We start from the raw sequence: 72,089 nt of genomic DNA on the forward strand, positions 1-72,089 counted from the left end.
CCAATGCTAAATTTGTGATCCCTCGATGCCTCAAAACATGTCCTACCAGACGATCCCTTCTTCTAGTCAAGTTGTGCCACAAACTCCTCTTCTCCCCAATCCTACTCAATACCTCCTCATTAGTTATGTGATCTACCCACCTTATCTTCAGCATTCTTCTGTAGCACCACATTTCGAAAGCTTCTATTCTCTTCTTGTCCAAACTATTTATCGTCCATGTTTCACTTCCATACATGGCTACACTCCATACAAATACTTTCAGAAACGACTTCCTGACACTTAAATCTATACTCGATGTTAACAAGTTTCTCTTCTTGAGAAACGCTTTCCTTGCCATTGCCAGTCTACATTTTATATCCTCTCTGCTTCGACCATCATCGGTTATTTTACTCCCTAAATAGCAAAACTCCTTTACTACTTTAAGTGTCTCATTTCCTAATCTAATTCCCTCAGCATCACCCGACTTAATTCGACTACATTCCATTATCCTCGTTTTGCTTTTGTTGATGTTCATCTTATATCCTCCTTTCAAGACACTGTCCATTCCGTTCACCTGCTCTTCCAAGTCCTTTGCTGTCTCTGACAGAATTACAATGTCATCAGCGAACCTCAAAGTTTTTATTTCTTCTCCATGAATTTTAATACCTACTCCGACGCGAGTGCCATTGCTAACAGCACCATATCACCTGCAAAGCGTATCTTGGCCATATCGGTTGGACCATAGACTACTGGAAAACTATGTCCTGGTCAGATTGTAACGCTGGAAATGCATATCTTCCTATTTCCATCTATTGTACTATAATATTTTTTCCTTATTTTGTTACCTGAAGATATGACATTTCTGTGCCTTTATATATTGTACTATTTGTGTATATATATTTATTCATTTGCGTCGATGTATAATTGGTTTGTTTTGTAAATTTTGTTTTGTAAATACTATTTGTATTTTTACGCTGGGTCTTGCCTAGGGAAACCTATACTATCGAACGATTACATCGATAGGTCGTGTGGAGAACGAAAGTGTTTAGGATCTTTGGTAGTGTTAACTCTGCCGCGTGGAGCGCGGGCAGAGCGAGTCTGGCTAGAGTAGGGCGGTGGAGCAGGTGTGTTGAGTGACGCTCCAGTGAGTTGCCGCGCTTCCGGGGTTTGGTAGCATGTAATTGTGCTCGACTTGCTATGATAGTTTCTGGCACGGTGTCGCGGATGGGAAACATTAGCAGGCACACATAAAGAGCCCGTTTCGCCTGGTGACCGTGTCGAGAAGAAGGCGCGCCAACATTCAGCTTCTGCAACAGCTACGACCGACAATGAATGATTGTTTTATGTTACTGAAATTAAAACATTCTGGAAAATTTTGTAATCCTCCGGACCGATATCTAGCCAGCATCGCTGCCGATAACAAACAAAAACGGCCAAGATGCTGGATACCCGGAGTGGATGAACTGTCTGTATGCACATGATAAAGTTTTTGTACAGAACCCTTAGGGAGCGAGTCCGACCAGCCGAATTTTTTAGGTATAGCCCCCCCATAAACTTGTCTGGCTCAAAGGATTTTAGCAACAAACGGTTAAACTTTCGCAAACAAAACGTAGGTTTGAGGTGTGTTCCCGAAAGACGATGATTCTTTCGTCTTGGTATGACCAAGCAAGATGCCGCGGTGGTTTGCACACTGGATTCGCATTCGGGAGGACGACGGTTCCAAACCTCGCCTGAGCAACTTGATGTAGGTTTTCCGAGATTTCCTTAAATCGCTTCAGGAAAATGCCGGGATATTTCCGTTAAGGTGGCACGGCTGACTCAAACCAACTAACCAACCATCTTGGTATGGAACTCCTTAGGGCTATATGAATAGCCCGTGTATGAGTCTCATCATAAGAAGACTTGTCCAGAGCAAATGTCTTTGGAATTTGTATGATCTGAATCGAAGTATGCAGTAATCAGTTTCTAAACTCTAACAGTGATAGACAAAATTAAGTAGAATACTGAGCTGAGAGAGGTCTATGAGACTGTGCCCTGTGGTTACACAGATTCAGGCAAGTGTGGAAAAGGAAATGTAGAAATGCCGTAAGAGGCACCTCCTCGATCGACGACTTCAAACCTTCAATCAACCAACAAGGAAGAGTGAAAGCACGTAGAGTTTTAGAACTGTATGGCAGTCCTCAGCTTTTCAAACTATTGTGTGTGTGGTTTGAGGTTTTGTTTCAAACTATTCCATTAGCATCACTAAGATACAGCAACTTAGCATAAACCTTTGTTGCTCATTGTCCCAATTACATTAACAAGCAGGGTCCCTTCCTTTTCTGAAATGAACCCGAGTGTCGTTGAAATTCAAACGCCAGCATTAAAATAACATCATTCGATTTCACTGCTTTAATTTCAAAGTTCAGTTAAGGTATTCTTAGCTGCCTACAATATTTAGATTACTCAAGCACAAATTAAGAGTGCGAGTTTTGTTACCATATTTTAGCTTAGCTGTGACTGCAGCTCAGCTTGGTACGTACTAAATTTTACTATTGTTGATTGTTCAGAATCATTTAATTCAAGTTCAAAGTTAAATCTCTTATTTCTAAATTGCGTAGATTCAAGTAGCTTTTGAAATGATTGTTGAGGTAGCCCAAGACTAACCTTATTTTATTGAATTTCGTAGTGCTTCAGAAACAAAGTTCACTATTAATTTCAGTCACTAAATTAACTTTCAATTTTCCGGTTTCAGTAATTCTTTCGCTAAATTAAGTTACAGTGTAGCGAAATTTATTAGTTCTGACAAACATTCAGTTTTCACACAACATGTGTCAACCTTCAGTTGCCACGCTTTTAGTGCTAATTATATGTGCAATAACCTTTCTTTTTCAGTTATTATAGTAGTTGTCCATAGGACTGGCGACCGTAATTTTCCCCAAATCTCAAATATCTAATTAACGCCAGTTATTTGTTAACGTAACGATCGCACATTTACTTTCTTTATTAACTTTACCCCTTTTCTAAATTAATGTCCACCAGTTTTATTTGCATTTTTCCTTTCGTTTAGATGTAATCCTTTCCTCCTTCTTTACCGACAGATTAACTTCGGACACGATTTCTTTTCTAAAATTTCCATTAGGTACACGCGGTTTGATTTTTACTGTCATTAAGGTCGATAAGTGAGGGGGAGGTTACAAATTAGCCTCAATTTCGGTTGGTAAGAGCTGATGACAGGGCGCCAGTGGGCGCAGACCTCACGAAGCTATGGATCCAAGTTGTCAACAAGACACTGTGCAATATGGCGGTGGTTCCATAGTGGTGTGGGCTGTGCTTACATGGAATGGACGGCGTCCTCTGGTCCAACGTAACCTGTCATTTACTGGAAATGGTTGTGTTCGGTTACTTGGAGACCATTTGGATCCATCCGTGGACTTTATGCTACAAAGGTCGCGACTGGTTTGAAGAACAATCAGGACAATTCGAGCGAATGATCTGGCCATCCAGATCGCCCGAAATGAATCACATCGAATGTTTATGGTCAGTTGGTACACAAAATCCTGCACCGGCAACACTTTCACAGTTTTGGACGGTTACAGACGGGGCACGGTTCAGTATTGGTGCCGGGGACTTCCAACGACTTGTTGCATCCATGCCATTACTCACCAGCAAACAAGAAATAATTACGTAACGTTATGAAAATCTCTTCGGGTTTGCTGCCGGATCCTAAAATCAACTTGACTCGATATTTCGGCGATCCAATTGCTCGCCATCTTCAGGAAAAAGCTGCTTCTGCTGATGAGTCCCGCTGAGAGCTGACGCCAGGTTGCAAATCGACATCCTATATAGGCCACCGTTTAGTACACGGCCTTCCAAGACAGGGAGGTGGCGCCGCCTTTAGTGAAACACTGCTGGCAGCGATATATCGCAATCAAGGCCGCACCGAAGAACGTTCAGTTTTGATGCGAGATAATCCAGGATTCCACGTCTTGCCAAGAGGAAACCCATTGTCTCTGCTGATTAAATTATCAGCCAACCTAATTTCACTGCTCCAAAAACCGGAAATTTTGGCAACTACCACAGTTTCATCAAATTTCATACTGTGTCTCTCATTTTGGCAGTGTTCTGCTACTGCCAATTTTTCGGCTGTTGTAGCCTCGTATGACGGCGATGTTCCACACACCTGTCATTCACTGTGCGAATCGAACGGCCAATGTAAGCTTTCCCACATTGACAGGGAATTTTGTACATACCGTGGCCTATATAAGGCGTCAATTTGCAACCTGGCGTCAGTTCACAGCGGGACTCATCAGCAGAAGCAGCTTTTTCCTGAAGATAGCGACAGTTGGATCGCCGAAATATCGAGTCAAGTTGATTTTCGGAACCGGTAGCAAACCCGAAGAGACTTTCAAGACTTATTACGCCGGGAAAGCCTACGTAATCACGTAACGTTATGTTTACGAGGTGATAATTAAAACTTTAGGTCTACTACTCGTACGTAGATTTAAGTGTAATGTATACGTCGGAAGATCTGAAGGAGAAACCACAGTGCGAGTCTCTCCAGCGATAATGTTTTCCTCGTATTGATGGTTGTTGTTATTGTTTGGAACAGGACAACAGTTATTACAGGATACCAGGGGAGTGGGAGGCAGCGGCTGCCTTATTGTTCCTTTGCTCGGCGCCACTGGACTCGTCGGGAGCCGGCTGCTGCGAGCTGGCGATCTGCGAGATTGCCGCCACGGCGGACTGTTATTATCCGCTCGCTGCGGAGCCAATCCTAGCTGGCGGTAGCGCGCGCTGCCGAGCTAATTCGCACCTACACGCCGACGCTGCCGTTCTACAGCAGAGAGCCACTCTGCCGCAGTATCCACCAGCCCCCAGATAGTTGGCGATACTGGTCGTAATTTGGAGACCGCGCGACTCAGACTGGGACAGGCGTACTGCACTTACTGCCAAGAGCCAGTGGTGCTGCTGCGTTGCGGCCAACTTCGTAACTACATAGACATATGCACTACGCAACATCAGCTCCGGCTCGTTTCGTGAGCACGCCGCTCACCAGTCTTCTATTTTCTTCTAACAAGGGATTGTCTAATCCGAAATGTCGACACCTATACAGAAATTTTCCTCATTGGAAGAATACACAGAAAGAAATGCACTGCCAAAATTTTGGCTGCCAAGGCGAAAGGTTGAAGTTACGCAGCTTCTTCACACGAAGAACCACTTGGTAATTGGGCCACATTTGTTGCTTTGACGCATCTCTGATGGTTAATGACACTAATGCCTATTTTATTGAACCATTCATATTATGTGGCACTGACACCTTTCATTCACGACGTTTGTTGGGTAATTACCATAGTAATTTTCCGAGTACGACTATTTATTATCTTGTGATTCTTCAACTTCTCCCGGCGTATTTCGTGCTCGAACAGTCCACGGGTGTATTGCCGGTCCATAGTGTCCAACGGCACAATATTTCAGCGTTCAGACATGTCGACATCGTCAGGTGCGCTGAAGAACTGAGCTCCTGAGGACGGGCGGCCGTCCTAAAACCCCTTCCCTCGCGAGGCGTTCTCTCCCCGCCAGCGGCCGCGCGTCAGCGGTCGCTGAGAGGCTGGTGTCGGCGTCTGTGCTGACGTCGGTGTCCACCCTGGTCGCTCGTTCGTTTTCTTTGCTGAGACTCTTTTTAATTAGACTCAGTGCTGGAGAGAACGACTCGCGGGGAAAGGTGATTTAGGACGGCCGCCCGCCCACAGCAGCTCAGTTCGTCAGCGCACCCGTCGGTGGTGACATGACTGGTCGCCGAAATATTGTGCCCGTTGGACACTATGGACCGGCAATACACCCGTGGACAGTTCGAGCATTTATTATTATTTTTTTATACTTTTATCGTTTCTTACAATTTCACGTTAGTTATTTGATGGTACTCTATATTTTATGCCATTAATGAAGACATATTATACTAGAACTGACATGTGATTACATTTTCACGCAGTCTGGGTGCATAGACCCTGAGAAATCAGTACCCAGAACAACCACCTCTGGCCGTAATAACGGCCTTGATACGCCTGGACATTGAGTCATACAGAGCTTGGATGGCGTGTACAGGTACAGCTGCCCATGCAGCTTCAACACGATAACACAGTTCCTCAAGAGTAGTGACTGGCGTATTGTAACGAGCCAGTTGATCGGCCACCATTGACCAGACGTTATCAGTTGGTGAGAGATCTGGAGAATGTGCCGGCCAGGGCAGCAGTCGAACATTTTCTCTATCCAGAAAGGCCCGTACAGGACCTGCAACATGCAGTCGTGCATTATCCAGCTGAAATGTAGGGTTTCGCAGGGTTAGAATGAAGGGTAGAGCGACGGCTCGTAACACATCTAACATCCACTGTTCAAAGAGCCGTCAATGCGAACAAGAGGTGACCGAGTCGTTTAACCAATGACACCCCATACCATCACGCCGGGTGAAACGCCAATATGGCGATGGCGAATACACGCTTCCAATGTGCGTTCACCGCGATGTCGCCAGACACGAATAGGACCATCATGTTGCTGTAAACAGAACCTGGATTCATCCGAAAAAATGACGTTTTGCCATTCGTGCACCCAGGTTCGTCGTTGAGTACACCATCGCAGGTGCTCCTGTCTGTGATGCAGCGTCAAGGGTAACCGCAACCATAGTCTCCGAGCTGATAGTCCATCCTGCTGCAAACGTCGTCTAACTGTTCGTACAGATGGTTGTTGTCTTGCAAACGTCCCCATCTGTTGACTCAGGGATCGAGACGTGGCTGCACGATCCGTTACAGCCATGCGGATAAGATGCATGTCATCTCGACTTCTAGTGATACGAGGCCGTTGGGATCCAGCACGGCGTTCCGTATTACCCTTCTGAACCCACTTAAAGGCGCTACAGTCTGGAACCGCACGACCGCTACGGTCGCAGGTTCGAATCCTGCCTCGGGCATGGATGTGTTTGATGTCCTTAGGTTAGTTAGGTTTAAGTAGTTCTAAGTTCTAGAGGACTTATGACCACAGCAGTTGAGTCCCATAGTGCTCAGAGCCATTTGAACCATTTTTTTCTTAACCCACCGATTCCATATTCTGCCAACAGTCATTGGATCTCGACCAATGCGAGCAGCAGTGTCACGATTAGATAAACGGCAATCGCGATAGGCTACAATCCGAGCTTTATCAAAGCCGGAAACGTGATGGTACGCTTTTCTCCTCCCTACACGAGGCATTACAACAACGTTTCACCAGGCAACGCCGGTCAACTGCTGTTTGTGTATGAGAAATCGGTTGGAAATTTTCCTCATGTCAGCACGTAGGTGTCGCCACTGGCGCCAACCCTGTGTGAATACTCTGAAAAGCTAATCATTAACGTATCACAGCATCTTCTTCCTGTCGGTTAAATTTCGCGTGTGTAGCACGTCATCTTCGTGGTGTAGCAATTTTAATGGCCAGTACTGTATCAAAATATGTGACGTAAATGGTCGTATTTTATGGCTACATGGATGTTGAAGCCTACATTTACTAAACCGCCAATGTTCTGTATACATTTGTGTGTGACACAAATTTCAATTTGATACGTCTACCCGTTCCTGAAAAGAAGGGTTTTCAACAGTCGGACAGTCTGTGTGCGCCGTGGAAATACTGAGGACTCGTGCTGAAACTGCGTACAGAACTCACGGGTTCTCTTCAGCGCGATGCAGTACGCGCTCTTCTAATTCGGGTGTGCAGCGTCTCCTTGGAGTACCACAGTCACGCCTGCTGATCGTGAAGGTACCCATTTCTCGAAGCCGCTGCGTAATTGTGTGAAAAGGGTAGGCGATGGAGTCCGACGTTGCGGATAAAGATCTCGGTAAAGGGGACGAGGAGCTCTTCAGTCACCGTCAACTACAGCATACAGAAGGACCGTGTGGATGAATTCTGGGAACGTGTACTCAGACACGTTGCTCAAACACTCACACACGCGTGAACGAGGCTCGAAACAGGTCAGAGAGGTAGGACAGACGTCGAACGACATCAGCCGATCCGACGTAATCACGCTCCACCACACCACCACTACCTGTTGCATACCTACATAGCAAACATGTTTTCAAACGCAACGTTTTCCAGACATGAGTTCCAGTTCAGAATGTTGACTACTGAGTCCTCTGCAAGTCCTAGAACTTTGTATGGGGAATTATTAGAGCACCTTGCATATGTCTTTCACATTTCCCTCTACAGGCTTTTAGGGGCTGTAGTAGCGGACTTAGTAGCTGAAGCTTTGGTAAGGAATCTGTGATCGGAAATGTATCATTTGAGTACGAACCAAATTTGAATATCGGATCGGATCACTTTGAAGTATCCCACTCCAGTGTACGCACACAGCAGAGACAATGATCTCTGACCTATCCACTCTGCAGCAACCCGTGTCCGCCCCGATAGCTAAGTGGTCGGCGCGACGAAGTGCGTTACAAAGGCTCAGGGAGTGGGTGTTGTGTTGTCCCCATCATCATCGACGCGCAAGTCGCCGAAGTGGCGTCAGCACAGAAAGACTTGCACCTGGCGACCGGTCTACCCCACGGGAGGCCCTAGCCACACGACAATTCACTGCATGAAGCCGTGGCATGCGCGATATTTCGAGTACTCGTTGCTATGATGGCTCTGACAGAAGTACTTGGGAGTGCGTGGAGACAAATATTTGACAAAGTCACCATTTTATATAATTACGTTCCACAGCGGTGTTACACGCGGACTGACACGTAATTAGAATTCGTAGAATTTGCATCTTTTGCAGTTAAGGAGACAAGTATGGGGGGAGCATTCAGATACTGACTAACAACAAATGAATAACAGAAGAAAAGTGATTTTTACCTTAAATTTCTCAGTATCATTCAACAAACTTTGTTCAAAAAAATTAACACATCAGTGGCTGCGCTCTTGATCTAATCTCTAAAGCAAAAGTGCGCCGCACAGCGTAATGCTGCCTACGCGAGAAACTTGCAGAGGAAGAAGAACAAGAAGAAGACAGAACTACCTGAACATCGCGTAATAAAACTTCCGATGAACATAATTCCCGGCAGTTGTGTATAAAAACTTTCTACCTGTCCTCTCTCTCAAAACATGTGTCTCTGGACGTAAGTAAATATTTAATTAACGTTAATACTGACGTTACAGAACGTACCAGTTTCCTGCAGTCGTTATTGTAGTCGGACGGACGTCATAACTACAACACGGACTAAAGAAGGGACCCTCTCATTAGTTTGGGTGCCCACCGTGAAGTCGGAGATTTTAAAGTTATTAGATCTTCAGATTTATTCTACATCCAAGCAGTGCAGTTCTGTGCGTGGTTTCTTATTAAATTTTATCCAGCAAGTTATCTCCACAACCTCTAGAGCCTGTAATACGAACTGTGAAACGTCTTATGTATTTGCAATTTAATGCATTGTTTCGTAGTAACCGATTTCTAAATACCAAGCAACATATTTGTTATTAGTAACATATTTATTCTGTGGTGTACCTATATGGTGTTGTCACGTAAATCTTTACAATATTTACAATGAATGTAATATGCAGCCGGCCGGTGTGACCGAGCGGTTCTAGGCACTACAGTCTGGAACCGCGTGACAGCTACGGTCGCAGGTTCGAATCCTGCCTCATGCATGGATGTGTGTGATGTCCTTAGGTTAGTTAGGTTTAAGTAGTTCTATGGGACTGATGACCTTAGCAGTTGAGTCCCATAGTGCTCAGAGCCATTTGAACCATTTTGAAATGTGCACATTAAACTGCGATGGGAGGCAGAGAGCGCCGTTATATCGATAACCGACGGTCGTAAAGTAAGCACTGTGCAGGAGGGTCAACAGAAAGCTACGTTAATGTTTCTGTTGGACTTAGCGCCCCGGTTTGACATGTGAACAAATTAAATGGCGTCTTCCATGTATTATTTCGGATCTTAATGTGTTTGTCCATGCCCAAAAGTCAGAAAGAGACCAGAATAACAGTTTCATGGGATGAAAATATTCTAGTTTCTAAGTGTAAGCGTTAACGGACAACGTTAGTGCATATTTCCAACAAACGTATGTCCAGTGAAAACACACAAACCGTTGCAATCTACAAATTAATTATACACACATCACAAGGCATGTAACAGCTCTATTTGAATCTCTCGGGCATAATACACTGTCACCACCATCTAGTAGCAGCTAGCTTTAGACGACAACGTTCAATGCGCTCAGTGAGGTGACTTTAAAAATTTCTGTCGGTCAGACATATCTAGTAATTAAAAATTACGAACAATTCCTTTTTCGGATGTATTTCTGTTCAAATGGCTCTGAGCACCATGGGACTCAACTGCTGAGGTCATTAGTCCCCTAGAACTTAGAACTAGTTAAACCTAACTAACCTAAGGACATCACAAACAACCATGCCCGAGGCAGGATTCGAACCTGCGACCGTAGCGGTCTTGCGGTTCTAGACTGCAGCGCCTTTAACCGCACGGCCACTTCGGCCGGCTGTATTTCTGTTTTAAAGGATCTACAGATTCATTATTTTGTAATAAATGTGCTTTAATAGTGTCTGAGTTCAACTATGGTTCTAGTTATAAAGTTTTACATTATCTTGAAATTCTCAGCTCAGCGATTTCACGTAATTTTACTTCAAATCTTGCCGTTTACCTGTAGCTTCGCTCGTGTACGTCTAAGTCAGATATATTGCACACATCTCGTCCTACACCCCTCTGCCTCCCCATTTCATCGTCCCCCCTCTCTCTGCCCATCTCCTACCCTCTCTGTCCGTCCCCTCCTCCCATTTCTATCTCCTCCTCCTACCCTCTCTATCCATATACTGCTCTCCCAATTCTCTGCCCATCTCCTCTTCCCCCTCTCTTTTCACCTCCTCCTCCTCCTCCCTCTCTGTCCATTTCTCCTTCCCACACTCTTTCTTTCCATCCTCCTCCCCCTTTCTTTGTCCACATCTTTCTCTCTCCCTCACTGTTCTCTTTCTCCTTCCCGCTCTCTCGACTCTCCTAAACCTGTCCTCCTCCCCTCCCCCTCCCTCTGTCATCGGCTCCCCTGCCCTCTCTCTGCCCACCTCCTGCTGCCCCCTTACTCTTTCCGTTTCCTCCTTTCCCCTCTTTCTGTACTTGTCATTCCGCCCCCTCCCCCCTTCCGCCACCAATGGGAGCTGGCAGTTTTTTGCCGCCACGGTACTTCCGTCGTTGCTTCTTCGATGTATAGATTGAACACTAGGGGCGAAAAAATGCATCACTGTCTTACACTCCTTTTAATCCTAGCACTTCGTTGTTCGTCTTTCAATCTTACTCCTCTTGGTTGTTCAAAAATGGCTCTGAGCACTATGGGACTCAACATCTGAGGTCATCAGTCCCCTAGAACTTAGAACTACTTAAACCTAACTAACCTAAGGACATCACACACATCCATGCCCGAGGTAGGATTCGAACCTGCGACAGTAGCGATCATGCGGTTCCCGACTGAAGCGCCTAGAACCGCACGGCCACACCGGCCGGCCCTCTTGGTTGTAGCACCTCTTGTATGTTAAGCGTTTTTCCTAAGCTTCCACCTGTTCTGCTGAGGTTTTTGAACATATTCCAACATTTTACATTGTCGGACACTTTTTTTAGGTCGACGAATCCTATGAACATTTCTTGATTGATCTTAACTCTAGCTTCCACTGTCAAGCGCACGTCAGAACGTCTTTAATATTCTTCTACTTATTACTTTTGTCAGTAACAGAATGCACGACCTGTTAAACTAATTGTGCGATAGTTTTCACACTTTCATGTCCTTGCTATCTGTAGCACTGTTTCGCTGATGATATTCTAAATAGAATGCGTCCACACCCACCGATTCCACAAACCGACTTGGATGGTCCCCAACGATTTTATAGATTTACGATGGAATATTATCTATCTTTTCTGCGTTACTTGCTCTTAAGTGTTCCAAAACTCTGTTAAACTCCGACCTTAATACTGGATGCCCCCCCCTCCTCTCACTCCTCTGATCTAAAGTGGAATGCCCATTGCACTCTTAATGATGACACCCTTGCTTTTAATTTCACCGGTCGGCTGCATTGGCCGAGCGGTTCTAGGCGCTACAGTCTGGAACCGCGCAACCGCTACGGTCGCAGGTGCGAATCCTGCCTCGGGCATGGATGTGTGTGACGTCCTTAGGTTTGCTAGGTTTAAGTAGTTCTAAGTTCTAGGGGACTGATGACCTCAAAAGTTAAGTCCCATAGTGCTCAGAGCCATTTGAACCATTTTAATTTCACCGAAAGAGATTCTGACTTTTCTGTACGCTGATCAGTCCTCCAGACGACCCTTTCTTTTTATATTTCTCCACGTTATCCCTGCAGTCATTTTACCTTGCGTTCCCTGCGCTTCCCTGAACATCTTTGTACTTCCTTCTTTCGTCGATCAGTTCAAGTACTGGGGGGTGTTCAGTAAGTAATACAACACATTTATTTTCTCGGTCAATTTCCATTGAAAAATGTGGAATTTGTTGTGGGACATGGTTGAGAATCCTCGTTTCAGCCCCTATTGTTTAATTAAGTTTCGATAGGTAGCGCCGTTATAAATAGCCTTCAAAATGCCATCTGTAACGGCCGTGCGTTTCAAGCAGAGAGCTCTCATTGAGTTTCTTTTGGCGGAAAACCAGAGCATTGCAGATATTCATAGGTGCTTGCAGAATGTCTACGGAGACCTGGCAGTGAACAACAGCATGGTGAGTCGTTAGAGGCGGCGTTTGTCTCCATTCCAGCAAGGTCGTTCACACCTGTCCGATATCCCGTGTGCCATGTCCGAAAGAACAGATACCATCTTCATATAGATAAGCTTCACCGGCCAATGATCTTTTTCAGTGCGGATGCACTCACATTGCTCGAACTGTTACGGGAATCGGTAGATTGACTGCCACGAGTAATGAGTACAGTGGGCAGGGGCACTAGAAATGTAGTGTGTGGACAATAAGTTGGAAATGTGGGTCAGAAATAAGTCCCTACAGTCGCACTGTTCTCTGTGTCCTCGATGGCTCAGTCTGATAGAGAGCCTGCCATGTAAGCACGAGATCCCGGGATCGAGTCCAGGTCGGGGCACACATTTTCAGCTGTCCCTGTTGATAATTATCAACGGCTGTAAGCAGCTAAAGGTCTGGATTTCATTGTAATTTCACCCTCATTTGAGCTGATTAATGGATCTTCTTCATGACAACGCAAGGCCTGATACAAGTCTGCGCATCCGAGAGGAGCTCACCAAACTCCATCTAACTTTTCTCCCTCGTCCACCGTACAGCCCGGATCTCGCAGCTTCCTACTTTCATCTGTTTGGTTCAGCGAAGGATGCACTTCGCAGGAAGAAGGACGTGGATGATACGGATGTTACTAAATTGTCGTGTGACTAGGGCCTCCCGTCGGGTAGACCGTTCGCCTGGTGCAAGTCTTTCGATTTGACGCCACTTCGGCGACTTGCGCGTCGATCGGGATGAAATGATGATGATTAGGACAACACAACACCCAGTCCCTGAGCGGAGAAAATCTCTGACCCAGCCAGGAATCGAACCCGGGCCCTTGGAATTGACATTCCGTCGCGCTGACCACTCAGCTACCGGGGGCGGACACGGATGTTACTGATGTAGCAAGACGCTGGCTCCGACGTCGACAATGAGACTGGCACCATGCAGGCACACACGTAAGGACGTCGCGTCGAACGGAGATTATGTTGAAAAATAGGATTTTATAGTCAAACTAGTGGGAAATAATGTGGTGTATTGGGATCCTGAATAAAACAAACCTGCTTTCAGAAATAAAAGTACTGCATTACTTATTGAACGCTCCTCGTATTTCTTATGTTAGCCAAGGTTTCTAAGCAGTTACTTTGTTGCACCTATATTTTACTGGCCAACGTCTTTGATTTCCCTTTTTAGAGGTGCTCATTCCTCTTCAACTGAACTGTCTTTTGTAATATTCATTATTGCAGTCTGTACAGCCTCAGAGAATTTCAAACGAACTTCATCAATCCTCAGTATTTCAGTTTCCCACTTCTTTACTGTCAGACGTTTGCCGTGTCGTTTTCAAAGGAATGGTGCCTACGTATGGATGGCCTCCCGAACGCAAGTTTCCCGTCGTAACCAAGCCCCATTACTTCTGTTTCAAAGGTAAGAATTAATTTCGACGTCCTATTTACCATTCAGTTGTAGTCTGCCGATAAGGCTCAATTCAGCGCAAAAGTCGTTACAAAAGAAAGCGAAAAATTCCTCCTTGAGTTCTATTCTGAGTACAAAACCCTTTTTGTAACACTTTTTTCTTGCTCCGTGATCTCCAGCTTCTTCTGATAATCTGTCTCGTGAAGCAGCTGGCTCTGAAAGATGTTATCGCAGTTACAAAGTTATCTATCTAACGCTGTACCTTATTTTTCCGTAAGAGTATTTTTCAGATATAAAAAGTGATACGCATCTGTTAATTAATAACGCAAAAGGCCTTGTGTTGCAAACTGTTCCATTTCCGGTTCTTGTAGCTACAGCAGACTCGCAAAGGAAAAAAAGAGAACTAAACGATATGAGTAGTGTAATAAATTCTACATACATTCATGGCAAAGGAAAAAGGAACAAGTTCTTTAAGTTCTGTCTTATTCTTCTGTTAATGGGCTGTGTCAGTTTATAAAAGAATACTACAATATATTCAAATACAGATAATTAAGAGGACAACGATATTTATGTAGTTAATAAAAGGTCAGGAGTTTATAACTAATAAGGTGTTTATAACTAACGCAGAATTGCCAATCATTGAAGTAGGTACTGACGAAATTTTTAAACAGATGAAAGACATTTTGGAGTCTGAGATCGCATTCCAGTCTCTTTTTCAAGTCTCGGAGACAAACAAATGAAAACTTACCACATTTTGCTCATTGTCTTCAAACAAGTTATCATATATTGTCTCGTCAATTCAATTTTGACTTGAATTTCAAAATGTCTTTGTCCAATCATCATTTTTTTACTTGAATTTCGGAAAGTCTTAGTCGAACCATCATTTCTCCAAATATCAAGGTTCCATTTCCTCATGTTTTGACGTAGGTATTAGAGCTGTATCCCCGATGACTGTGTACGTTCTTGCCACATATTTATCGAGCTTGCTTCTCCTGTTTCTCAGTTTGTCATATACGTCAAAAATTTCCAGCAATTGCCTGATATCATCGTTTCTCTTTGTATCCGGTATCCCGCCACTCCTTTAATAACGAATATATCCACATTTTTCTTCTGTCCTGTTATTCTGCTAATGTGTAACAACCACATTATTAAGCAACTTCATCACTACAATTAATTACTCTGGAATCAAATCGCACTTTACCCAAATACATGATATTTCGTAGAGACAAAAAACCTGAATCCAATTGAACTCAAAGACACTACACAGGACTGATGCACGCATATTAATGTTTGAACTTAAAGATTACGTTATCAATAAAAAAAATAGATATATTTGATATACTCTAGAATTTAAGGGCTCTTGGTCATGGATAAAGTGTAGTATCAACGCAACTTATGTACTAACAGCAACTCTATTTGTCAATGAAATATTTAATTTCAAGGATAAATCATACTTGTAGAGCAATATACTGCATCCAAGACATGATAGACGCCTAGTTTACTGAAAACTACGCACCGTTACGGAAGTGGTATGATTTTTGCTTGTAAATAATTGAACTACCCCAGGCATATAGTTCTTACGAAGTAGTGTACACATTAACTGATCACTGAACAAATTATTTACATGATGACATTTTCTTCATCGTCCTGTGGCTGACAGCACTGCATATCAAGAGAATTTAACCTGTTAAATTTTAGTAACTCATTGAACCTCCATTCGTCTCCATACTGTTTCTTAGCAACTTCTCCACATCCTTCTCCTTTCATTGCGTCACTTTATTTGACTTTGGAATTTTTATACGTTGAATGTCATGGTAATTGCAGGAATTTGTGAACAGATTCTTGAATTTACCTTCACTGGTTTTGAAATGAGGCTCTCACATACCAAATTATCACTGGTTTTGGATTTCTTGAAGAGGATTTTCTTTAATCTTTAAAATCTGAAAGTGCAAAGATGCACATTTTTTGATAACGCTTTTCATAGAATATTTAAAATCATAAATATTGGTGTTTATTCCAACTTTTTGAAGGATGAGTACCGTGGTACTACCTCTTTCAGTTCTTCGCATGTTTTCAAGACTTCACGTTTCCATGATTTCTTTCCAAATGAATCCAGATACTTTGTCTATTGGAACGTAACTATACCCTGTAATCGGAAAGACAATTTCCACGCTTTGAGTGTTACATTGTGCATTTCCAAAGCGTTTCATTAACATACAAATCATAATAGAAATTTTATTCTGTCCTTCAAACCCGTCCGATGCTATTCTGCCATATTAATGGAATCCAGATAATCAAACACACATGATGCCACTATGTTAGCGTCTTTCAGATACTCATTTCCTGCTCACATGTAAGAAGTAATATTTTCAGGACCATGGATGGTTTCCCTGTTCCCTCTGACGGTTGTGAAGTTGAACATATAAAACTGTCCTGAGTAATAGACACCATGACCCGGTAGTCAGGGCAATTCTGTTTTTTCGCAGTCAAATGACACTACTAGTTTTGATGGATCTTCATCTTGCAGAAGTCCAAAAAATGCTTTAGCACGAGCTTTATGTACACCCAGTCCTGCTGTTAAGCCTGCCTGTTCTGTTACATCTTTGGTTGAAGAGATTTTTCCTCGAAGCTGTAGGCACAATGAGCACATGTTTGATTTAGGATATCAAAAACCCATGTTATGATTGGTATTGAAAACCGTTCGGAAATAGCTTTCTTTTAATGTTACGTATCCTTCAATCCCTGAATACATCTTCCACAACGTTTTGACGTTAAGTTCCGAAGCTAAGTATTTTCAGTTGCACTTTCCCCTGCTGTAGTATGACTCCATACACTAGATGAACTGAATCTTACTTTGTTCCTCATCTTCAAATTCATCTTTTCTTCGCAAACAACACCTCTTTTTGCTGACATTCGCGTTGTGGTAATATTTCTGTAACACGGTTTTAACTCGCCTGGCAGTTGTACCAAGAACGGAGAGAAATGCCTCTCTGCACACTCAAACGTCACTTTGTGTCTCGGTTGTAATAAAGTACTTGGCTGTTGCACCCTTTTCTGAATAGATTCCTTTTACTGCTTCTCAAGGTTTTAGTTCAGCCACACGAGTACGATTTACAATGATATGGTCTTCAACATCTTTTTGAGACTTTGGTAGAAAATTTCATGGAAACGTTTGATATCATGCATTTTTAGTGTTTTACATTTGTATCGTGTACGGTCTTCATGTTTACATTGTGGGTAAACAGGCACACTTTTGCTTCGTACCTATAACAAGAGAGAAAAAAATCATACGAAAGTTTTCTAACACAATTATAAAGACGTAACTAATCTTCACGAGCTTTATATAGGATGATATGATGAATAAGAAACTTTGTGCGCCTAATGTAATTTGGATACACATTAATTTTCTGCATTTGTATAATTTTCTCTGACAATTACATATATTGCTGTCGGTTAGCAGCACATTTTAAATAGCTTCAGTTGAGGTTCAGTAATAGCATTAAAACGCTAACTAAGTTCTCATGTTTCAGAATATTCTTCTTCCAGATTTCAGGCCGTGGAATAACTTTCCTCTATTTATTATCCTCCGAATTAATACTAAGGTCGGTTTTGTTACAGAAAGGTCCTACATATAATAACAAAATCACTTAATAATTGCAACTTATTAGTATTAATATGAAAAATAACTTATCAGGCAAACAGATGACATCATATAATCAAGGAATGTGGCCTCGAATGGGACACTGCCATTGGTTGGCACTATCTTGGAGTCATTCTGCACTTCGTTCTAGGGAGAGAGTGCTATATGTCTCCAAACGGTAATTTTCTCGTCGGTTTCTATAGGGATAAAGAGCAACTATAGACACCGATCGCTTAGGGCATCATATTTTTTGAAAAACAATGACGCATTGAAACAAGCAATAACCTTAATTTCGATAATTTTGGAGAAAGTGCGGTTTGATTCTAGGCTTCTCAATTACTTTAAGGAAATTGGGTACTGAATTTCCAAAGCTTCCATTGACTATTCTTCATAGAGTGCAGCTACTGGACATGTTCCTAATTTTATTTTTGTTGTGGTCTTCAGTCCTGAGACTGGTTTGATGCAGCTCTCCATGCTACCCTATCTTGTGCAAGCTTCTTCATCTCCCAGTACTTACTGCAACCTACATCCTTCTGAATCTGCTTTGTGTATTCATCTCCTGGTCTCCCTCTACGATTTTTACCCTCCACGCTGCCCTCCAATGCTAAATTTGTGATCTCTTGATGCCTCAGAACATGTCCTACCAACCGGTCCCTTCTTCTTATCAAATTGTGCCACAAACTCCTCCTCTCCTCAATTCTATTCAGTACCTCCTCATTAGTTATGTGATCCACCCATCTAATCTTCAGCATTCTTCTGTAGCACCACATTTCGAAAGCTTCTATTCTCTTCTTGTCCAAACTATTTATCGTCCATGTTTCACTTCCACACATGGCTACACTCCATACAAATACTTTCAGAAACGACTTCCTGACACTTAAATCTATACCCGATGTTAACAAATTTCTCTTCTTCAGAAACGCGTTCCTTGCTATTGCCAGTCTACATTTTATATCCGCTCTACTTCGACCATCATCAGTTATTTTTCTCCCCAAATAGCAAAACTCCTTTACTCCTTTAAGTGTCTCACTTCCTAATTTCAATTCCCTCAGCATCACCCGACCTAATTCGACAACATTCCATTATCTTCGTTTTGCTTTTGTTGATGTTCATCTTATATTCTCCTTTCAAGACACTGTCCATTCCGTTCAGTTGCTCTTGCAAGTCCTTTGCTGTCTTTGACAGAATTACAATGTCGTCGGCGAAGCTCAAAGTTTTTATTTCTTCTCCATGGATTTTAACAACTACTCCGAATTTTTCTTTTGTTTGCTTTACTATTTGCGCTATATACAGATTGAATAACATCAGGGAGAGGCTACAACCCTGTCTCATTCCCTTGCCAACCACTGCTTTCCTTTCATGCCCCTCGACTCTTATTACAGCCATCTTGTTTCTGTACAAATTGTAAATAGCGTTTCGCTCCCTGTATTTTACCCCTGCCACCTTCAGAATTTGAAAGAGAATATTCCACTCAACATTGTCAAAAGCTTTCTCTAAGTCTACAAATGCTAGAAACTAAGGTTTTCCTTTCGTTAATCTTTCTTCTAAGATAAGTCGTAAGGTCAGTATCGCCTCAAGCGTTCCAATATTTCTACGGAATCCAAACTGATCTTCCCCGAGGTCGGCTTCTACCAGTTATTCCTTTCGTCTCTAAATAATTCGTGTTAGTATTTTGTAGCTGTTAACACCTGCTTTCTTTGGGATTGAAATTACATATTCTTCTTGAAGTCTGAGGGTATTTCGTGAGCCTCATACATCTTGCTCACCAGATGGTAGAATTTTGTCAGGACTGGCTCTCCCAAGGCTGTCAGTAGGTCTAATGGAATGTTGTCTACTCCCGGGGCCTTGTTTCGACTTACGTCTTTCAGTGCTCTGTCAAACTCTTCACGCAGTATCTTATCTCCCTTTTCATCTTCATCTACATCCTCTTCCGTTTTCATAATATTGTCCGCAAGTACATCGTCCTTGTAGAAACCCTCTATATACTCCTTCCACCGTTCTGCTTTCCCTCCTTTGCTTAGAACTGGGTTTCCATCTGAGCTCTTGATATTCATACAAGTGGTTCTCTTTTCTCCAAAGATCTCTTTAATTTCCCTGTAGGCAGTATCGATCTTACCCCTAGTGAGATAAGCCAATACATCCTTACATTTGTCCTCTAGCCATCCGTGCTTAGCCATTTTGCACTTCCTGTCGATCTCGTTTTTGAGACATTTGTATTCCTTTTTGCCTGCTTCTTTTACTGCATTTTTATAGTTTCTTCTTTCATCAATTAAATTCAATATTTCTTCTGTTACCCATGGATTTCTACTAGCCCTCGTATTTTTACCTACTCGATCATCTGCTGCCTTGAGTGCTTCATCCCTCTAAGCTACCCATTCTTCTTCTACTGTATTTCTTTCCCCCATTCCTGTCAATTGTTCCCTTATGCTCTTCCTGAAACTCAGTTTATCCAGATCCCATCTTCTTAAATTCCCACCTTTTTGCAGATTCTTCAGTTTTAATCTACAGTTCATAACCAATAGATTTTGGTCAGAGTCTCTATCTTCCCCCGAAAATGTTTTACAATTTAAAACCTTGTGAGCGACGTGGGTGCTATTCTGTAATTCTGCGCAACAGGTTAATCTGAGATGTACCCCTTATCCTGTGGCTCCTGCAAGATGCAATTTCCATCCCCACACCACTACAGAAGTCAGACAGAGGCTCCTAACGTTCTAAAGAGAAACGCCTGAAAAACTTTCAGCAATAAATATCTTCTGGAGTTGTCCACTGTAAGGTAATGACACAAAATTTCTTACGTAACTAGTGGAATACTTGGGTACTGGAGTAGTGTTAGTTAGTATAAGAAAAACATGAAACTAACAAAAATTATATATATATATATATATATATATATATATATATTTTGCAAAAATTCTGAGACATCACAACGGCACTTTTAGTTATGAACTGAACAAGTTATTTCCGGGTTCTCTTCGGAATGTGATGTTACCGCTTAAGGATAGGATTTGCTAATGGAATTTCTATAAAAAGTTTAAGATTGTTATTGACTTGGCAGAATGGTTGAGAGCCGAGTCTACTCAACTTGAATAATTATTCGTTAGAATGTTGATAGGTTCGATCAAGGCTGTCGCATGTGAAATGCAGTGAAGTGTACTGTTATGGAGGAGATATGGTGCTCACAAGAGCTGTAGCGCACAGTATCGTCGTGTCTTGAATGTGTGTGTGTACACCAGCCTCCAGTATTTCAACCCCAGTGTGCACTTGCGATTTACTAGTTATTTGCATATCGTTTACATGAATCCATACAACATTCATTTTATCTTATCGAGTTTGGGTTTGAGTGAAGCGTCTTGATGTGCAGAATATGATAGTGACGGCAAAATATGTAAGCAACGAAGGTCAGGAGACCATGACGTCTTACAACCTGTTTCCTAAATCTCTGTCTTACCATTATATAATCGATCTGATACCTTCTAGTATATCCAGGGTTCTCCCATATATACAGTCTTCTTTCATGATTCTTGAACCAAGTGTTAGCTATGATTAAGTTGTGCTCTGTGCCAAATTCTACCAGGCGGCTTCCTCTTTTATTTCTTAACCCCAATCCATATTCATCTACTATGTTTCCTTCTCTCCCTTTTCCTACTATCGACTTCCAGTCACCCATGACTACTAAATTTTCGTCTCCCTTCACTACCTGAATAATTTCATTTATCTCATCATATATTTCATCCATTTCTTCATCATCTGCAGAGCTATTTGACATATAAACTTATACTACTGTAGTAGGTTTGGGCTTCGTGTTACCTTGGCCACAATAATGCTTTCACTATGCTGTTTGTAGTAGCTTACCTGCACTCCTATTCTTTTATTCATTATTAAACCTACTCCAGCATTATCCCTATTTGATTTTGTATTTATAACCCTGTATTCACCTGACCAAAAGTCTTGTTCCTCCTGCCACCGAACTTCACTAATTCCCACTATATCTAACTTTAACCTATCCATTTCCCTTTTTATGTTGCCTAACCTACCTGCCCGATTAAGGGATCTGACATTCCATGCTCCGAACTGTAGAACGCCAGTTTTCTTTCTCCTGATAATGGCGTCCTCTTGAGTAGTCCTTGCCCAGAGATCCAAATGGGGGACTATTTTACCTCCAGAATATTTTACCGAAGAGGACGCCATCATCATTTAGTCATACAGTAAAGCTGCATGCAGTCGGGAAAAATTACGGCTGTAGTTTCCCCTTGCTTTCAGCCATTCGCAGCACCATCACAGCAAGGTCGTTTTGGTTAGTGTTACAAAGCCAGATCAGTCAATCATCCAGACTGTTAGCCCTGCAACTTCTGAAAAGGCTGCTGCCCCTCTTCAGCAACCACACGTTTGTATGGCCTCTCAACAGATACCCCTCCGTTGTGGTTGCACCTACGGTACGGCTATCTGTATCGCTGAGGCAAGCTAGCCTCCCCACCAGCGGTAACGTCCATGGTTCAAATGTTAATGCATACAGTGAAGGTGAGAAAAGATTAAATATATATCATTTATTACGAGTAAAACACAGCCTGAAGCAGAATCGGTAAGTGATTGTTTTATGTTGACCGCCATTTTAGTGAAATATACCAGCGGCATTTTTAAATCGATTTTCTACACAGAGTTAAACGCAATAATAATTGTGTGTTAGTGGCCGAGGACCTACTCTGAGGTAATAAATTCCAGTTAGATTTTGAACACATTGAGCTTCTATGAATGCAAACAGTATAAATTCTTATCTGCTGGTGTACGAAGCCTGGCAATTTCATAACAGCCCTTACCAAATATTTTGACAGGAAAATATATTAGTGCTGTGTATGTGTGATATTGTGTGACAAAACTGTTCATTTTGCTTAAAGAAATGTGTTGCCACCTCGAATAACAGTAGCGTTAAATTTGATAAACGATCTGTATCTACCAAACAATCTTTTAAACAACAGCACTGAAATTACTAAAACTAATTAATCTTGTTTAGTTCTGTCTAATTATCGTACATTTAGCTTGTTTGCTGCTTAAAAATGATTACTTTTTGTGAATGAAGTTAGTGACATTTACACTGCTTGACAGACAACATTGCTACACGTTCCCAGGTTGAGATTTCTTTAAAAAAAATTACGTTCAGTGGCCGGGAAAAGCTGTAATTAAATAAAACCTCATATTTATAATAAGTAACTAATTTTATTGTAAGCTTGCTGAACTTGTACAACACAACACACGCACAATTACATGACACATCACACCACCGTCTTCATCCACTTTCACTGGAAGCTTGTCTAGTCGCTGATACAGTTAACAGAAAGGGACAGAGGAAAGCTACAGTACGTGAAAGGCCTTCACTGCAGTTAAACGTGAAAGAAAATAGTAAACTCACAAAAAAAAATTATTGAGATAACCCTGTCGGGCGGTTGCGCTAGTGTTCTAGCATTCACCTACGATTTGGCGAGCTGCTTTTCTGCTGTAAGCCAGGAAGCGCACATGAAAAATGCGTCAAAAGTTCAGCAAAACAATGAAATCGTAAAACCAATACTTAGAGTGAGCGAGAATAACGACGAGGACTGAATTTCAGAAACGAGAAATGCAAGCCACGAGAATTGAGATACGTTAGCAGAAACAGAAGCGGAACGTTAAAAGTTTACGGTATTATGGCTGAGGGACTAGCGGTGGCGAATGACAACTGCGCGTTCGGTGTCACCACGCAATAGCAGCTTCTCCAGATGCTACAAGCTCCCGACCGTCGGAAGTTTGTAGTCAACATTCTTTCTCTGTCAGAACAAAACACTGCTAAAAGGAGGTATTCCACTGCATAAAATCAGCCGGATTCAAATCCAGTATGGTGGATGAATCCTAAACAAAATACACTTTTTTTTCTTTATTATGATTTTAATACCCATATAACAGGTAGGCTAGCAGCAGCACAATACGCCGCTCTTCAGCCAAAGATAGTACAATGAGAAAACAGAGAAGACACATGAGTTGGAACAAAACAGCGGGGAAAAAACAGTAGACACATGAACATAAAAAGACATGAAGCCATTCACACTCGATGACAATCCACACTACAAACTGTTGACACGAAGCACAAACACTGAAGATGTCGATGGCACTGGTGAACGATGGAGTGTGACGGTGAACACTGAACACTAAACATGACTGCACACACGGGACACTTATGGCGATGATCTCTGGCGCGTGAATGTTCACTTAGTGTGTGCGAGTCTCGGGGCCTGCCAAGAGGGGAAGAAGAGTGAGGGGGGGGAGAGGGGAGAACAAGGATGCCAATGGTTGAGGAGATGGGGGGAGGAGGAGAGGGACAGAGGAGGGGAGGCCCGGGGGAGGAGTGGGGAGAAGTGGAGGAGGGAGGGAAGAGGGAGAGAAGGGAGGGTGGGTGCCCAAAGGAGCAAACACAGGAAGAGGGAGGGATACAAGATACACTTTTTTTTACTTTATTGTTATTTTAAAACCTGTACAACAGGCAGGCTGTCAGCAGCATTCTACGCTGCTCTTCAGCCATAGAATACACAATGAGAAAAAAAACAATAAGAATACACATAAGTTACAGAATGGTGGGCAATAAAACAGTAGACACGTAAGGACAAACAAGGAGCCGTTCACACTCGACGATAAACCACACGGAAAACTGTTGATACAACACACAAACACTGAAGATGGCGATGGCACAGGTGAAAGATGAAGGGCGAGGGTGAATACTGAACACTAAACACGACGGCACACACGAGACACTAATGGCGATGATCTCCAGCGCGCGAAAGTCCACGTGGCGTGTGCAAGTCCGGGGACCTGCCAAGAAAGGAGGAGGGGAGTTGGGAGAGGGAGAGGGGAGAGCAGAGATGCCATGGGCAGAGGAGATAGGAGGAAAGGAGGAAGGGGGAGGGGAGGCCCGGGGGAAGAGGGGTGGAGGAAGAGGGATGGATCGAGTTTGCGGGAGGTGTACAGGATCCGTATCCTTTCAAGGAAAAGGAGGAGGTGGGGGAAGAGGAAGGGATGAGATCATACAGGATCCACATGGGGGAGGGGAGACGGATGCGATAGGCGAGGCGGAGAGCATGGCGTTCAAGGATTTGGAGGGATTTATAAAAGGTACGAGGGGTGGAGGTCCAGGCCGGATGGGCGTAACAAAGAATAGGGCGGATGAGGGATTTATAGGTGTGGAGGATGGTGGAGGGGTCCAGACCCCACGTACGACCGGAAAGGAGCTTGAGGAGATGGAGTCGGGAGTGTGCTATGGCTTGGATTGTCCAGAGATGGGGAGTCCAGGAGGTGACGGTCGAGGGTGACGCCAAGATACTTAAGGGTGGGAGTGAGGGCGATACGACGGCCATAGATGGTGAGATAGAAATCAAGGAGGCGGAAGGAAGGGGTCGTTTTGCCTACAATGATCGCCTGGGTTTTGGAGGGATTGACCTTGAGCAACCACTGGTTGCACCAAGCGGTGAACCGGTCGAGATGGGATTGGAGAAGGTGTTGGGAGCGCTGCAGGGTGGGGGCAAGGGCAAGGAAGACGGTGTCATCGGCAAACTGGAGGAGGTGGACGGGGGGTGACGGCGGCGGCATGTCCGCCGTATACAAAAGGTACAGAAGGGGGCAGAGGACGGAGCCTTGGGGCACACCGGCGGAGGGGAAAAAGGTGTAGGAGTCGGTGTTATGGATGGTGACGTAGAAAGGACGGTGGGAGAGAAAGGAGCCGATCAGACGGACGTAGTTAATGGGAAGGGCGAAGGTTTGGAGCTTGAAGAGGAGACCGGAATGCCATACGCGGTCGTAGGCTCGTTCGAGGTCCAGGGAGAGGAAGATTGCAGAGCGACGGGAATTAAGCTGGTTGGAAAGGAGATGAGTGAGGTGAAGGAGAAGATCGTTGGAAGAGAAGGACGGCCGAAAGCCACACTGGGTAATGGGCAGGAGGCGGTGCTGGTGGAGATGCTGGTGGATGCGGCGGGTGAGGATAGATTCCAAGACCTTACTGAAGACCGAGGTAAGCCTGATGGGATGGTAGGAGGAGACGGCGGACGCCGGTTTGCCAGGTTTAAGGAACATCAGGATACGGGAGGTTTTCCGCAGGTCGGGGTAGTAACCGGAGGACAGGACTACATTGTAGAGACTGGCCAGGATGGAGAGGAAAGAGACAGGAGCTTCACGAAGGTGACGGTAGGTGACACGATCGTGACCAGGAGCGGTGTTGCGTTTCGTGCGGAGTGTAGCAATGAGACAATATACACCACAGTGACTCATTGGTAAGGTGAAAATAAATGAGGCACTATTGACACTTAATTTTGCGGCTGGCATGAAAAACCTAGACACGCTAGCAAAAAAATGAAGGGATGTTCTACCTGGACTAAGCCCTTCAAGTAAATAGCTACTGACGGAAAAGTAGAGCCTGAAAGCCACACTTACCGCTTCTCTGCAATCGCGAGCGGGGGACACGGCCGCGTGCTATGTCTTACAGTAGGCAAGAAAGTAAACAGCTTGCCTATAGATGGCACGCGCAGGCGCTGATGCTGCGCGGGCCCTAGCGAATGGTCGGTGGTCCTTTGGGGGACACGCAAACGGTGAATGAGATCAAGGAATATTGGGATAACAAGTACAAAAACATTTTGAAAAACAATCCGTAGAAAATAATAGTGAAAGCTGACATATATTTTCACCAATAACGCTCGTAAGTCACGCGAACCCGAAGGAACTCTTGAACGTTGAGTGATTTAAAAGCCGAACATCAAATCCATATACTACTGCAACGAAACAGGTGGCGGCGGTCTCCGTTGAATAAACCTTAAAACACTAAAAATTGTATTTTTGTAAAACTTCTTCAAAGAATTCCTCTCGTCTGCGATGAAACCGGGTACTGACCTATAATTGAAGGACTAAATACAGCTGAAGTGGTTTATTAATATCAAAAATGATTACTGACAGCTATGGTTTCCTTCCCTACAAGGTTGTCTGCAAAATACACTCCTGGAAATTGAAATAAGAACACCGTGAATTCATTGTCCCAGGAAGGGGAAACTTTATTGACACATTCCTGGGGTCAGATACATCACATGATCACGCTGACAGAACCACAGACACATAGACACAGGCAACAGAGCATGCACAATGTCGGCACTAGTACAGTGTATACCCACCTTTCGCAGCAATGCAGGCTGCTATTCTCCCATGGAGATGATCGTAGAGATGCTGGATGTAGTCCTGTGGAACGGCTTGCCATGCCATTTCCACCTGGCGCCTCAGTTGGACCAGCGTTCGTGCTGGACGTGCAGACCGCGTGAGACGACGCTTCATCCAGTCCCAAACATGCTCAATGGGGGACAGATCCGGAGATCTTGCTGGCCAGGGTAGTTGACTTACACCTTCTAGAGCACGTTGGGTGGCACGGGATACATGCGGACGTGCATTGTCCCGTTGGAACAGCAAGTTCCCTTGCCGGTCTAGGAATGGTGGAACGATGGGTTCGATGACGGTTTGGATGTACCGTGCACTATTCAGTGTCCCCTCGACGATCACCAGTGGTGTACGGCCAGTGTAGGAGATCGCTCCCCACACCATGATGCCGGGTGTTGGCCCTGTGTGCCTCGGTCGTATGCAGTCCTGATTGTGGCGCTCACCTGCACGGCGCCAAACACGCATACGACCATCATTGGCACCAAGGCAGAAGCGACTCTCATCGCTGAAGACGACACGTCTCCATTCGTCCCTCCATTCACGCCTGTCGCGACACCACTGGAGGCGGGCTGCACGATGTTGGGGCGTGAGCGGAAGACGGCCTAACGGTGTGCGGGACCGTAGCCCAGCTTCATGGAGACGGTTGCGAATGGTCCTCGCCGATACCCCAGGAGCAACAGTGTCCCTAATTTGCTGGGAAGTGGCGGTGCGGTCCCCTACCGCACTGCGTAGGATCCTACGGTCTTGGCGTGCATCCGTGCGTCGCTGCGGTCCGGTCCCAGGTCGACGGGCACGTGCACCTTCCGCCGACCACTGGCGACAACATCGATGTACTGTGGAGACCTCACGCCCCACGTGTTGAGCAATTCGGCGGTACGTCCACCCGGCCTCCCGCATGCCCACTATACGCCCTCGCTCAAAGTCCGTCAACTGCACATACGGTTCACGTCCACGCTGTCGCGGCATGCTACCAGTGTTAAAGACTGCGATGGAGCTCCGTATGCCACGGCAAACTGGCTGACACTGACGGCGGCGGTGCACAAATGCTGCGCAGCTAGCGCCATTCGACGGCCAACACCGCGGTTCCTGGTGTGTCCGCTGTGCCGTGCGTGTGATCATTGCTTGTACAGCCCTCTCGCAGTGTCCGGAGCAAGTATGGTGGGTCTGACACACCGGTGTCAATGTGTTCTTTTTTCCATTTCCAGGAGTGTATATTTCACTGCACAACAGAAAAGAAACGGTAGCTTCCACACATGTTTTCAAGAATTCAGGACCATGATTACACTATGTAATTACCTAGCAAAATTCATAAGTGTATGGGTGACCTCTTTGATAGGTAGATCACGTCCAATGAGGACGTGTAACTTCATTTTTGGAAGCCTGACGCCTCTCCATCAAAAGAAATGAAGTATAAGTCATGGTGAACGCAGTCTGGAGCAGAATGAAATCTCGAAGCCTCGCCAACATTGATTTGCCTTACGGTTGTAAAGCGTGCAGAGAATTCAAAATATTTCTGCTGATGGCAGTTCTCTTTTTGACTAATAATTCTGGTGAAGGCAGAATGGCCCGCCTGGCTAGCCGCGCGATTTAACGCGCTGCTTCCCGAGTGGGAAGGCATGCCGGTCTCCGTCACGAAGCCGCCCGTCGTATTAGGGTCGAGGTCGGGTGTGTCGGCCAGTGTGTGGATGGTTTTTAAGGCGGTTATCCATCTGCCTCAGCGAATGCGGGCTGGTTACCCTTATTCCGCCTCAGTTACACTAGTCGGCGATTGCTGCCCAAACACTGTCTCTAAGTACGCGTACACCATAATTACTCTCCCACGCAAACATTTAGGGTTACACTCGTCTGGTATGAGACGTTCCCCCGGGTGCCGGGTGGGGTGAGCGGGGGGGGGGGGGGGGGGGCGAACCAACACCGCACAATAACCCTGGATCTGGCGTGGGGGTAGCCTGTTGTGAGGTTGTGAACCACTGAGGGCTAAGCGGGGACGAAGTGTCTCTGTCGTTTCTATGTCCCCGGTTAAATACACAGTGTAAGTAGGTTGTTTATGTTTTCTCTATGTAAGTAGGCTGTTTATGTTTTCTCTATGTAAGTAGGCTGTTTATGTTTTCTTATTGGCAACGTTACGTAGCGCTCAATATGAAAATCACTGGCTGTGCTGTGTGCAGTCTGTGGCTGCTTTGCATTGTTGTAATACTCGCCATTGTAGTGTTAGGCAGCTGGCTGTGAACAGCGCGTAGCGTTGCGCAGTTGGAGGTGAGCTGCCAGCAGTGGTGGATGTGAGGAGAGAGATGGCGAAGTTTTCAAATTTTTCATGAACTGCTATATTTATATGTGATGATATTAAGGTAAATACATTGTTTGTTCTCTATTAATATCTTTCATTTGCTAACTATCCCTATCAGTAGTTAGTGCCTTTAGTAGTTTGAATCTTTTATTTAGCTGGCAGTAGTGGCGCTCGCTGTATTGCAGTAGCTTGAGCAGCGAAGATTTTTGTGAGGTAAGTGATTTGTGAAAGGTATAGTTTAATGTTAGTCAGGGCCATTCTTTTGCAGGGAATTTTGAAAGTCAGATTGCGTTGCGCTAACAAAATATTGTGTGTCAGGTTAAGCACAGTCCTATATAAATTGTTCAAAGGGGACGTTTCATATGTCGACCCTTAGCCGAGGATACCTCACTGGAATTTTCTGATTTTTTCTTGTAGTTTGTGTATTTAGTGTAGCTTTTGTTTATTGCTAGTGCGTAATTGTAGAGAGAATCTCCTTTGTAGTTGTAGTTTTTCATTGTTGTAGAGTAAAACAGTTGTGGCATGCATGTAGATTTGCACCAAGTATTTCGCAGCTGCAATTAACTAGACATTATTTCCATTGCCACGTTATTTTATTTTGCTCTTCAAATTGTGTTTTTCTGTGTTGTCGTGTGAAATACTGTGACAATAATGGCGTGTGAAAAACGTAATACTAGGCTCCAAAGTAAACTGAAAAATGACAGTGAAAATGAAAGCAGTATGTTAGCGCCACCGAGTAATGAATTAACTGATGTTCAAAGTAGTAATTTGGTAATTGTGCATAGGGAAATGGAGCGGGCGGCAAACAATGGCGTGGACAGTGAAACAATTAGTGAAGAGGGAAGCATTATCGATCGATCGGTCGGCAATAGCTCGCCTCAGGAAGCCGAAATGACACGACACGATTTCGCAAATACTGTAGATTCAGGTTTTGGATCCTCACCGTTTTCTCAAATAAGTCAAGACACATTTTCTGCTTGTCAAAATGTGAATGTTTCCGGTGCAAATTCACAGCCGAAAAGCACTGAGGAACATATTTCAGACACCAATGCATTGTTATTACAATTAATACAACAAATGGGACAAACACAGCAAAAGCTTCAAAAGTTAGACACAATGGAACAAAATCAGAGACAAACACAGCAAAAGCTTCAAAAGTTAGACACAGTGGAACAAAATCTTAAAAAGTTAGACACAGTGGAACAAAATCTTAAAAAGTTAGACACAATGGAAAAAAATCTTCCGAAGTTAGACACCACACTTGAACAAACACGTGAAGATTTAACTACTGAGTTACATAACATTGAATCGAAATGTCAAAAAGTGTGTAATGACGTAAAAACACAAATTTGTGAGCATTTTCAGCCTATTTTTTCGCGGCATGAAAATGCATTACAGAATCACGAAGCAGCCATAAAAGAACTGCAAACCATTGTTCATGAAAATCATGAGACCTTGTGGGCTAAAATTGACTCAGTTGCATCTACCGATTCGGTTACACAACTTGCAAAAACTCAGGAAAACTTAAGGGACACAGTAGATACTCTGAAAATTGGTTCAGAAAGACACATGGAGGAAATTAGTTCATTATCAGAGAAAGTAGCCGAACTTTCGGATCAGGTCACTAACCTATCTACGAAGGTAGATGATAATCTGAATGACACAAAACCGGTAGTCTTTAATGACACAGAAGAGTGCGAACAAATTAAGAAACTGAAACAAAATCTGAATCAAATTAATACGCAACACCAAAGAGAAATCCGGGAAGTACAAGAACAGCTGACACAGGTAATACAAGAATTACGTATTTCAGAGGACACTCGCGCTCCAACACGGGAAGAGGAACTTAGAAATACGCAAAAGCCACAAAATAATAACACAGGGCATTTCGGTAATTATGAAAGAAATTGGCAAGGTACACCGAATTTTGAGATGGAACGGCCGACACGACCTAACAATGACCGATATGCGACTCGACGACATGATGATTTTGACTATAAGCTGTTCATTACTACACGTAAATTCAAAACATTTAAGAATTCTGGCAACGACATTCATCCACAAGCGTGGCTCCATCAATTCTCTCATTGTTTTCCTCCCAACTGGTCATTGGAGCACAGATTAGAATTTGTGTGTGGCTACTTGGAGAATGAACCAGCTGTAAGAATGCGATCGGTAATTCACGATTGCCACAGTGAAGGAGAATTTTACCATGCCTTCCTCTCAGCACATTGGTCTCAAGCCACACAAGACCGCGTAAAACATAACATCATAATGATGAAACATTTCGAACAATCTGAATTTTCCAGTCTTGTCAAATATTTTGAAGACATGTTGCACAAGAATCAGTACCTGTCAAACCCATACAGCCCCTCAGAACTCATCCGCATTTGCTTAATCAAACTGCCCGAACATTTGAGACATATTATTTTAGCAGGACGTTGCAAAGACGACATTGAAGCTTTTCAGGGACTGTTACAAGAACTAGAAATTGACACTGATAATCGCGGAACGCGAAAACAAGGACACAACAATTACATGTCACATCCGTCACAATTCCGTGACGACAGAAACAATAACCGGACACGACTGGTCTATTCTTACAACGCAAATCGTGACCAAAATAGACACCACCCGTACGACAACCGTTGGCAGAGTAGTAATAATTACAGGGAAAGATCACCTCTCCGCGGTAGTGACTATCACAGAGACAATCAGAGAAACAGACAATATGGGAACCAAAATAATTATTATCAAGGGAGACAGAATAACTTCAGACGGAACAGTTCAGCGCGCAGTTACGATTCAGGGAGAAATTCTCCACCACTTAACCGACAAGAAAGAAACTACAGGAACTACCGACATGACGACAGACGATGTGATCGTAACGACAGACCTGAATTGCATCAGAACTGGCGGGATTCAAACAGAGCAGGGCCCTCTCGAGGAGGTGAATTTGTAGAAGTTAGGTCTCCAAATCCCAATAACGACGCGCGCAAACAAAGAGACAATAGGCAATGACTCACACCGCTGGCAGCCACAAAACGTTCTTATGACACTAACGACGCATCTGCCGTAGCTAGTAATTACGTAAAAATGGAAGACATTAGGGACATCTTACTCCAGGAACACGACGTAAAACATAACAACATTGCATATCCTGTGATTCACATTACTGTAAATGACGTAAAATTTACGGCAGTACTTGACTCTGGCAGTCCCATTTCAGTAATTAGTGAAACAGCTTTTAGCAAATGCAACAAATCGAACGATTGCCCCATACTTCCGTTACGTAAGATTAAATTACAAGGTGCAATCTTTGGAAAAAGTGTAGATGTACGCCAACAAACCAATTTAGAATTCTTTTGCCAAAGCCACAGCTTCTCTATGAACTTTTTTATTGTTCCATTATTGTCGACGGAAATTATACTGGGAGTAGACTTTTTGAATGAATACAAAGCAATCTTAAGCTTTCACGATGCTGAAATAAGTTTAGAGAAAGAAGGTAAGTCAATAGCTTTGAAATTTGAAGACTGGCTCTCAAACCATGACGAGGAAATTAATCGGCTTTACCTTCTGTTAGACAACAGTTCGGACTTTTCTACGGAACTAGACACTAACAATCACTCTGCAAGTACTGACAGGGATGATATCGACGGCGCATTTGACATTAATAAGTTAATTCAGAATAAAATTCAAACAATTGAGAATTGTAATGACACTGATAGGCAGGACCTTTTTGAGATTTTACAAGCATATTCCACAGTTTTTACTCATAAAACAGGAACAATCAAGGGATTTCAATACCAATTTCGTGTTCGTGAGCATACTAAATTTTGTGTTAGACCATATGTAATTCCAGCACATTATAGGGACCGTGTTAGAACAGAAATACAATCTATGCTTGACGAGGGCATTATTGAGCCTGCAGTAAGCTCATACAACAATCCATTACATGTTGTTGAAAAGAAAAGTGGATCGATTAGACTTGTCTTAGATTCGAGACAAATCAATACTATCATTATTCCTGAAACAGACAGGCCGCAGATGATGGAAGAACTTCTTCAAAATTTTAATGGTGTAAAAGTGTTGTCTTCCATTGATCTCAGATCCAGCTTTTATCAGATCGAACTTCATCCAGAATGCAGAAAATACACAGCTTTCCTTTGTTTCGGCGTTTGTTATCAGTTTCGGAAACTTCCCTTTGGTTTGAACATTTCTTCAGCAGCATTTATTCGCGGGCTAAATTCCATATTACCTGAGTTCTTAAAACGTCACATCACCTTATATGTGGACGATATTCTAATAGCGGAAGCTTCATGGGAACAACATAATCGCATCCTCAACAGTCTGTTACGTATTTTTGCAGAATCTGGAATTACAGTTAACTTGGAAAAGTCTGAATTCGGTAGGTCAAAGGTGAGGTTTTTGGGACATATTATTTCTTCTGAAGGCATTCAGCCGGATCCTGAAAAGTTAGAAGCAATCAGAGCCATTCCAGTTCCATCCACAAAAAGACAAGTCCGCAGTTTTCTAGGTCTCGTAAATTTTTACCGTCGTTTTCTGAATATGCAAATTCTAGTTACACCAAAACTTTGTTCTCTCACTGGAAAAAATACTATTTGGAACTGGGACGAACAAGCACAGTTGGAATTCAATTCTTTGAAAGAAGCGTTACTTCACGCGCCAATACTAGCTCATCCTGATCTGTCACAAGATTTCTGCCTTAGTACGGATTCTTCTAAAGTCGGTCTTGGTGCCCATTTATTTCAAGAAGCCATAGAAAATGACACTACCGTTCAGAAAACCATTGCTTTTGCTAGCCGAGTGCTAACAAAATCTGAAAAAAATTATTCCGTTACTGAATTAGAAGCTTTAGCTATCGTTTGGGCATTTAACAAATTCCGTTTATTTCTTTCTGGTTATCACGTAAAAGTATACAGTGATCATCGTGCATTACAATTTCTTATGTCTTCAAAATTAAATCATGACAGGTTAAAACGTTGGGCATTGTTTCTGCAAGAATTCCGCTTCACAATAGTCTACATTCCCGGCAAGGAGAACATTGTTGCGGACGCACTGTCACGCGCACCGGCTGGGCTTGAGAAAAGTACCACAGAAGGCAACCTCGAGAAAAATTTCAGTATTCTTTACATTCAGAAAGTCGCCTTTGAAAACTTCATCATCACATCTTTAAAGGACATTGCTCATGAACAAGATAAAGATCCGATTTGGAAAGACATCAAGAGCAAATGGCATGAAAAGACACACACACAGATTCGGCATTATTACCTGGTTAGAAACAACATACTCTTCAAACGCTGCACTGTTGATGACAAGCTATGGGTACTTTGCATTCCAGACGATTTTGTTAATAAGCTCATTTGGTACATTCATTTCAGCTACGCACATTTTGGCCCACGAAAATGTTATCATATTCTTCGAACGACTTGTTATTTTAACAATATGGAAAAGCGAATTCGAAGAGTCTTGTCTATTTGTAAACTTTGTCAAAAGGCGAAACCGTCTACTATCTCACATCGTGCTCCGTTGTTTCCTATTATTCCTTCTAAATTAAAAGAATTTGCTGCTGTTGATCTTTTGGGTCCCCTTGTCAGAACATCGAATGGATTTTCGTATGTTCTAGTCGCTGTTGAACTTACTTCAAAATTTGTTTCTTTCACACCGTTACGTAAAGCCACTGGACGGTCTGTATCCAACGCCTTTGTTAAAAATTTCTTACGTGAAGTTGGACACGTTAGTAAAGTCATTTCAGATAACGGACCGCAATTCAGATCTGCTGTTTGGTCACGCATGCTTCGCAACCATAAAATCAAACCTGTTTTTATTTCATTGTACTCACCACATTGCAACCCGTCTGAACGGATTATGAAAGAAATCAATAAGCTTTGCAGACTTTATTGTCACAGAAAGCATCAGCATTGGGACAGATATTTACACTTATTTCAAAACGTGCTGAATGAAATGCCTCACGATTCCACTGCTCTACCACCTACTCTTGTACTGAAGAATGAAGAACCACCGAACAGAATCAGAGAGCTTGTACCTTTCCCGAATACACGTAAACTTCGACACAAAGACATAATTGATTTGGCTCTTAAAAATATAAAATCTGCAGCAGACAAAAGGAGAAAACTACACGGTAAAGCAAATGCAAAGAAATTGTATATTGGTCAGAAAGTTCTCATTAAAGCTCATTCATTGTCACATAAGAAGAAACACTTGAGTCACAAATTCTTTCTAGTTTACAATGGACCTTACAGAATCCGACATATACCACATGATAATTGCGTTGAAGTTGAAACTCTGCGTACTAGGAAGAGTAAAGGTTTACACCACATTTCTCATGTAAAACCATTTATTGACAGATAATCTGCCTTTTAACTTTGTCTTTGCCATAAAACGTTTCACTTCACGTTACTAGTATGCTTTAGAAACTGTTACCATGCAACAATGTTTGAAGTTAAATATCCAATCAAGAACCAAGAGAACTTATTTAAACAGAAATGACGAATGCATTGTTATAGTGAACAGACGTCACAGTGTTATTGTGTGTGTACATTCTTGCTTGTTTGTTGCACGATTACGTAACGACTACAAGGCTCACATACTTAGAACATTTACCAGTACTGCTAATGAGATTTTAATGCAACATTTTGGTTACCTGAAAATACATTCTGTATTTAAAGTGCTTTCTGAGAGATACCAGATGACACAGAGGTTAGTTTATGTGACAGCTACACGATTTTTATCACGACGCTACTAATGAGTGACAATTTACAATGTTGCTTTTGCGGTGTATCTGTTTTATATCTGCACAGTTTTCTGAATTCTTCTGGAAAGAAAAACATGTTTTAGTAGTAACTTTTGTGGTATAGCAACAATGAGACAGCACAACAATACGTTACTGTACAGTACTTTGTTCATCACGCCAATAAGCATAATAACTACGACATCTATACGCAAAGCATTTCACTTTTGTTTATCATGAGGTAAGTACATTGGCTTCTGCAGAACTTAGCTTTCGGAGGAAAATAACTACGACACTTTCACAGAGATTATCTTACAACAAGATGCACATTTAGGGCTACAGGACACGCATTTGAGTGATTAATTTTGTACTTTAAAAATTTATTTTTTAAGATATTTGAAGTACAATGATACGAAGTTTTTCCATGATACATTTCATTCCATTGCTGTAATCTGTAACACCTGAGGGTATAATTACATTAATCCTCAGGGGGGTACACGTCTACTTTGTGTACCATGTGTGTGGCAACCACAAGGAACCCTAGCTAATATGGTATTTGCTTATACAACTTTACACATCGGTACCATATTTCTCTAACACACAAATTACACAGCTATCTGATCATTTAACTGAGAGATAAACATTTTTTTATTACATCAGTGACAGATGTTTACGCAATTACACAGTTGGATAACTTCACACTTATGAAATTGTATTTTGTCTGTACTTTGTAAACTGTTCATATGTTTTTGGAACCATTGTGATACTATGAGAGCTTTGAATGATGTATTTGGTATGGATTCATGATTTTTAAAGTACGTTGAGGCAGATGACACTTTTGACATGAGCAGAGAATTTTTTTAATTATTGGAGGAAGCTACGACGATTTTGAGATTTGACCGAGGTGTTATGATGTTATTTTTACGACGACGATGTGTATTATGCTGCTGACGTATGTTTACGATTAATAGGCTGAGGCTATATGAGTTATTTGATTATGCTTCATATTTATAATGACGAAATATTGACGAGTGTCGATGGATACGTATATGTGTAATGAGGTAAGGAGTAATGAATAGTGGGTAGGGACTCTTGACTTGTGAAAAAGGATGTTGGAAACCGAGAATCGTACTTTAAGAGTTATGACATGTGTGAATTATGTGTGAATGTATCACAATGCCACTGAACATTTTTTGGACACTTATATTTATAGGATTTTGTTTCTACAGATTTGCAACGCTAATTCTTGACCTGTGAAATATTTTTATGTGAGGCTGTCACTGTAGCGGTAAATATTTCCGTAAGAAAGTTAAGTGACCACCTGCACGTAATGCGTCGCGGGCACCCAGCTGTGTCAGACGCCTGGAGAAAAAGCCATTATTGCGAGCCCTTTTCAGCGGAACAGGTAGAAAAAAAAAGGGGACGTGGGACGTGTCAAACACCTGGAGAACAAGCCATTAGGGTGTCCCTTTCATCGCTAATGCGACACCCTCGTTACTTGAAAACATATGATTACTCGCACTTTGTGCTAATTACTGAAATGCTTATGAATTGATGGGAAATATTCGTACATCTGCACACCTGATTACGACAAGCGTCTTTCTACGAGAGTTGAGAGAATTTCTACTAACTTATGAAATGTCACATGACTATTGAATGATATTTTTATGCTTTGGTTTGCGTAATTGCTTATTTCATTTGATACCTGTTTTTCAGCTGTGTTGCAGCATTGCTTTTATAAAATGAAATGCATTTGCTAATGTGAACACTTTCTGTCAACAGATTTATTAAATAATTATTTTCTGATCCACATTCTTCGAAAAAGGAGCTCTTGGAATGGAGAGAACAATAAGAAGGGACTAATACCAGTAACTGCATTCATGATTTTCTTTTCAAGTACTTGGTAATTTCTTTTGTAGAATAAATTGTGATGCATCACTCTAATGTTAAGATGTGACATAGGTATTAGACATGGCCATTTTAGTGTAATATTTTTTTCTGCTTGCGCTATGTCATGTTTAGGTATAAGTTGCTGCTGTTTGCCAGGCATAGTGTTATTGAATTTGACTTTTGCTCATTTATGCTGCTAGCTTTGCCAATTTGCATTTTTTTTGCATTGCTGTTTGTGTTGATTTGTTATGTGATGCTGCATTGCCTCGTCCCTTGGTATATATATCTGAGCTCAGTAGATTTAAGTTAGCTTAAGATGGGGTAGGCTATATGAGAGAACGAGATGTGATGAATTGGAAGAAATGCATTGAGAAGCTATAAGAAAATGGTTTGGCCAAAAAAAGGTATTTTGAAAGAGGATATGAGCAAAAAAGTAGGGTTTAGGGACAACAGGTTTACGTAGGATTTTCTTGGAAATAAATGTTGAGGTAAGAAATGTGTGAACATATAAATACAGAAAGCATGCTTAGATAGAATTTTTGTGGTGGAAACAAAGGATGAAATAAGAGGAAAGATATATGAAGCTTTGTGTTGGACTGCAGTACCAAATGTTACACTGAAAACGAACCCTGTCCTTTCCTATTGGTGTTATCCCACTATGTGTTTGTGTACCCTTGAGTATTTGTTTTCTTCCTGTCTCTGTGTACTGTTTCATAGAATTTTTTTCTCTTCTAATACTAAGCTATATTCACTATGAGGAGGAATACTGTTATCCTCAAATATAAGTTGCATTAATAATATGTTATTTTCTTTGTAAAGTTGTTTACAATTCTGTTCTGTTTCAATGTTCATGTGTGAAATTAATGTTTCGAAAACTATTCTCATTATTTTATGTATGTACTTATGTCACTATTTTTGTAACACTCATGTATATGTTTATTTCTATTCTTTTGTAAAGCCTGTACTACAAATGTTATCTGTATTATTATGTTTTTAATTATGTATTTTGTACCTTTGTAATTGTATTCTTATGTTATAAAATTGTAATTGTCACCAGTTCATGACATTATTAACTTGTTAGTTACATTTCACTGCACACGTTTCTGTTGGTCATAGTACATGGACAATATGTGAGAAGCAGGAACTGATAGTGTTTGCACGTGTGTTAATAATTCGGCAAGGGACTGGATAACAGCATTGCTGGTTCTAAGGACAATTCCAAAAACTTTGTGAGCGCACAAGTGGTGGTTATGGACTTGCTACATTATTCGCAAGACTCTTCAATGGTGATTGTGCACCTGCATAGTCACAACAGATGGCTGCTGGCTATCTCTACAAGGACTACAGTGGGTCTACATCTTTGATGATCCATCAATATCCTTATTTCTACAAGGACTGCAGTGGGTCTGCACCTCTGATGGCCCACCAAACCCGTAATCTCTACCAGGACTACAGTGGGTCTGCTCTGTGATGACCTACCTACAATATTCTTCAAAACGTCGAATGAACTCTGCTGTGGGTTTGCTCTGTTGTGGCCCATTATCTGTCAACATGTCAAGAGTCAGCACTGTCTTTCCGTTGGAAGGACAACACTACTTCTTCAAGACTGCATGGAAATCCACTACTTCTGTGTGCATTTTCTTCTACTGCTCAGACTTTGAGAAAAACACTACTATTTTACCGTGATGAATGATCAGGACTGTCTTTATGGACTGTGAGAAAATTTTAGCTTTTGACCAACATTGTATCAATAAGTGTGTGCATTTGATTTCTTTGTTATTGTAATTATGAAAAATTTTATCAAATCATTATTGGCCACTGCCCAAAAAAAATTTGTAAAATTTTTTGTGGGGAGCATGGGGGCTATGTAAGTAGGTTGTTTATGTTTTCTCTATGTAAGTAGGCTGTTTATGTTTTCTCTATGTAAGTAGGCTGTTTATGTTTTCTTATTGGCAACGTTACGTAGCGCTCAATATGAAAATCACTGGCTGTGCTGTGTGCAGTCTGTGGCTGCTTTGCATTGTTGTAATACTCGCCATTGTAGTGTTAGGCAGCTGGCTGTGAACAGCGCGTAGCGTTGCGCAGTTGGAGGTGAGCTGCCAGCAGTGGTGGATGTGAGGAGAGAGATGGCGGAGTTTTCAAATTTTTCATGAACTGCTATATTTATATGTGATGATATTAAGGTAAATACATTGTTTGTTCTCTATTAATATCTTTCATTTGCTAACTATCCCTATCAGTAGTTAGTGCCTTTAGTAGTTTGAATCTTTTATTTAGCTGGCAGTAGTGGCGCTCGCTGTATTGCAGTAGCTTGAGCAGCGAAGATTTTTGTGAGGTAAGTGATTTGTGAAAGGTATAGTTTAATGTTAGTCAGGGCCATTCTTTTGCAGGGAATTTTGAAAGTCAGATTGCGTTGCGCTAACAAAATATTGTGTGTCAGGTTAAGCACAGTCCTATATAAATTGTTCAAAGGGGACGTTTCAACAGTACACAATAAAGAAGGCGGAATGTACCATCTCAAATATGATTGTGGGAGCATGTGTGAACAGTTCAGTAATCGTGTATGCTTGCTAAATAACTGGAAAATGAAAATAAATCGAAGACACTCTAGTGAAACTCGTGATCATTAATAAGTTATTTTATAAACTGTGACAAACAACAAATTTGTTCATCCTATGACGGATCACGTGGTATACAAGTCCATGATACATGAGAATGAGAACAAAGGAAAATTCAATAAACTCTAGAATAGAAACGTATCTTTAAATCAGTACACAGCATCCATCCCCTTTGACAAGCTTCGAAATGCAGGAAACAAAAGGCGGAATTAGAGGTGCATTTGACTCACGTTCAATAGCACACGTATCGATTCAACACTGCGGGCGGACATTTCGTTGGTCAGTCAGCTACACTTCCAAGGTATCCACTAAGACTCCCTCACTTTACCAGACAAAGACTGTCGCACACCTAGCAATCGAGAATTCGGGTACACAATGTCTCTGCAATAACTTAGCGACTCACAAATTGCATAAAAACGAACAGCTCTAAATGAAAGACTTTCAATATGTTCAAGAAAGAAGGTCATTTTTACATACTCACAGAGTGCAACAGTTTGTAATGTTCACTGGTGATCATCTTATAGCTGCTCTATAGCAAGTCAGTTTCAGTAGAACTCTACAGCACTCCAGTTCTCTTATGAAATTAAACTACTGGCCTTTAAATTGCTACACCACGAAGATGACGTGCAACAGACACGAAATTTAACCGACAGGAAGAAGATGCTGTGATACGCAAATGATTAGCTTTTCAGAGCATTCACACAAGGTTGGCGCCGGTGGCGACACCTACAACGTGCTGACATGAGGAAAGTTTCCAACCGATTTCTCACACACAAAGAGCAGTTGACCGGCGTTGCCTGGTGAAACGTTGTTGTGATGCCTCGTGTAAGGAGGAAAAATGCGTACCATCACGTTTCCGACTTTGATACAGGTCGGATTGAAGCCTATCCCGATTGCGGTTTATCATATCGCGACATTACTGCTCGCGTTGGTCGAGATCCAATGACTGTTAGCAGAATATGGAATCGGTGGGTTCAGGAGGGTAATACGGAACGCAGTGCTGGATCCCAACGGCCTCGTATCGCTAGCAGTCGAGATGAAAGGCATCTTATATGCATGGCTGTAACGGATAGTGCAGCCACGTCTCGATCCCTGAGTCAACAGATGGGGACGTTTGCAAGACAACAACCATCTGCACGAACAGTTCGACGCCGTTTGCAGCAGCATGGACTATCAGCTCGGAGACCATGGCTCCGGTTACCCTTCACGCTGCATCACAGACAGGAGTGCCTGCGATGGTGTATTCAACGACGAATCTGGGTGCACGAATGGCAAAATGTCATTTTTTCGGATGAATCCAGGTTCTGTTTACAGCATCATGAAGGTCGCATCTATGTTTGGCGACATCGCAGTGAACGCACATTGGAAGCGTGTAGTCGTCATCGCAATGCTGGCGTATAACCTGGCGTGATGGTATGGGGTGCCATTGGTTACGCGTCTCGGTCACCTCTTGTTCGCATTGACAGCACTCTGAACACTGGACGTTACATTTCGGATGTGTTGAGACCCTTGGCTCTACCTTTCATTCGATCCCTGTGAAACCCTACATTTCAGCAGGATAATGCACGACCGCATGTTGCAGGTCCTGTACGGGCCTTTCTGGATACAGAAAATGTTCTGCTGCCCTGGCCAGCTCATCCTCCAGATCTCTCACCAATTGAAAACGTCTGGTCAATGGTGGCCGAGCAACTGGCTCGTCACAATACGCCAGTCACTACTCTTGATGAACTGTGGTATCGTGTTGAAGCTGCACGGGCAGCTGTACCCGTACACGCCATCCAAGCTCTGATTGGCTCAATGCACAGGCATATCAAGGCCGTTATTATGGCCAGAGGTGATTGTTCTGGGTATTGATCTATGCAGCCAAATTGTGTGAAAATGTAATAACATGTCCGCAGCTCGTGGTCGTGCGGTAGCGTTCTCGCTTCCCACGCCCGGGTTCCCGGGTTCGATTCTCGGCGTGGTCAGGGATTTTCTCTGCCTCGTGATGACTGGGTGTTGTGTGCTGTCCTTAGGTTAGTTAGGTTTAAGTAGTTCTAAGTTCTGGGGGACTGGTGACCATAGATGTTAAGTCTCATAGTGCTCAGAGCCATTTTTGTAATAACATGTCAGTTCTAGTATAATATATTTGTCCAATGAATACCTGTTTATCATCTGCAATTCTTCTTGGTGTATCAATTTTAATGTCCAGTAGTGTAGTTGTAAATAATGTATTGCATTTTGCAGAGAATAATTACAAGGAATGGCAATCAGTTTCCTAAGGTAAGTGTTATAGCCCTTTACTGTTCTTAACCTACCTAAAAGACATAGGAGAATATGAGTAAGCCTCAAAGAATGTCTGCAGACCATGCTGTTGTTTACTGTCCAGTAAAGTCATCAGACGATCAAATCGAATTACGAAATTATTTAGAAAAGACACCTGCATAGTTGGGAAACTGGAATTTGTTCCCAAGGAATAAAAAGATGATTGACTCCAAATGAACACTAAAAATATACCGTTAAATTTCAGTTATATGCTAAAAACACGAATTTAGACGACGCAAGTGCAACCGCATACCAAGGTTTTACAATGAAGAAAAACTTAAATTGGAACCAACACACAGAAAATGAGGCGAGGAAGGCGATCAAAGACCAAGTATTATTGGCAGAACACTTAGAAGATCAACAAATCTGTTAAAGAGATATCCTACACTACGTTTGTCTGTCGTCTCCTGGATTATTGCTGTGCAGTATGAGAGGCTTACCATATAGTACTGACAGAGGACGTAGAAAAGTTCGGAGAAGTACAGCTCGCTTTCCATTATCACTAAAAGGGGGATGTGATAGACGAACTGGGAAGCGATCGTTGCAACAATGGCGTTCTTCGTTGCGGCGTAAAGTTTCAAGAAACTACAATCGCCAAGTTTATTCTCCAACTAACTCAATATTTGAGTCACACCTAGACATCGAGAAATTCCCATACAGATAAAATAAGCGGAATCGGAGCTCGCGCAGAAAGATTTGTCTTTCCCACTCGCTGTTCGAGAGTGGGACAGTCGAGAAATATTTTGAAAGTGGCTGTATGAACACTCTGCCAGACACTTAAGTGAGAGATGCTGAGTAATCATGTAGACGTAAATGCAGATGTAAAGTACCGTTGCCTGAGAGAGGCGCTGTTTCGATCACTTACCTTGTGCTTCTAATTGCCAGAAAGTCATCAAAGCTAAGCTGCAAAAGAACTGGAAACCATTATTCTCGGCAACTATTACTCCATTTTTTATTCATAAACTTTTGACTGGTCACTATCAAATAGATTGTGACCTGTGATCCTTCAGACTTCCTAGGAGAACTGGGCGGTTTACAAGGTTTTCGTTTTGCAGCTGAATTGTCAATTTCTCTTTGCACAGGTTTTTGACAACTTGCCTAGGTCTTCGTCACGTGTCTAGCGGACACTTGTTGCACCGTCTCTGCGGTGTAGGCGATGAAAATCTGAGATAGAATAGCGGAAGGAACTATATTAGCTCAAATGTAATTGCTTGGTTTGTAATCATTCTTTCTCATATAATTACAATGAGTATAATAATTCCTACAATAGAAATTATAGATCCAATTGAGGTAGTTGAGATTAGAATGACGTATAATTTAATCAACAGGTGCAGACATTTTAGTTTGAGCAGAAAATGGGATCCGTCACTCAGACCGCTTAAATCATTTCGGATAATATCTCAACGCCCTCTCTCACTTTCTCTCTGATCTTAAATAAATGCCAATCAAAAGTTTCACCAACTGCGACATAATCGCGTACACAAACAGTGATCCAATACTGTCAAATGTTTTTTATTCCAGTCTCTGATCACAATATCAGTTCTTTAGACGATGACCGGTTTCAGTCCGTAATGACCATCCTCATATCTTTTTTACACCATGTCCTAAAGTGATAAGGCCATAAATATAATCACCTCTTGACGATGCCATTATGGCCTTATCACTGTAGGACATGGTGTAAAAAAGATCTGAAGATGGGGACTGAAACCGGTCATCGTCTAAAGAACTGAGTTTATGATCAGAGACTGGAATAAGAAAACATTTGCCAATCAAAAGTATTTCAAATAAAAGACAGTCTCTGTTGCAATATTTATTGATTAATAACGCGATACGCGCTCTTGGTACGTCATCAGACTGACTTAAGAGACAGCGGCGGTCGCACTAGCCAAAATTCAATGCCATAGTTCCAATCATCTTAGCCAGTATTAAAATAATGGAAAAAGTCGGTTGAAGTGAACGGTTTTAATAGTGCTAAGCTGATTGCCGCCCTGGCACTGAATTCTGGGTAATGCGGCCTCGCTGCCTTTTTAATGTGGTGATGTGCTGAGAGCGCGAAACGCGTTATTAATCGATAAATACTACAACGGAGACTGTCTTTTATTTGGAATGCGAAACTACTATTGCTGCACCAAGCCAGAGCGGAAGAGGATATCAAAAGGTTTCTTAGTGAAAGGTTTTGTCTGATGGCATCTTTATTGAGTAATTTTTTTTCTTTTTTTACGTTTTGGCATAGCCGTTCTGTTGGATTTGAATTTTTGCTTACTGTTTTAACAACGTCGAGAAACAATAGCTGGTACGGCGGTCACTGTATCCCTTCCACAATTTGGTTGGAATTTGTAGTGTCTCGATATATTGATACTGGAGCTTGCACACTGCTGCATGTTCCGCCTAAGTGACTGCACGTGAGGAGCCGTAGTAGTTATTTAATGTGCAGGGTGTTTCAGAAGTGATGGTCAATGTTCAGGGATATGACAGGAATGATCACTCGAAACAATTAAGTCAAGTAGACATGGACTCTAAAGACATACATTAACAGCTGTGAGCAATGCTCCATCTTCGATCCTGTGAAACAAATCTCGTCTACCGAAAGCTCTTTGCTTTCCATAATTTGGACGTGGTAGTATGGACCAAAACAAGAAAAAAATGTTCAGTAAACATGTGTTCTAAAATGCATACCTTAAGAGTATTGAGCAATTGTTCATCTTCGCTACTTTGAAGCACAAGTGCTCATAACTTTTAAGGTATGCATTTTAGACCACATGTTTACTGGACTTTTTTTCTTGTTTTGGTCCATACTACGACTTCCCGAAATATGTAAAACAAAGAACTTGTAGTAGAACGGATTTGTTTCGCAGCATCGAGATCAAGAATTCCCCACAGCTCTTAAGGTATGCGTTTTTGTGCACATATTTGTATCGAATAATCATTCCTGTCATATCCCTGAATATTGACCATCCGCCGGCCCCGGTGACCGTGCGGTTCTAGGCGCTGCAGTCCGGAACCGCGGGACTGCTACTGTCGCAGGTTCGAATCCTGCCTCTGGCATGGATGTGTGTGATGTCCTTAGGTTTGTTAGGTTTAAGTAGTCCTAAGTTCTAGGGGACTGATGACCTCAGACGTTAAGTCCCATAGTGCTCAGAGCCATTTGAACCATTTTGATATTGACCATCACTTTTGAAACACCCTGTATGTTAAAGTGAGTTTTTGTGTATCAAAATGATATTATTTTTGTATTACGACAATATATGAAACGAAAATATTTTAGATGTATTTTGTTTTCCTGTTTCATGTCGAGCATGCGAGTGACCCAACTTTCTGACGACAGAATCATCACAGCGGATGCTGAGCAGCCCCCAGCCACAGGATTCGTGGCAGCCAGTGATCTACATCTACATCTGCATGGATACTCTGCAAATCACATTTAAGTGCCTGGCAGAGGGTTATCGAACCACCTTTACAATTCTCCATTATTCCAACCTCTTATAGGGCGCGGAAAGGACGAACACCTGTATCTTTTCGTACGAGCTCTGATTTCCGTTATTTTATCGCGGTGATCGTTTCTCCCTATGCAGGTCGGTGTCAACAAAATGTTTTCGCATTCGGAGGAGAAAGTTGGTGATTGGAATTTCGTGAGAAGATTTCGTCGCAACGAAAAACGCCTTTGTGTTAATGATGTCCAGCTTACATCCTGTATCATTTCAGTGACACGCTCTCCCATACTTCGAGATAATACAAAACGTGGTGCCCTTCTTTGAACTTTTTCGATGTACTCCATCATTCCTATCTGGTGAGGTTGCCACACCTCACAGCAGTATTCTAAAAGACGACGGACAAGCGTAGTGTAGGCTGTTTCCTTAGTATATATGTTACAATTTCTAAGTGTCCTGCCAATAAAACGCAATCTTTGGTTAGCTTTCCTCACAACATTTTCTATATGTTCCTTCCAATTTAAGTTGTTAGTAATTGTAATTCCTAGATGTTGTTGTTGTTGTGGTCTTCAGTCCCGAGACTGGTTTGATGCAGCTCTCCATGCTACTCTATCCTGTGCGAGCTTCTTCATCTCCCAGTACCTACTGCAACCTACATCCTTCTGAATCTGCTTAGTGTATTCATCTCTTGGTCTCCCCCTACGATTTTTACCCTCCACGCCGCCCTCCAATACTGAATTGGTGATCCCTTGATGCCTCAGAACATGTCCTACCAACCGATCCCTTCTTCTGGTTAAGTTGTGCCACAAACTTCTTTTCTCCCCAATCCTATTCAATACTTCCTCATTAGTTATGTGATCTACCCATCTAACCTTCAGCATTCTTCTGTAGCACCACATTTCGAAAGCTTCTATTCTCTTTGTGTCCAAACTATTAACCGTCCATGTTTCACTTCCATACATGGCTACACTCCATACAAATACTTTCAGAAATTCCTAGATATGTCGTTGAATTTACGGCATTTGTATTTGAGTGTTCTATCGTGCAACCGAAGTTTAACGGATTCCTTTTGACATTCATGCGAATGACCTCACACTTTTCGTTATTTAGGGTCAACCGCCAATTTTCGCACCATTCATATATATTTTCTAAATCGTTTTGCAATTTGTTTTTATTTTCTGATGACTTTATTAGTAGATTAACAACAGCGTCATCTGCAAACAACCGAAAACGGCTGTTCAGATTGTCTCCCAAATTGTTTATATAGATAAAGAACAGTAAAGGTCTATATCACTACCCTGGGGAACGCCAGAAATCACTTCTGTTTTACTCGATGACTTTCCGTCAGTTACTACGAACTGTGACCGCTCTGACAGGAAATCACAAATCCAGTCAGATAAGTGATACGATGCTTCATAAGCACCCAATTTCACTACAAGCTGCTTGTGTTGTACAGTGTCAATAGCCTTACGGAAATCCAGAAATACGGAATCAAACTGAAATCCCTTGTCAATAGCACTCAACACTTCATGCAAGTAAAGAGCTGGTTGTGTTTCACAAGAACGATGTTTTCTAAACCCATGTTGCATGTGTGTTAATAGACAATTTTCTTCGAGGTAATTCATAATGTTTGAACACGATATATGTTCCAGAATCCTGCTGCGTATCGATGTTAATGATATGGGCCTGTAATTAAGTGGGTTACTCCTACTACATTTCTTGAGTATTGGTGTGACCTGTGCAACTTTCCAGTCTTTGGGTACGGATCTTTTGTCTAGGGAACGGTTGTATATGATTGAAAGGTATGGAGCTAATGCATCAGCATACTCCTAAAGGAACCTAACTGGTATACAGTTTGGATCAGAAGACTTGCTTTTATTAAGTGATTTGCTTCAATACTCCGAGGATATTCAACATTACTCATGTTGGCAGCTGTTCTCGATTCGAATCCTGGAATGTTTACTTCGTCTTCTTTTGTGAAGGCATTTCGGAAGGCTGTGTTTAGTAATTCTGCTTTGGCAGCACTGTCTTCCATAGTATTTCCATTGCTGTCGCACAAAGAGGGCACTGATTGCTTCTTTGCGCTAACACTTGACGTACGACCAGAATCTCTTTGGATTTTCTGCCAGGTTTCGGGACAAAGTTTCGTTGTGGAAACTGTTGAAAGCATCTCGCGTTGCTGTCAGCGCTAAATTTCGAGCTTCTGAAAAAATTGCCAATCTTAAGGTTTTTCGTCTGTGTAAATTTGGCATGTTTGTTTCGTTGTTTCTGCAGCAGTGTTCTGACCCGTTTTGTGTACCAAGGAGGATCAGCCCCGTCGTTTGTTAATTATCATTAATTTGGAAGGAGTGGAGGTTGTCTCTCAGGAAGGCGTCAAGTGAATTTTTATCTGCTTTTTTGAATAGCTAAAATTTTCGTTTATTATTGGAGGATTTGGGGGTTACACTATTCAGTCTCGCTACGACAACCCTGTGTTCAGCAATCCCTGTATATGTTTTGATGCTCGTTATTAACTCAGGATTATTTGTTGCTAAGAGGTCAGGTGTGTTTTCACAACCGTTTACTATTCGCGTGGGCTCATGAACTAATTGTTCTAAATAATTTTCAGACAATGCGTTTAGCACAATTTGGGAAGATGTTTCATGCATACCTGTGGAATTAAACATGTATTTTCACCAACATATTGAGGGTAAATTAAAGTCACCACCAGCGATAATCGTTTGAGTCGAGTAAGTGTTTGAACCTTTCAGCAACTGTATGATCTGAACTGGGAGGTCGGTAAAAGGATCCAAGTATTACTTTATTGCTGTTGCCAACAATGACCTATGCCGATACTAACTCACTGGAACTATCTACTTCAATTTCGCGACAAGATAAACTACTTCTAACAGCAACAAACACGCCACCGCCAACCATGTTTAGCCTATCCTCTCGGAACACCGTTAGGTTCTTCGCAAAAATTTCGGCTGAGCTTATTTCTGGCTTTAGCCAGCTTTCAGTGCCTATAACTATTTGAGTATCAGTGCTTTCTCTTAGCCCTTGGAGCTCTGGTACTTTCCCAACACAGCTACGAAAATTTAGAACTGTTATACAGATGGTTCCTCTACGTTGCTCCCGTGTTCGACTTGCATCCTTTGTGGCTGAAGCCCCTCTTGTGTTTTCCCGAGACCCTCTAATCTAAAAATCCGCCTAGTCTACACCACACAGCCCCTGCTACCCGTGTAGCCGCCTCCTGCGTATAGTGGACACCTGACCTATTCAGCTGAACGCGAAACCCAACCACCCTTTGGCGCAAGTCAATGAACCTGCAGCCTACACGGTCGCAGAGCCATCTGAGCCTCTGATTCAGACCCTCCACTCGGCTCTGTAACAGAGGTCCTCATTCGGTCCAGTCGACTATGCTGCAAAATGTCAGCTCTGATTTCAGCCTGCAAGCGAGACTGGCAGCCTTCACCACTTCTGGTAGCCGCTTGAAACCAGAGAGAATCTCTTCTGATCCAAAGGGACGCACATCATTGGCACCAACGTGAGCCACCACCTGCAGTTGACTGCACCCTGTGCTCTTCATGGCATCCGAGAGGTCCCGTTCCACACCTGGAATGACTCCACCCGGTACGCACACGGAGTGCTCATTGTTTTTCTTTCCCTTCTTGGCATGCATGTTCCTAGGAGGCTCCATAACGAGCCCGACATTGACGCTCCCAACTGTCAGTAACCCACCCTCTGTGATTGTCGTACTTGCAGGCTGAGAGGTTTCCTCTGAAACAGGACAGGCGACAGCATCTGGCTCAGCGACAGTGTGAGCCACAGACAGCACCTGGAACCTGTTTGTCAGACAAACCGGGGAGCCCTTAGGTGCGGCATCCTGGGAAGTCTTTCGCCTCCTGCTTCGCCCCTGGGCGACCTACCACACGACCACAGGTGAGGGGCAGCCTCAGTGCGAGTAGTAACTGGGCAGTCCACTGATTGGATCCCCACGGCCGGCCGACAACAGTGGTGCCCATCCACTGCAGCCTCAAGCTGTGCAACCTAATCCATCACAGCGTGAGGCTGAGATCGAAGTGTCATCAACTCGGCTCGCATCCGCAAACAACAATTGCAGCCCCTGTCCATAGTAATGGCCGTGGAAAACTAAACTGTGCAGATAAACGGACCATCGGCAGGTGTTGTGCAACTCTACTGTAGACCTGAAGAAAACGCAGGAACTGGGTCCAATAAATTAGATTTACACGCAGAGATTGAAAAACATAACTACCGACGCACTCAGGTGAAACTAAATCATTCGCCCCTGATTGGAAACTTCTAATATGTCAAAAAATCGATTTACTTTCCGACGTAAACGAAAACGCGAGAACTGTGGCTATTGGATATTAAATAAACACACAGAAACACAAGAAACTAAACTATTAAAGCACAGAGATGATATTATAAAATTCGCTCCTGGTTAGGAACTCGTAAAAGTCACAATATCGGTTACTTCCCTGTTGCTGCTCGTGTCGCGGCCGGCTGCTGCTGCCTGACTGATTGGCTGGCTCGTGATCACGAGAAATCCCGCAGCTGACTGCTAGCAACCGATGATTCTATTCTATATATCAGAACTGCATTGTGAAAGAGGAAAGACACTGCTATGTAACATGTGATATGTACTAAACCTTCACTAATGTTTTAGTCGTGGTGGAGTTCACACACACTGTTTGTACGTGGTACAGTACGCAGAGTGTTGAAAAGAAAGATTCCATATTTTGAGACGTGCTAGTATGAGCAAAACCAGAAAAACAGATGGCCATTAAAAATATACTCTAATATGCATACCTGTACCTTAAAAGCTATGAGCATTTGTTCCTCGTCAGAACAGTGGAAGCGCCTTTTCTACTGTAAGTGCTTCGGTATTACGAACGAACTACAGAATGCAGTAAACAGACGAGGAAAAAAATGGACATTGTTCAGTACACAGGAAAAGGGCTCGACGGTTATTTCCATTTGCCAGACCATAACAGAAGATCATGTCCGCCATTTCCCGTCTAAAATAATAGGCTTCCATCATGGCGGCAAGTGCAAAGATGCAGCTGCAATGGATAAGTGTTTCAGAAACTTCTTCAATAAAATTCTTCAGGGTATCAGACCGCATCGTCATGATTTTAAAATGCGCCAACGTTTCGGCCAGCGTTGCAGCTAGCCTTCATCAGGGCCTTACGTAAGGCCCTGATGAAGGCTAGCTGCAACGCTGGCCGAAACGTTGGAGCATTTTAAAATTATGACGATGCGGTCTGATACCCTGAAGAATTTTATTGAAGAAGACAACGGCCGCGGAAGCCTACGCTTACGTTTCAGAAACTTGTCAGAATACAAAATGGTTCTATTAGAACTAACGTAAGTGCTGCAGTTACACAGAAGTGTAAATACCGTTTACAGTAACAACTGTAACAGGTGTTTACTGGATCTATGGACAGTAACAGAGGAATGTGTCCCCATCAGTTTACTGCATTCTGTAATTCTGTAGGTCATAGGTAAAAGTAAAAACTTTTCAGTAGACCAGATGTGTTCCATAATAGCGAAGATGAACGAGTGCACGTACCTCTTAAGGTAGAGTGAATCAAAGTAACTTTTTACCAATAATGGTATTTTTGTAGGCATACCACTTACCTCTTTTGTTTGAAATGGCTGGTGCTCCACCTGCCTGCATTATTTTGTGCTAAAACTAAAAGTTCTATTACCTCTGTTACACTGGACTCGCATTCGGGAGGACGACGGTTCAATCCCGCGTCCGGCCATCCTGATTTAGGTTTTCCGTGATTTCCCTAAATCACTCCAGGCAAATGCCGGGATGGTTCCTTTGAAAGGGCACGGCCGACTTCCTTCTCCGTCCTTCCCCAACCCGATGAGACCGATGACCTCGCTGTTTGGTCTCTTCCCCCAAACCAACCAACCAACCAACCTCTGTTACTTCTCGTTCGTATTTCAGTTATTTCTCCACCTTCCTACAAGCTCTTAGTGTTGTGATTATTCTTTGATAGTATTGGCTATGAAGATAGTGATTTCAGTCGAACGGTGCCAGGTTGGTACAAATATCTTCATATTTCAAAGTAAACCTGAAATACTAAATTAAAACTGTTAGCTTTCAATTCTCAACACCTGACTTTCTTTTGCCGTGGCAAAAAATTACACACAACATTAGATACAGGAAAAACACAATGTTTATAATATCTGTCTGAAGGTGTCCTAATTGACAGGGCAACTTTGTACCAGTGTTAAAATTGAAATTTTGCTGTAATAAGGTATACTTGACATGAATTTTCACTTTCGCAAGTGCTGAGAAACTATAAATGTGGAATTTTACAATGTCTGATGTGAAGTGTGATTTATTTTGTATCCAGCATTATCAAAAACTGAAAAAAGTCGTACAAAGTTACCTCGGTTAGTATTTTAGTTAGTATTTTAGAGTCCATTTTTACTGGACGTTCTTGTTTTAGTCTATACTACTACCTCATTATTTTTAATCTGTCTGTGCATCTAAATCCGTAATTACAACAAATTACACTACTGGCCATTAAAATAGCTACACCACGAATATGGTCCGCAGCTCGTGGTCGTGCGGTAGCGTTCTCGCTCCCCGCGCCCGGGTTCCCGGGTTCGATTCCCGGCGGGGTCAGGGATTTTCTCTGCCTCGTGATGACTGGGTGTTGTGTGCTGTCCTTAGGTTAGTTAGGTTTAAGTAGTTCTAAGTTCCAGGGGACTGATGACCATAGATGTTAAATCCCATAGTGCTCAGAGCCACACCACGAAGATGACCTGCTACAGACGTGAAATTTAACCGACAGGAAGAAGATGCCGTGATATGCAAATGATTAGCTTTTCAGAGCATTCACACAAAGTTAGCACCGGTGGCGACACCTACAACGTGCTGACATGAGGAAAGTTTCCAACCAATTTCTCACACACAAACAGCGGTTGACCGGCGTTGCCTGGTGAAACGTTGTTCTGGTGCCACGTGTAAGGAGGAGAAATGCGTACCATCACGTTTCCGAATTTGATAAAGGTCGTATTGTAGCCTACCACGATTGCAGTTTATCGTATCGCGACATTGCTGCTCGCGTTGGTCGAGATCCAATGACTGTTAGCAGAATATGGAGTCGGTGGGTTCAGGAGGGTAATACGGAGCGCGGTGCTGGATCCCAATGGCCTCGTATCACTAGCAGTCTAGATGACAGGCTTCTTATCCGCAAGGCTGTAACGGATAGTGCAGCCACGTCTCTATCCCTGAGTCAACAGATGGGGACGTTTGCAAGACAACAACCATCTGCACGAACAGTTCGTCGACGTTTGCAGCAGCATGGGCTATCAGCTCGGAGACCATGGCTGCGGTTACCGTTGACGCTGCATCACAGACAGGAGCGACTACGATTATGTACTCAGCGACGAACCTGGGTGCACGAATGGCGAAACGTCATTTTTTCGGATGAATCCAGGTTCTGTTTACAGCATCATGATGGTCGCATCCGAGTTTGGCGACATCGCGGTGAACGCACATTGGAAGCGTGTATTCGTCATCGCTATACTGGCGTATCACCCGGCGAGATGGTATGGTGTGCCATTGGTTACACGCCTCGGTCACCTCTTGTTCGCATTCACGGCACTTGAACAGTGGACGTTACATTTCAGATTTCTTACGACCCGTGGCTCTAGCCTTCATTCCTTCCCTGCGAAACGCTACATTTCAGCAGGATAATGCACGACCGCATGTTGCAGGTCCTGTACGGGCCTTTCTGGATACAGAAAGTGTTCGACTGCTGCCCTGGCCAGCACATTCTCCAGATCTCTCACAAATTGAAAACGTCTGGTCAATGGTGGCCGAGCAACTGGCTCGTCACAATACGCCAGTCACTACTCTTGATGAACTGTGGTATCGTGTTGAAGCTGCATGGGCAGCTGTACCTGCACGCGCCATCCAAGCTCTGTTTGACTTAATGCTCAGACGTATCAAGGCCGTTATTGTGGCCAGAGGTGGTCGTTTTGGGTAGTGATTTCTCAGGATCTATGCACCCAAATTGCGTGAAAATGTAATAACATGTCAGTTCTAGTAATATATATTTGTCCAATAAATACCCGTTTATCATCTGCATTTCTTCTTGGTGTAGCAATTTTAATGGCCAGTAGTGTATACAGCATTGATAGAGGTTTACTCTTACTGAATGCTGATATTTCCTACAGAACATTCATTGATTTTAAATATTGAATGAATGTATGTTTGAAGTATTACTTGCAAAAGTGGAATACTGAAGCAAAAGTAGAGTAACAAAAATAAATATCTAAACATGATTCCAGAACGAGATTTTCACTCTGCAGCGGAATGTGCGCTGATATGAAACTTCCTGGCAGATTAAAACTGCGTGCCCGACCGAGACTCGAACTCGGGACCTTTGCCTTTCGGGGGCAAGTGCTTTACCAACTTTTTTTTTCCCTAATGAACCGCTGCAGGAGCAGGACGACGGGTAGGGCAGGGGTCGACACCCGAAGCCTGGCCATCCCGCCGCCACGCCCAAGCAACGTGTTCGAGTTCGAGGATCGAAGGATCGGGAAGAGGGTGGAGTGGGTTTGTCGATGTTGTTCTTTTTATTTATTTATTTCTTTAATTTTTACAACATTTTTTTTGTATTATAGATTTATTTTGTTTCATTACAAAGAAAGATCCTACAACTGCCGTAGCCGAGCGTCCGAGTCGTCTACTCGCCTGTTGGGAGGGGTTCCCCCCTATTCCGTCCGTAGAGGATCAATATGCTCCAGGATTCGTCTTCATTTTCAGCGTCTCATACCCGGAACGCCCCAGTGAGCAGGAGGATCCGCAAATAATGAACCTAAATAATTTGCGAAACGAGTTCTGTACTTCGGGTGGCGGCTGAAAGCTGCATGTGTCGTCATCAATAGGGACCAGAAGTCGAGTGTGCCTTTGGGAGCATCGCAAAATATGTAGTGAACGGCCATGCCTTTTAGCCAGTTAACGGCGTTCGTTCTGGTTGATGGAAAGTATACGCCGTCGGGGCGCAATGTATCATCAGGGGAGATAGACTCCGGCAATCGCCGCAAGAGTAATGCCAGCATGCGCTGCGTCAGTAGCCAGCACTCGCTGGTCGCGGCACACGTCAGCCGGTGTGCATCCGAGTCAGCGACTGAGCATATCGGACACAAGGGGTCGTCCGTCAGATGTATGGAATGTAACCTCTGACGAGTAGCGAACTTCCCATTCACAACTACGTACCACAATGAACGCACCGTCGTAGGTAGAAAAGGCGTGTGTACCGCTCGCCACACCGTGTTCCAGGCAACTTCAGGGTGTCTGTGGGTGACCGTATTTACAGGTTGCCGCTGCTGATAGAGGCGATAATAGTCTTTTGTGCTGGGCTTCCGTGTCGTCGGAAGTTCTGAACGTAAGTAGCTGAAGTCAATAAAGAAGTCTCTGATGTGGGTGAGTGCCGGTGAAATGTGTCCTACAGAAACCGGGGGATGCAGAGAGTGTGGTGCCACTTCCGCTATCAGGGTGCCCGTCAGAGTGGCGTGGGCAGAGGTCCACGTGCGACGCATAGTGTTGAGATAAAGCGATCGCGCACGGTTATATACGTGAATTAAACCGATACCGCCCGCCCGCTGCGGCAGTGTCAGGGTGGCGTATCGGACTTTAAAAACCAGACCAGTGCTTACGAAATGTCCATATGCTGCTTGAAATCTGTCGGCCATCGTAGCTGTCAAGGGAAGGATATGCGCAAAATAGTTCAGTTTTGAGACAAGATAGGTGTTGACATATCGTGTTCTGAGGAGCATATCCAAGCGACGCAGTTTGTTGTCCTGCAGCAGAGCACGTGTCTGGTGTAGGAGCCGGCGGTACGTAGCCGCCGCCGTGCGGCGGACATTGCTATAGAATTGCACTCCTAAACACTTGAGTACGGGCACCTTGTCAAAGGGCACCGCCGTTGTGTGGGAAATCCCCCCTCCGACATCCATGTATATTGTCTTCTTCACGTTGATGACGCTCCCAGCGACCGCCCCGTACTGGCGTAGCCACTGTAGCGCCATATGCATTTCATCCTCTGATCTGGCCAGGAACACCACGTCATCGGCGAATGCACCACAACAAAAGGTCACGTCCCGCAAGGAGATACCAGTTAATCGCTGCCGTAGACCATGTAAAGCTGGTTCAAGTGCTGCAGCAAATAATATGCCCGACAGGGGGCACCCTTGTCGCACTGACCGTCCAACAACAATATGACCAGACTGATAACCGTTGACCATCATGCGGGAGCGCGCTCCGTGGACCAGTCGAAGGACCACCTTTGCAGACTCCGGAGAGAGGCCCATGCGATGCAAAACTGCGCGTAAGAAGCCGTGATCGACGCGGTCGAATTCGTGGTCAAAATCTACGGCGACAAGGGCGCCTCGTATTTTGCAGGCCGCCGTCAAAGCAATTACGTCGCGGTATGCTCCTAACGCCGTATGAATGTTGCTGACACCACCTAAACATGTCTGATCGGTGTGGATGGCTTTCCCGATAGCGGTGTGGAGACGCGCGCGGAGGATACGGGCGAAGATCTTGTAGTCGTTGTTGAGGAGTGTGAGTGGGCGAAAATCCTGCCACCTACAACCACCATTCGGTTTCGGAACTGGGATCAAGATGCCTTCTGTGAATTCTGTGGGGACAGTGAAATCAGGGCGGATCAGGTCTTGAAACATTTGGAGCCACTTGTCACCCATAAGGTGATAAAAAGTGCGGTAGAATTCCAGGGGTAAACCGTCCGGTCCAGGCGACTTGTTCGGTGCTCCACGTGCCAAGGCCGATGTCAGCTCGTCGGGTGTAATGGGCAACAGCAGACTATCATCGGGTGCCACGTCCCGAGGGGCGGGAAAATCGTGCAACAGCCCGTCATAATCACGTACATTCCGCGGATCTTCCATGTACAAGGTCCCATAGTGTCTGGCGAACGTGTGCGCGATGTCCGCTTGTGTCACTGCGCGCCCGCCGTCCTCCGTGTTTACCGCCGTAATGAGCTGACGTTTGCGGTGGCGTCTCTCGCGCACAAAGTGATACACTGACGCTGTTTCGTTGGGGATACAGTCTTGCACTCGCGCGCGGATGCGGACACCGTCTAGCTGCTCTGTCCTGATGCGAAGTAGACGAGCTTTGATGCGTTGTACGGACATCTGACGTTCGGGAGACGGCGGTTGCGTCGCCAGCTCACGTAACGCTGTATAGTAAAATTCCGATGTTGCCCTTTGCCAGTTCGATCTGTCACGCCCGTAGGCCATGAAGGTCTTTCGGAGGGCAGGTTTGACACATCCCAGCCACCACAGCAACGTGGAAGCATACATAGGCAGGCGCCTGATACATCGACGCCACGTGTCAGTGACTGCTCGCCGACACGCTTCCTCGCGAAGGAGGGAGACGTTCAGCGTCCACGGGCCCCTGCTGCGTCTTGTGAGTTGTCGGGGCAAGGTGACAGTGCAGATGTACGCGAGATGGTCCGTGAAGGCCGTCGGCCAGAGTTCTGCATCACGGGTTGCTGTGCGGAGAGCACGCGAGACGTATATCCGGTCCAGACGACTGGCAGAATGGCTGGTAAAGTGCGTATATCCACTCTGGGTCCCATGATGCAAGAGCCATGTGTCGTGGAGCGCGAGGTCACGTATCAATGCTTGTAGAGCGGGGCATGGGACGTAATGCGGTATCTGGTCCTCAGGCCGCAGAACACTGTTAAAATCGCCGCCCACTATGTAATGGTCCATATTTCCTTGCAAAAGTGGGGCCAACTCCTCCGAATAGAAGACATGCCTGTCACCACGGTGCGAATTACCGGAGGGAGCGTAGACGTTAATGAGGCGCACTGCGCCAAGTGTGAGTGCGATGCCTCGCCCGTTCGGCAAGTACGTCGCGTCCGTCGCGTCTATGCCATCTCGGAGAAGGATGGCCGTTCCTCCTGCGCCATCACCTACGGGTAGGCTGTACGTGGTGTAGCCATATAGGTCTAAACACAGCTCGGGACGGACCTCCTGGAGAAGGGCAATGTCCAAGTCTGCCGCTCTGATCATGTCGTGTAACATGCGGGTCTTGACAGTGGAGTGGACACCATTTACGTTGACTGTTCCCACACGGTATGACTGAGACATATCAAGAGGCGGAGGCAGTGTGCCGGTGCAATCCTACAGTGATTTCACACACCACACACCACACAGCCATCCACCTGCATGCTGTGCATTACTGTGCCGTAGGAGTCCCTGACTGGCAGAGCCCTCCGGGCTCATTGTCAGCCATGGGCTCTGGTGGAGATATAGATGTTTGCTGTGCATCATCTGCCTCCATATCGTCTGCCCAATCACCAAGAGACGATTGTGATGTCATTGGGGGCTGGACGCTTTCACAGGAGCCCACATTTTGGGAGTCGACGCAGTGCGCCTCGTTTTCTGGGCCACCAGATTTAGGAGAGTGTTCCTTGTCTTCAGGCACCTTCTGGTGAATGATGCCACTGGAGTCCGTTGCAATTGCGGGTGAGTCAACGAAGTCGATGTCTTCCGCCGGCTTCACATTCCTGTCCTGTTCGTCAGCTGACAATCGCCTCTTCTTGTGTCGCTTGGGTGATTTTTGCTTTCGGGTCCGAGATTCGACATCCACTGCAGGGCGGGGCTCGACACAGTCTCGGTCGCTAGGAACCCCTGTGTCTGATCCCGACAGTGACGGTGGCTGGGTGCCCACGACGCTGCGGTGGGCGGAGGCTGTAGGAACCTCTGCACCGTTGGACTGCGGCGTCGTCGACGGCGCTGACTCTCCAACGGAGCTGGCAGCGGCTTGAGGAGGTAGCAGGTTTTGATCATCCATCACATCATGTCGTGCCGCCTCCACATATGTTAGCGGGAGAGAGGTCATAGTGGATCGTTGGGGAAGTTCATTGCGGGGCACCTGAACTAGGCGGCGCTGCAGACACTCAGTTCTAACATGGCCCTCCTGGCCGCAGCCCGAGCAGGTCCTCGGTTGTCCATCATATATAACAATTGCGCGGCAGCCACCAACGAAAACATACGATGGAACGTGCTTCTTAAGTTCTATGCGCACTTGTCGTACCCCGTTAAGGACAGGGTACGTTTCGAATGTGTTCCATTTCTCCTCTGTGTGGCTCAGAACTGTGCCGTATGGCCGCAGCGCATCAACGACTAGGTTGGCAGGGACTTCGAACGGTAGTTCAAAGATGCGCACGGTACGCACCCCCAGACCAGCATGGTCAACTCCTACCACGCTCACGTTACCGTCTGCGTGACAGAAGCGAAAGCCGTTTGCAGATCGTTGGAGTAATCTGTCGCAGGCCGCTTCGTCAATCAGTTTGAGGTACACTGTGCTGGTTACAATAGGCAGATGAATTCCTATCAGTTCTTGTGGTTCTATGTGCATGATGTCTCGTAGAAACCGTTCAATTTCATGGGCCTTCGGTCTCGTGTACGATGCGTTGAACGTTAGTTTGATTGTAGCTTTTCGATATGAGAACGCCATGTCGGGTCGGCACAGGTACTATACGGCAAGACAACGACGCGACCGCGCGCTAGCGGGTAAACAACAACACCTGCGGAGCACTGCCCGGCGCGCCGAGCCCGTCCGCACGGTAACACGGCTGAAAGCCGACGTCCAACTGAGCTACCGAAGCACGACTCACGCCCGGCACTCACAGCTGTATTTCTGCCAGTAGAGCACTTGCCCGTGAAAGGTAAAGGTCCCGAGTTCGAGTCTCGGTCGGGCACGCAGTTTTAATCTGCCAGGAAGTTTCATCTAAAAATGAGTTAAACAAGTACGATTAATATCTCTGAAAAAATAACGTAAAGTGGTCTTTCTAAATCCCCTGGAAATATTAATTAATCACCATAAAAATCATGACTGGGACCCTGAAATACTAATCTGACTTAGATAATAGAAACAACTTAAAATAACTAAATGAAATTTCAGGGAGCGACTTAACATAAATACGAAACTGTATTCTGTGTAATTAATTGGAAGTAAAAAGCGGTATCAATAGCAACTTTTCCTATCGCATCTGGTACGGCACGCGCCTCTCTCACCTGCACGAGAGACGGTACTCTTCAACCTCTCACCAGCACGCCACCGGACGAGTTCTCTCTTCCACCGCTCTCTGTTCTCCAATTGATAGCGCCACGCATGCACGCCCCCAGAGGATGCTAAATACACATGAGATCACTGTCTGTGACTTAGTGGCCAGCGCATCTTTTTCAACCGTCTGCAGTTCAGAGCTTCGCCCCAGATTTATCTCATTCGTACAAATTAAGTGATCGCGTAGTGTTGATGGCCGAGTTGCAAGTTTTATTTCAGGCGACGGCACATTGGGCGACTAGCGAGTCGGTGATAATAAAATGATGATGAGGACATCACAACACCTAGCCAACGAATGGAGAAAAATCTCCATCCTGGCCGGTACTACATGGTAGGCAAACAAAAACGCTACCCCCCGTTTTTTTTTATTGAGGAGTAGAGCGGTCAGTTTTGAGCCGGTGGTGACACGGTGGGCAGGGATCGAAACCCGAGGCCTGGCCTCGATGCCTCCCACTTCCCATCCCTGAACCGCTCCCTTCTAGTTCTTTTCTTTTTCTTTCTTTTCTTTCCTTTCATTTTACGGGAAATAGGGTATGTAAACCACATATCTTTATTTGTACAATTTCTCTCATTTTTTTCAGTGGAAACAGGGTATGTAAACAAAATTCTTTATTTCTACAAGTGTAAATGCAACAGAAAGGCCTTTCTTCCGGCGGAATCAACACGAGACAAATGGTTCAAATGGCTCTGAGCACTATAGGACTTAACGTCTGAAGTCATCAGTCCCCTAGAACATAGAACTACTTAAACCTGACTAACCTAAGGACATCACACACATCCATGCCCGAGGCAGGATTCGAACCTGCGACCGTAGCGGTCGCGAAAACGAGACATTACACATTACATTCGAACAAGGCTAGCAAAAGTATTTATTAATAAGGTGTCGAAAAAAATAATATCAATAATACTGAAGTAAGATAAGACGTGTGAGGCCGTAGACAAGAGGGAAGAAGGTGCAGGGGTATGATTAGACTTTCAGGCATCTGCTCGGCAGATGGGGCGTGGAGGCAGAGTGGGCTGGGGTCAACATGCGAGGTATAGCCACCGTGTCCCCGGCACCATTACTGGCAAGAAGCGTAGAAAGTAGGGCAGATGCCAAGGAGGAGGGGGCAGTAGAGTTGGAGGGATGACCAGCGTGTTCTTGCATAGTTCATAAAAGAAAGAGGCGCGTGTGCATGCGCCTACTCCACTGTGAGTTACGATATGGAAATATGGAGAGTCTCAGATGTCAGCAAGAGGGGGAGAGTGGCGTTCACATTTGGCACCATCCAGCTGAGCGTGGGTGACGTAAAGATCGCGTGAAGGTAATTGGCGAAGAAGGCACGGTAGCGCGGTCGGTGCTCGACTGCATTGTGGTCGGTTTCTAAGTACTGTCAGAAGACAAGGCGTGATTTATCGCCATCATTATACATTTAAGTGATCCCATACCATCGCATGATTTTTGGTGGCGGGGAAATAAGTATCTTCAGGACGGAAAAAAGTCCATGGGCCAAACGAATCCGGCGGAACGAGGAGGTAACAGGCAGCGAACTGTCGACCCAGTTTCCAGACCTCACTGGCGGCAGCACAAGTCGGTTGGTGGGCATCGTCATCCACGAGGCGCTAGATTGGACGAAGTGGTAGTACTCAGCTAAGCAGGCGGACAGGCACGCTTATGGACTTATGAACATTGGTGTGCAAGACGGCTGTGAGAAAATTACAATGACGTAACACGATGACATTAAGCATTACTAAAGTTTAAAGACTGACTAATGTATCAGCAGTCAAGGCTGTTTGTTTCTCCCATCTCTACTACCGAAGCACCCTACAATAATCCCACTTTCACTTCACTCAGTTTGTAAATAAAATGACGAATTGCTCTGAACAGATAATAATCCTTACAAGAAATTACAGGCTCTGCGTCTTGTAGTAATTGATAGTTAATTGTGTTCAAAAATAAATCAAAATTAATGTTATTTGCGATAGCCGTAACTTGCTGCAAACGTAACTACTCGTACATCAGTACAAAACGGAGACAAAACTTCCACTGAGGAATTCATTTTACAAGAATTTTCTTGTTGCGGACCGTTAGACGTGAGTTCTGGCCTTCGAGCTGTTCGGTCCACCGCTACGTGCCTCCATCGCGTGTTCATAAGACTTCTGTGTACTGTATTCCCTGGAACTCGAAGCTAGGTGCCGGCCTGGAAGTTCTTACAAGGGTAAGGCCTCAAACACGGCCAACCGGTTCGGCTAAGATTTGGCAGGTCGCTTGTGTACAACCTAAAACGAAGATATTTTTGCTCAACACCCTCCCGTTTTTGAGAAAATCACCTCTAAAGGTTATGACGTGCAATCGACTTAAAATTGGCTGGGTCGATAGATAACTGTAAATAGAGCATTTTCCCACATCAGGTATGGTCTCCACAAATGCATACTTTTTCCCGAAATCGAGGAAAGAAATTTTTACGACTACGCACATGGTAAACGCTTTTCGCCGAGAGCGCCGATAGCACATCGGCCAAGGTACCTCAATGTGTTCGGTCAGAGGATTAGTTCCACTCTATAATAATAAAAGCTGAGTGATTGGATCTACAACGAACTTCAAGGGGTGGCTGGGAAGTCCGCCCCGAACAAATGCAATGAACTGTAACGAACAAAATTAGATTAAATAAAATGTAACTGGCTGGGAAGCGGAGAACCTGGGTTCGAATCTCGAGGAAACGGGTGGATGTTATTCTTCTCGTTCGTATTTTTCTGAACCTCAATTGATAGGTATAGGAGGGTTAATTAGGTAAGTAAAACAATAAGGAATGATAAAAAGGAAGGCAAAAAATTTTTCAAACCTCTTGGGATAGTAAATCGGAAATTAATTTTGATGCGTACCATGCATACGATATCATTGCCTCAAAAATCGGCGCTGAAATTTGGTTATGAATTTTGCTGTGAATAGCTATTTCATCCATGCGGTTGTGCAATTCCCACTGGGTTTCCAGAAGCACACAATTCTGAAGCCTCGAAATAAAGTTTTTAACCTGGTCATAGAAATAAACATCACGTGGCTGGCGCACAGGTGTGCAGTTTGGCGGAATTACTTCTGCCGTTCACGTCGGTTGACCCTCGTCATCTATAAACATCGAGTCTTACATTTAGAACATTAGTTTCTCCACCTCAGGAATCCAATATTAGAAAAAATTTGTTACCAGCAACGTATGGTTTGAAAACATTCTCAAGAAATGTTCTGTAAATCGCATTTGTCAATCTCCCGGATTTGGAGCAAGTAATGTAAACATTTTTCGAGCTGGCTAAGCGACTGACCTCTTCTATAACCCGAGGACTAAATGTAACATTCGTCTCTTGAAACACAGGAAAACCTTAGGCAACACTTTTCCAGAGGCTGTTGTGGCTTATTGCGCCGTGTACGAATGCGATAATGTGCGTCGAATATTCACCCGATATTGCATCCTGTGTGATCGGTGATGATCACGTAATCAAGATCAAAACAGGCTGAAAAGAGCCGACGCTTTCTATATATCTTCTATATTATTTACCTCCTTGTGGAGACTTATTTAGTGACATGCCGCTGACGAATTTTATATTTCGATTTGAAACTGCTTATCCAAAATAAAGATGCAGCAAACGTAAAACCTTTGTCGTCCGCGCTGCACCTGCAGCCCACTCCTGCAGTATTCTCGTTATTACATTCTCATTACGGCGACGAGATTCGACAAATCGGTCGAATGTCCACTTATTTATCGCATGGTATTTGTCGTATCTTGCCCCTCCTTTAACGATATCATTTTCCGATAATTTTAGCCCTTCTTTCTTTTCATGGCTGTTGTTGCTCCATTCTTTTGCAGTGTTTGTAGGTTCCAATTTGGATGATTCCTGGCTAGCGCTATGGCCTTTATTTAAAGCCGTCTTTATTCCAAGGAATAAACATACATGAGATACAGGTACTGAGTGTCTTATGCCACTCCATACCTCAGGTACGAAGTTTTACAGGGCGTAACACCTCAATATAGCGTAACACCTCAATATATATAGACAGAAATAAACATAACTTAAATAACAAAACAGAACAAAATACAGAAGGAAGAAAGGAATAAAGACTGGTTCTTGCTCCTGTGAAAGACCCCAGGAGTCAGGGTAGAAGAGTCTGCCCCGGTAGCTGAGTGGTCAGCGTGACAGACTGTCAATCCTAAGGGCCCGGCTTCGATTCCCGGATGGGTCGAAGATTTTTCTCCGCTCAGGGACTGGGTGTTGTGTTGTCCTAATCATCATCATTTCATCCCCATCGACGCGCAGGTCGCCGAAGTGGCGTCAAATCGAAAGACCTGCACCAGGCGAACGGTCTACCCGACGGGAGACCCTAGCCGCACGACATTTCCATTTTTTCAGGGTAGAAGAGATCAATGCTCTATCCAGCGCCAGCCCTGGGCATCGGGCGACGAGCCGTCATACGCTCGAAGATCTTGTATGAAGCGCTGCACGACGTTAACACCCTTGATGAGACGATGGAAAATTCCCGCACCTTGAAGCCCAGCTTCAAGAGGTCCCGCGCGGATTGTGGGGACCAGATTCCCCTCCAGTTCAGGGTGGCCGAGGAGAAGGCAACACTCTGGACGCCGGGACGAAGGCCGAGGACGGCACGCCTGATGGACGGCGTGTTGTACTTCGCCGCCTTCTGCTAGTGACACCAGTCGAGCCGGAGGTGATCTCCGACTATCTGGGCGTCGACGATGCGGGCCTGGCCGCCTGTGACCGCGATGATGTCAGGCTTGCGGATGCCTTCTGGTGTGCGGAGATGGGGCTCCACTAAGACATCGAAGCCCCTCTGCGCGAGTCCACCTTTTACTACAAGCGGTATAGCGCCGTAGTTCACTCGTTTAGTAACCGGTTCGTAATACTCATCGGGAACGGATGAAGCACAGGTTGCCTGCGACGTGCACATTTCCAAAGTGTTACGACCATTTTGCAATTCTCTAATCGTGATATATTCCACTGAATCATCTTCTGCATCGCCTTCATGGTACAGTTCTTCAGTATCAACAAAAGTCATTTCGTTCGTCAGCTCCACAAATCTCTCGACGGTAGCCGCTCCTATCAATCTGGAACGTCGAGAAACAGAACTGCCTGCTTCAGGAAGTGCATTTATAATCCATCTGTCTTGCAACACTTTTACAAACCAAAACACGGCGTCGGTAACTTCCCACTTGCCGTCGTCTGCGACAGGTTCCCAATAATGTATTTTAGCGCTGGTCGAAAGGTGCACATCCTCCTTTATTCAGATTATGCAACTGAAAGATATAACACAACAAACAATAGCTAGTTAGTACAGCATAAAGAGAGAAACTAATTTTGTGTGTGTGTGTGTGTGTGTGCTGTGTGAAATCTTACGGGACTTAACTGCTATGGTCATCAGTCCCTAAGCTTACACACTACTTAATCTAAATTATCCTAAGGACAAACACACACACCCATGCCCGAGGGAGGACTCGAACCTCCGCCGGGACCAACCGCAGAGTCCAGGACTGCAGCGCCCTAGACCACTCGGCTAATCCCGTGCGGCAGAGAAGCTAATTACTATAAACTACATACAGTACAAGTCATATGTTACTTACAGAACATCACTGTATTCTTTCACTTTTTTATTCGTCGGATAAACGATGAAAAATCATTACTCGTATCCTCGAGGCTCGCGGCAGCCTAATGACTGAAAAACAACTCTTTCCGGCTGACTTCTTTAAGGTTCGTGCTGGACACATGAGTACGATATGACGAACAGGCAACCGGGCCAACATAACTCTCCCCGCGTGTATCCTGTCACCTGCCTCGCTGTAAAAAAGCGTCGCGCGGTTGGCTACCTGTGATCCCTCGTGAGGAATTCGCAGCACACTTACTCGGAGTTGTTTTCACGTGACAAGGCTTAAAAGTGTAATTCTTAACCAAATCACATCGTTTGGGAAATTAGATTGCCTCCATCATTATTATTATTATTCAAATGGTTCAAATGGCTCTGAGCACTATGGGACTTAACATCTGAGGTCAGCAGTCCCCTAGAACTTAGAACTACTTAAACCTAACTAACCTAAGGACATCACACACATAGCAGCCTGAGGCAGGATTCGAACCTGCAACCGTAGCGGTCGCGCGGTTCCAGACTGAAGCGCCTAGAACCGCTCGGCCACACCGGCCGGGGCCGGTATCAACAAAAGTCATTTCGTTCGTCAGCTCCACAAATCTCTCGAAGATAGCCGCTCCTTTCAATCTGGAACATCGAGAAACAGAACTGCCTGCTTCAGGAAGTGCATTTATAATCCATCTGTCTTGCAACACTTTTACAAACCAAAACACGGCGTCGGTAACTTCCCACTTGCCGTCGTCTGCGACAGGTTCCCAATAATGTATTTCAGCGCTGGTCGAAAGATGTACATCCTCCTTTATTCAGATTATGCAACTGAAAGATATAACACAACAAACAATAGCTAGTTAGTACAGCATAAAGAGAGAAACTAATTGTGTGTGTGTGTGTGTGTGTGTGTGTGTGTGAAATCTTACGGGACTTAACTGCTATGGTCATCAGTCCCTAAGCTTACACACTAGTTAATCTAAATTATCCTAAGGACAAACACACACACCCATGCCCGAGGGAGGACTCGAACCTCCGCGGTTCTAGGCGCTTCAGTCTGGAACCGCGTGACCGCTACGGTCGCAGGTTCGAATCCTGCCTCGGGCATGGATGTGTGTGATGTCCTTAGGTTAGTTAGGTTTAAGTAGTTCTAAGTTCTAGGGGACTGATGACCACAGATGTTAAGTCCCATAGTGCTCAGAGCCATTTGAACCACACCGGCCGGCTCATTATTATTATTATTTCGCATTGAGTTACGTACTTTATTAACCCTCTTATCCCTACGAATTCTGATACGAAAAACTACAGTTTAAAAAAAGGAAAACCGTACAGTTTCCTCGAGATTCAAACACGGGTCCTTCGTTTCCCAGCCATTTCTCGTCTTATCCTTTATGGGTGATTTTCACGCAAAAAGGTGGGGTGTTGAGCCAAAATATCTTAAGAGTCCTTCGTTTTATGTTGTATCTTCCAAATTTGAGCCGGATCGCCGAATCGGCTGGCCGCGTCTGAGGCCTTCCCCTTTTTAGTTGACGGAACGTAACATCATTTTCCACATATCATTAGTAAAAAGATTTTTTCCACCTTTCTCCCCTCTCCAGTCACTCTGCAACAATCTGAAATTATTACCTTTTCTCGCTTACATTTGAAGCTAATTATTTATTGGGGAGTAGGAAAATATATGTAACTGGACCGTTACAAACGGAGTAATTTACATAATAGGGAAGTTATTCTTCTCTTGTGGTGATAAATGAATCTTCAGTCTCACATTTCAAACCGGGAGAATGACTGCAGTCTGTGTGCTGGGGAAAATTATTGTTCCAAGCACGGTCGAAAATACAACATCCAAATTTTCGAAAGTCAGTCGTAACGCCATAGGTTCGAACGGTGAAGAACGAAATCTACGCTCGAGACCAGACAAATATCGCGTGGAAGTTCTCGACGTAACATGTAAGGAAAAGGGTCACAACTCGACTGCAAACCCAAAATCTTGTAAGCCAGATGTCAACATGACGCTCTCTACGACGTTATCATTCGTCTTACAAATAACCCATGTAACTCGCAGCAGACGAAATTAAACTTTCGAATGAGGGGATGTTGTTCGCAACAGGCAACGAGTATACAAGCTACACATGCAGAGCACTGGCCGGTAGACTTTGGTTGTCGCTGTCGAGCATGACAGGTGGATTAAATCGTTTTCGCCTGCGACAGTGGACCTATATTTCTGGTCTCCGCAAATAAAGAAGTAACAAACAGAACAGCGTCTGAGACACTGTCGGAGCAGCAATAAATTTGCCGGCCGGCTGTGCCGGGCGCGCCTCGGTGTGGCGAAAACCGCCGCGCCATGATGTATTAGCCAGCGCCCAGTGTGGCAAGAGTGGCGTGGCGGGTCGCAGAGAGCTGTAGCGGCGACTCGCCGCAGCGCATTAATTCCCCATTCTGGGAGTGACGGCACTCTGCTTTGGGACGCTAATGCGCCGTGAAAAGAGCGACCTGCAGCGAGCACCTGCGCCAAATTACAGGCGGTCTGAGCTGGAGCCCGAGTGCACCTGCTCCACTGTGGGCTGCGTGGCGGCGCCGAACCCAGAGCTAAGAGCCCGTCTCCTGACCAGCATGCGAGGCATACAAGTTTACTACAGTGTCCACAATATGTGAACAGATTCAATTCATTTTTCTTGAAACACTGGACTCTCGCGGAAGTCAGAGTCGGAGGATGACTAAACAAAAAAAGAGGTCATTAGTCCAAAACACAGTCTGTCTGGTGTCAGTGACGTCACCCAGGAATTGTACTGAATTGTGAAAATACAGGGTGGCGCACGAAATGTGTTACCATTTTGTTTTTGAATGTAAACTTTATTGTCAATACAATCTGAAAGTGACATATACTACGTTGAAGAGCCGTCCATGGCGATTTGTTCTAACTCAGCACATGCTCAATACGTCCACCATTTCAAAAAAATGGTTCAAATGGCTCTGAGCACTATGGGACTCAACATCTTAGGTCATAAGTCCCCTAGAACTTAGAACTACTGAAACCTAACTAACCTAAGGACATCACACACACCCATGCCCGAGGCAGGATTCGAACCTGCGACCGTAGCAGTCCCGCGGTTCTGGACTGCAGCGCCAGAACCGCTAGACCACCGCGGCCGGCTCCACCATTTCGTTTCCTAGCTTCCTTCAAACGAACACTGAAGTTAGTGATTACCCTACGGCACATGTATTCCGTAATTTCACTGCAAGCTTGAAGAATAAGTCTTCTGAGCTCCATTAAATCACGTGGACGTTTCGGGAAAATTTTTTCCTTTAGGTACCCCCAAACAAAAAAGTCACATGGATTGAGGTCTGGACTATTGGGGGGCCGATTTTGTCCGTGATTGAAACGACCTAGAAACCTGAGTGAAATGATCCGCATGTCGAAATGCTCGTGTAAAAACTCTAACACAGTGTTTGCAGTACGTGGCCTTGCTCCACCTTGCATGAACCACTGCGTGTTGAAGGGCAAGGCAGTAGCAAGAAGCTGTGGAATGAAGCTATTGCGAAGCATGCTCAAATAACGCTCGCTGTTCACAGTTTCTTCAAAGAAAAAGGGTCCAAAAAGTCCGTGACTGGAAATTGCTGCCCACGCTGGAACATAATGCTGTCGTACATGAAGCACTTGTGGGTTTTCAGTGGCCCAAAAGCGTACATTTTGTTTGTTAACCACACCGTCTAAATGAAAATGCGCCTCGTCTGAAAACCAAACGTTGTTGAGAGTTTCTTCACTATCCTCCGCCCACTGAGCAAACAGTAGTCTCTGCTGATTGTGTCATTCAGTGTGCTTCTGTGTACAGGTCATCTTGTTTGAGTACATATGGAGGTCACTTTTAAGAATGCGTTGAACGGTGCGTCTGGATATTCCCAGTTGCACTGCTGCCTTTCTACACGATTTCTCGGGACTTCTCTGTACAGCAACTCGTACCGCTTCAATATTCTCCGGCGAACAAACAGGCTTAGGCCGAGGTCGCTTCCCTTCTAATACTGTTCCTTCCCGTACAAATTTATCGTACAACCTGTGGATGGTCTTCTTGCAAGGGACACATCGGGTGTTAAACTGTTGTCGAAGACGCCTCTGAGTCACAACAAGGCTCTTAGTTTCATGAAAAAGTAACACAATTGCCGATCGTTGGTGTGTCGTCAGTCTTCCATTGTCAGCCATTGCTGCTTACTTGTCTCCTATCGGCAGTATCGTGAATTACACGTCATTTCGTAACTCATTTGTTTTTCCAAGCTCTGCTGGTACTGCTGTAGAGATCCCAGCGGGATGTCTAATGTGCGTCGTAAATTGTGAAAGAAACAATTGGTAACACATTTCGTGCACCACCCTGTATACAGGAGTGATAAAACAGCGGCAGTGAAAGCAATGTTGATGACAGAAATGAGACATAATTTAAACAGAGATACACTATGTGATCAAAAGTATCTGGATACCTGGCTGAAAATTATTTACAAATTCGTGGCACCCTCCATCGGTAATGCTGGAATTCAGTATGATGTTGGCCCACCGTTAGCCTTGATGACAGCTTCCACTCTCGCAGGCATACGTTCAATCAAGTGCTGGAAGGTGTCTTGGGGAATGGCAGCCAATTTTTCACCGAGTGCTGCATTGAGGAGAGGGATCGATGTTGGCCGGTGAGAAATGACACGAAGTCGGCCTCCCAAAACGTCCCAAAGGTCTTCTATAGGATTCAGGTCAGGACTCTGTGCAGGCCAGTCCAGTACAGGGATGTTGTCGTTTAACCACTCCGCCATAGGCCATGCATTATGAACAGGTGCTCGATCGTGTAGAAAGATGCAATTGCCGTCCCCGAATTGCTCTTCAACAGTGGGAAGCAAGAAGGTCCCTAAAACATCAATGTAGGCCCGTGGTGTGATAGTTCCACGGAAAACAACAAGGGTTGCAAGCCTCCTCCATGAAAAACATGACCACACCATAACACCACCGCCTCCGAATTTTACTGTTGGCACTACATACACTGGGACATGACGTTCACCGGTCATTCGTCATCGGATCGCCACATTGTGTACCACGATTCGTCACTCGACACGTTTATCCACAGTTCAATCGTCCAATGTTTACTCTACTTACACCAAGCGAGACATAGTGTGGCATTTACCGGCTTGACGTGTGGCTTATGGGCAGCAAAAAATGGTTCAAATGGCTCTGAGCACTATGGGACTCAACTGCTGTGATCATCAGTCCCCTAGAACTTAGAACTACTTAAATCTAACTAACCTAAGGACATCACACACACCCATGCCAGAAGCAGGATTCGAACCTGTGACCGTAGCAGCAGCGCGGCTCCGGACTGGAGCGCCTAGAACCGCACAGCCACCGCGGCCGGCTTATGGGCAGCAGCTTGAGCACAAAATCCAAGCTTTCTCACCTCCCACCTAACTGCCATAGCGCTAGCAATGGATCCTGATGCAGTTTGGAACTCCTGTGTGATAGTCTGGATAGATGTCTGCCTATTACACATTACGACTCTCTTCAACTGTCGGCAGTCTCTGTCAGTCAACAAACGAGGTCGACCTGTACGCTATTGTCGTGTACGTGTCCCTTCATGTTTCCATTTGATTATCACATCAGAAACAGTGGACCTAGGGATGTTTAGGAGTGTGGAAATCTCGCGTACAAACATGTGACACAAGTGACATCCAATCACCTGACCACGTTTGAAGTCCGTGAGTTCCGCGGTGTGCCCCATTCTGCTCTCTCACGATATCTAATGACTACTGAGGTCGCTGATATGGAGTACCTGGCAGTAGGTGGTAGCACAATGCACCTAATGTGAAAAACGAATGTTTTTGTGGGTGTCCGGATACCTTTGGTCACATAGCGTAATTTATGTTTCAGAAGGCAAACGCGACATGAAAAGTTTGAGAGCTATTGATCTGTACCATGGACACTCGTCTTACTGCAAACGAGCTCATTCCAACCTACACGACGTGGTTGTGTGATGCTATACGGCCGCGCGAAAAATATTTGGGTCAGGCTAGTAGATAGGTCCGAGAGCAGAGTAAATCTCTTCCCGGGCTCATCTCTGACTAGAGAAATCTGTCACACATCTG

The sequence above is a fragment of the Schistocerca piceifrons genome, chromosome 7 (assembly GCF_021461385.2).
Source record: "Schistocerca piceifrons isolate TAMUIC-IGC-003096 chromosome 7, iqSchPice1.1, whole genome shotgun sequence".
NCBI lineage: Eukaryota > Metazoa > Arthropoda > Insecta > Orthoptera > Acrididae > Schistocerca > Schistocerca piceifrons.